The 72,089-nt window shown below is 40.3% G+C and overlaps 1 protein-coding gene across 1 annotated transcript; it reads right to left on the bottom strand.

Annotated features, from left to right (window-relative positions):
* Nucleotides 1-36,602: 36,602 nt before the first annotated feature.
* Nucleotides 36,603-40,955, bottom strand: lbx1a (ladybird homeobox 1a). The gene is made up of 2 exons (XM_047352246.1): nt 40,375-40,955; nt 36,603-38,440 (listed from the first exon to the last, which is right to left on the bottom strand). The coding sequence occupies exons 1-2, from the start codon at nt 40,667-40,669 to the stop codon at nt 37,914-37,916; spliced, it is 822 nt and encodes a 273-aa protein (XP_047208202.1). The 5' UTR covers nt 40,670-40,955; the 3' UTR covers nt 36,603-37,913.
* Between the last annotated feature and the right edge of the window lie 31,134 nt (nt 40,956-72,089).

The raw sequence follows: 72,089 nt of genomic DNA, 5'->3' as shown, positions 1-72,089 counted from the left end.
CAGATATCCAGTGTTTGGAGGGAACAACTGTGGCCTAAGCATATAGATCATGTTAAACCCTAATTATTGGTATTTTTATAATTTTTTTGTTGAAGAAGCAAAGTGATAAATGGTGCATAACTAATCAAATGGTAGTTAAGATAAAAGACGGATAAAGATAATAAGCAATATGCTTCAAAATCTTCTAGTCTTGAAATGACAAAAAAAAAAAACAACACAAAAACCCAAATCAATAAAATTTGAATCTCATTTTGAAAACTTCTAAAAAAGACCAATGCAATGACCTCACATTTCAAAATAACTTATAACTTATAACAATAATGATTATTTTTTTGGCCACCGTTTAATGTGGAAAACATCAGAACTGGGGTTGAGCTTTCCAGGCACTAAGGCTGAGGGCCACTGTTTTCCTTACCACTGTGTGAGCGACAGCTCCTATCAGAGCACTTATCAAGTGAAAGCCAAGGACTTCCAGAAGTCCCATTTTCAGGTGATTGATGGAAGCCATTCAGTGAATAAGGAGACAGGGAGACTGGGTGAAAGAGAAGATTGAGTAAAAGAGGAAAACCTCACCAATACATTGGTAAAGTAAAATAAAGTAAGATTATGCCAGTTTGGGGAAACTGGAAAAAACTGAACTAAATTTAGTTGAAATGAAACTTAAGTAGATTAGTCAGTCAGTCAGTCATTTTCTACCGCTTATTCCATAGTGGGTCGCGGGGGAGCTGGTGCCTATCTCCAGCAGTCTATGGGCGAATGGCAGGATACATCCTGGACCTTAAGTAGATTAGTGGATGTTTAGTATGACAGTTGCATTGTGTTGTAAGAAACAGGCATACTGAAAGACAATATATTTGATTCAGCAACCATGGCTGTGTACTTGACAGTTTTCATTTAGCAAAGAGACACTTCTTCCTTGACAACAAGATTTTTCTCAATCTGATGAAAAAAATGTAGAAAATAAGAGCTATGAAAATTTTGGATGACCAGAAAAGCAGTGTTGTAGCTTGGCTCAGAATATCAGATTTTTGCTTGGTGGATTGGTGAGCCAAGCAAAAGTGGGCCAGCATGTGTACATACAGTGGTTGAATTCAGAAGTGAGAGAGTTGCGCATTCAGTCCGAGACTCAGAAGCAGAAGGATGAGCATTTGGCTAGACTGGTTTTATGCAGAGTCACAGGTCAGAAGGTCTGAGGATCCCTGCTAACATCCAGCTCATTTGACAAAGTCACTGTGATTAACACTGATATTTTATCATTGCCAGATTGGTGCTGCCCACCGTCTCGGTTGTGTTGTTGAAAGTGTAAGCCATATTGATACTTTTCATTATGTACTCTGAAAATGAATGTACTATGTTCTTAAAATTAAGTAGATGACCCCCCCAAAGTCAGAATTCAGTCTTCAAGTTGGATTCAAATTTGATTGCCACCTTAAAGTGGAGGAGGGGTTTGTTTTCTGCTAGGATCCTGATGGCTATGTTGCCCAGAGCTTAAGCTCCTGCTGGTGTCCTGGTATGACTGTGTTTTTCTTGGGGAGTGCTGTGGAAGAATTAAAGTATTTGGGGGGTATTTAAGGGCTTTGCAAAACTTGTATGTCTAAACCCAAGTGTTGGGTCTGCATTCTCAGTACATAGTTGAACTTGTTTTCAGTGCAGGTTGGTCGCCACCAGGGCTGCCCCTTGTCACTGATCTTGTTTACAGTGTAAGAAAATGGAAGTGAAAGTGAAAGAAGCAGCTGCAGTAAAAAAAATGTTCTGCCAATAAGTAAATGTTTGAAAAAAGTTAGAAATGAGTAGGAGGATTTCGAGCTAGCCAACATTAGCTTGGATGCATCAGCCTCTACCAGCTATGCTCAGCCTGAGCTAATATTAGCCAACTTTGGTGAAGAAACAGACAAAGCTAGAGATGACTCTGGTGAGCAAACATCTAAGGGAGGTCAGCCTTTCAGAATTTAACACCACGGAGGGGGAACGAGGCCGGTGGGAAGACACGCTTTTTCACTAACACACTGACCCGACACCTTTAGATCGGTGAAACTATTCCACGGAAATGGATTGTATATTCACCTTCCACTGGAGACGTTTATTGCTTTGCTTGTAAAGTAAAAAAGCAGCAACGCATTTGTTGCCAGGTTTAGTGTTTGGAAACACCCAGAAAGAATAACAGAACACGATATGAGTGGTGAGCACCAAAAATGCCTGCTTTCACTTCACACATCGCAGTAAACATCGGCGCACTGTGGGTGCTTTTATTGGGAGACAGATTGCAGCAGAAGGTCAGGTTTATAATATAAACTGCTGCGATTGTGCTCCAAATAATTAATATGTTTTACTCATTTGACATGCTTTTTGCATAACATGTATATTACATCGTTATGTTGTGATGCTAAGAGTTGGTGTATGTACAGTAATTGGTTTTGCAGGGTGTGAAGTTGTCCAGCTGACTTTGTGACTGTTCTAATACAACCGGCAGTCAGCTGTGTTTTCTAAGGTATTGTTATATCGTCATTCAGTCACACTGCAGCGTTACTGGTGTGCTTTCTGCCTAGGTGATTTTCAATGAACACTAAATTGCCATAATCTTGAGCCATACACTGGCTTGGGATGATTTAATTCATTTTATCGTTGTGGTGAGATTTGTGAGTGTGATGGCAGTCCTTGGTTTCTCATACAGGAGAGGCATACTTTCAGCTGGACTAGTCATTCAGCTTTTGACCAACAGGTGTGTTATTTGACATGCCAGCTTGGTTGAAAGTTCAAATAATTAGGAAAGGTGTGTGAGCCTCAGGGCCCAGGCCCCTGGGCACTGGGCACTGAGGCTCAAAGCAGTTTATATTACCCTACTCAGGGCCAGATTAGTAACTTCAGGGGCCCCCCTGGAGTTACTAATCTGGCCCTGGCCTGATGTATAACTAATGGGGACCTAATAAGTCATCATCAAACAGTAGTATATGGTATGCAGGTGATGTGTAGAAAAGCCAACAATATGCCTTTATCCAGGCATCTACAAGAGATGTGCTGCCCCAGCAGTTTATACAGTTTTTCCATAAAAGGCCTTTTTTCTGTTGGTCGGATCTTGGATTGTTAACGTCTTGAGAAGAAAGAATGAGAGGTTAATGGGAGGAATTATTGGCTGTGTGGGAGGAAACTAAGACTTCATGGTTCTTGGCCTCAGCACTCAAAACGGAAGTCTGAAAGTTCCACTATTAATGAAGAAAACTGTTCATCCTCTGATCTCTGACATTACATTACAGATGGTTGCTGTGTGAATTTCCACAGAGGAAGAACAATGTTGGCATCATTCAATCATATGGACTGAAAGCAGAAAGTAGATGTCCCACTTCTGAATGGGATCCCCTCTAATACAGTTAATGTTTCTCATAACTGTATGAATCATTCCCAAACTTAACGGGCTTGACTAGTTAAAAACTCAGCAGCAGAAACAGTTAGGCCTACTTTCAACAGGTTTGTATCAGAAATACTGTGATCTAAACAATTAATATTCAGAATGAAGCTGTTTACAGTTTTTGTTCTAGGGAGAAAGGATTATACAACATACAATTGTAATTACTTTTAAGAACATGACCTGAAGTTTGAATTTATTGTGGATTTTCTGCGTTCCAAACAGGGTCAAAGTTAAAGATACAGTCTCAAATATGTCTACACATCCCAATGAATATCTTGTTCAGCATTCCTTAGAAACCCACTTCTGAAGCCATTCTGGGGTAATTCTAAGTAGATGTGTGTACACTTTGAATCTTCTTGTTCATTCATATCGGTTGCCTTCCTGGCACAGCCTTTCAAAATAGCCAAAATAATTTTAAAGTGGGGACATTAGGAAGGCCCTTCCAGAAGCTTGATGTTACGATGCTTTATCCTTTTCATAGCAAGATCACAGTGAAGAGACTATGTTTCCCTCTTGGCCTCCAAATGCATTCAACCATCAATTCATTGTCTTTCTGTTAAGAACCATGGCTTCAGATTTAGAAGACCTGACTCACATCCTGGCTGTTTCTGTGAGGTGACACACCTGTAACATAAGAGAAACTATCCAATGCGGGGTAGGGAGTGTTCGATGAAGATCAATCAGACAGGTTCCTCTGCCAGATCTTCCCATCTCACCCACACCACTTGTTTAGGTTTGCTCGGTCTATGTGGCAGCCTCAGTCACCACCAGATTCAACTCACTACCAGGTGGTAATCGGTTGACAGCTCTGTCCCTTGCTTCACCCAAGTGTCCAAGATGTAACACTGCAGGTCTGATGATATGATTACAAAAACAATCATCGCCTTTGGCCCATGGTGGCCTGGTACTAGGTAGATTTATGAACCACCTTACGCTCAAACATTGTGTTTTCATTATAGAAGTCCAACAACAAAACACCGCTCGGGTTCAGATAGATGAGGCCATTCTTTCAGACCACAGCCCTCCAGGTAACCCTGCCCCACTTAGGCACTGATGTCCCCCAAAATCACCACTGGCACACCTTCCAAGACACCATACAGAGACTTAAAGAACGCCGGGTAATCTTAACTGCTGTTTGATGCATAAGCACCGACAACAGTTAGAACCTTCCCTCTTACAACATGAAATTGTAAAGAGCCGACCCTCTCACTCACCATAGAAAACGACAAATTCAAGAAAATCTGTATTGAGTATCCTCACTCCTGCTTAGCAGCTCCCTGCCTGGGCAACTCTGGAGTAGGAGAGAGTCCAACCCCTCTTCAGGAACTGGGTTCCAGAACATTAACTGTGCCTCGAGATGAGTCTAACTATTTCTAGCTGGGACTGCTTAACCTCACACAACAGCTCTTGCTCCTTACCTGCCAGTAAGGTAAATGGCCTGAACATGTGTGGCACTTTATCAAGAGACCTCAAAGTGCTTTACACTACAATCAGTCATCCACCCAATTAATACACACATTCACACAATGACAGTTGTAAGCTACATTGTAGCCACAGCTGCCCTGGGGCAGACTGACAGAAGTGAGGCTGCCATACAATCTCGCCTCCGGGCCCTCTGACCACCATCAGCTGTGGTGACATTCCATGTCCCTAAAACCAGAAAATACTGCAAGTAATTAACATGCCAAGGCTCCTGGTATTTGCCATTCACCCAACTTTCATGGTACCAAAGGTTCCTCTCTGCAGGTAGTAGGCAGACATAGAGGGGGCTTCCAGTAGCTTCTTTGGGCTGAGCCCATCTGAGCCCTAGGATCCAAAGTTCAACCATCAGGCACTTGCTGGCTGGCTCCTGGAGGGTGCCCTGGTGTCCTTAATCTGTGCGATGATGATTTCTGTGGCCAGACATATCATGAGGATCCATGAATCGCTCTTAGTCAGACCCCTCCCCTGAGGAGAATTTGCCTGGGGAGACCCCACCAGGAGCCAAATCTCTGGACAACATAGCCCTCAGGATCATCAGGATACACAAAACCTCCACCATGTTAAGGTGGTGATTAAACAGAGGGATGCTGGGTAACCAATAGGCTAAAATACACAGATTTTGTGAAGTACTCAGACAGAATGTTACCAGAAACTTATTGTTGACAGCTTCAAAAAGTGTATGGTCGATGTGCAACTTGCCATGAGAAATCTTTCCAGATATAAGTGAGGGTGTCTGCATATACAGTTAAACCCCAAGTTATCCATGTTATCCATGCCCCAGGCAGATTTAGATTTAAAATTTGTTTCATTCAAACAAGAAGTTTATCTCTGATAGGAAATAAGACAGCTCTCCAAAAATAATAAAAAATGTAAAAGGAGGATCATATTTGAAAAGTAAATGCTGATTTGCTTTGTTTACAATTTAATAAAAAATGGTATGTTGAAAATGATTCATCCCCTTCTCAATAGTCAATGTAAAACTCTTTATTGGCATCACAGGAATCAAATCCTTCTTCTAACTGCTGAGCAGCTTTTTGCATGTTTCTTCTGGCATTTGGATGATTGATCTTTAGTGATGAGCCCCAAATCCTTGAGGTTGGAAGGCCGCCTTACCATCACCCTAATCCTTAGCGCTTTCTACAGATTCTCTTTCAGAATATGAAAAAATTGGGGCTTTACTGTGTTGTAGCCTGTTTGTATATTTTTGACTCTCTGCATCTGATAAAGTTTTATCACAAAAATCTTGTTTTTGAAAATTATTGCAATTTAATACTGTGTCATTCTCCATGAAAAACTAACATTGAAATAAAAAGTAAAACTGAAAAGAGAAAATGAAATTGACAAACATGATGTGAGTTTGTTAACTTTTGATGGATGACAGGGCTCTTTGAGGCCACATTTAGATCCAGGATGAGAAAGCAAAGATCCACAAATAATTTCTACTGGGAGTGGTCTGTTGTATCTTTTAGCAACCTGCCTCACCAATGATAATACTGGGCTTTGATTGCATCACTGAAAGGTGATGAAAATGAAAATCAGTTCCTGAGAAGTCCTGAAGTCCTCTGTACCGTAACACACTGTAGAGAGCACAGCTGCATGGTTCAATGCTGTTGGCAGAAAAATGTAAAGCAATCCTGCCTTCTAAACTTCCCAGTCTGTTTCTAGAGATTTACAAATAGCAGCAACCAGCAAGCCTTCAACAATGGTCAGTTTCAGTGACACAGTTCTCTCAGTAGTCAGTCTGTCAGCAGGGTGGGTTTGTATTCTAACAACTAAGGCCAACATATGTTGTTAGAGCCTTTAGTCATAGACACAACAACAGAGCTGTGATACTACAGTCCATCTTTGGATCTGGTGTGAAACGGCTCATTTTAGACCAAACATAATCTATCATGTCACCTATCAGTAAACTTCCTTTGGATGCTGTCATGATATGTAGATCACACTGAGCAATGACTCTTTTAGTACAGAACAAAATGAGACAGCATGTTCATGTTCATGTTCATGTCCCACAGCAATCCGCATCTACAACGGCTCTTTGAAGAAACCTACATAATGAGCTACAACAACATTTAATTACCCTTTGGGATCAATAATGTATTTTTGAACTGAATTGAATGTTCAGGTTTAACTGCAGCAGCCAGACTTTATTAAAGCAAAAGTAGTGAACTAACAAGTCTAGTTCCTGGTGAGGTTCAGACACCGCCATCCAACAGGTGGAGTGCGTCTACTGCAACAGTAGCTCCTGTCAGCAGTCTGAGGCTCCAACCATCCACCCAGGGCACTGCGGGGGCCTCTGTCCTTTTTTAAGGTGCTCTGGGTCGAGTGCCTGCTTCCTGTTCTCTGCTGTCCACAGCAAGTGGGAGGAATGGTAACTCTTCTGGTTTCCAGTTTTCATCCATCCATCTTGTGTGTTCAGCGGAAAGACACTGATGGAATCATCCTACCAAACCTTCAGTTTCTAGCTGATACTAAAACTCTGACCTGAAAAATTAAGTCTTTATCTAACAGCACCTCTCTTTGGAGATTCTTGAATGTGTTTTAGTGCTTTAGGGTGTTTTTTTTTTTTCCTAAGGTAATAGAGCTGCTCAAATAACACACCTTAATAAAATATTCTTATATTGAACACACTGATGCCCATGGTGAAACAGCCTAATAGAAATTTACTTAACTAGTTCCTTGAAACACATTCCAGATGACATTGTCAGTCAGTTCGTCGGTCAAGACAAAAATTAGAGGTGTTGCCTGGATTCATCTGGAAAAGAACTGCTGTTCCTAAATTCAAAAGGTTAAAGGTTCCACATCAGTCTTTACACTGAAACAAAAAAGACCCAGTGCTTTATAGAAATTTTAGACCAATGACCCATTTCTCTGTGTTAAAACTGCATGTTTGGAGAGATGGAACAAACAGCTAGAGTCTGAGCTACACCTTAGGTGTTCGTCATCAGTAATGTAACTACTACAGTGCATAAACCATCTCAAATGATCATGTTCATGAGTAACATTAACTTTTTAAAGAGCTTAGACTAAAGGATGCTGTTTTTTATTTGATGAATTTGAACTAAGCTATGCTCTGCTTTATGTTAAACAGAGCTCTTTGGCAGTAGTAGATGTTCCATAAAGTGAGCAAAATGTCCCCTTAAAGGGAAGAGCTCGGTGACTGTGTGTGTTTGTGTGTGTGTGTGTGTGTGTGTGTGTGTGTGTGTGTGTGTGTGTGTGTGGCTCTCACATCCCTGATCCGAAGTCGTTCAACAGAATCAGGATTTTATCAAAAAGGACACCAACCTTGCAGGGCTAATAAAAATGTAAAGATTAAAAAGATATTTATTGGTCGCTTTCAGTCAAACTTTCTGACAATTAAAGTATGAAAACATGTAAATAAGAACAGCTTTATTAGAATTTGGCCAAATTGGTTTTATGTGAGGACAGGGAGAGGAGAGGAAACAAATAGATGGAAATAACCTGTCAAAGAATAGACATGATGGCATCGTTGATGTGGCTTGATGTCTATATATTAACATTATATCATTATAGATTATGAAAGACTGAGAACTAATTTTCATCAGTGTGAGCTGAGCCCAGAACCAGCTCTTATTACAGATGAATTCACACAACACTGGATGGAACTGTAGGATGAAATATGAGCAACGCCACCACTTTAGATCAGAAAAATCACAGATAACATGTTGTCTGTAAACAGCAGCTCAGACTTTTACTTCATCACTCCGGTGACCTACGTCCATTTTTCAGTTTTGTATTTTAACAATAAACATATTTCCACTGTTTAATCAGCTTAGCTTAATAAAACCACAAAGATTTTTTGTTGTCTTCCATTTATCTATTACCTACTTATCCGACCACTTATCTGAATGCTTATCCAGCAGTCATTGGTGAGTAGTGGGAAACTCACATCACCAGTCACCAGTCCATCACAGGACAAACAATCGTACACACAGACCCGGACCTAAGGGCAATTCACAGGGTCAAACTAACCTAGCATGGATGTTACTGGCCTGTGAGAGGAAGTGGGAATAGAGAACCAGCAAGCACTGGAATTTTAACTCCATAAAGAATTACCCCAGGCCAGGATTCAAACCCAGGACCTTCTTGTTGTTAGGCAACAGTGCTAACATCTAGCTCATATGTTTTTCTTACCACATAAAACTGTTTTTACAGCAAATCATTCGAGAAGTTTTCAAATAGGATGTCTGGAATCATTTCTGAACAAACTCAAAATGATTAATTTAAAATTCACTCAAGATCTTGCATAAAATTATTAAATATGAAGATATTTGTCTTTACATACAAGTTATGAACATTCTTCATCCCAGCTCATCTGCTTGAAATGAAAAGTTCCATTTAACTGCTGAGGTACAAATATCACAATGTTTAACAAAACCAATGGATGCGTCTAAATAATGCAAAATGAGAAAGGTTTGAGAATTTGGGATTAGAGTGCCATTTTCCAACATTAAGCTAGCAAGACAAACTGTCCCAATCAAAGCTATGAATTTAATATGAGATTTTTTTAGGCACTGAAAAATACAGGAACTGTCATAAATAAATCAGTTAAAAACAAAGGTATTAACAATAATGAGTAAAAATGAAACCAATGAAAAGCAGATACCTGCACACACATACACACACATATAGATGCACTTCAGAATCAGACTGGCTGGTGCCTGCATGGCCCCTGGGGTGGGGACTGCTCCCTTAATGACTTGCTCAGATCCACATCAGGCTGTTTAGGCTCCACCGTCTCACTCAAGCAGGATAAAGCAGCAACAGCAACTGATCCAGGGCCTCCCCCTCCTTCTCTGATCTTCCTTTTACTCTGTCTTTTTTCCTAGATTCATGTTTCATTTTTTTTCTTCATCTCCCTTTTTTCTCTTTTTTCATATCTGCCAGAGGGCTCTCACTCCTACCTCCTCTCCATTTGAACAGTTGTGTCTGAGTCTGACCAAAACCCTCCCTGTCACTTCATTAAGTTGGACTCCAACTGACAAACTCAAGTGGAGCAGTGACTGTTTGTTTTCCATTGTCTCATGTGTGGACAGTTGTGCTTACTGTGGTTTCCAGTTAAATGGAATTCAATCCATGTTCTAAGAGTGTCATGAGAGACACAACCCATTTCAGCTTCGGGTGTTCTCTATTTGGATTCATAAAAAAAATGCTTCCCTGAAAATTGTTCATGGAAAACTGGCAGGTATGAGGCTGAGTGTGTGTGTGCTTGTACTTATGTTGGCTTTTTAGGACCTGCTAGGTACATTCCTTGAGAAGACCGATTGGCCTCAGAGAGACCAAAGCCTGGTCTTAATGCGCTGGACCCATATTTTAAGGGGTTAGGCACAAATGAAGCTACTAAAATGAATGGAAGTCAATAAAAAGTCCTAATATGGTCAGAAATACAAACGTATGTGTGAAGTTTTAATTTTAACCCAGAAAGCAGATGAAGGGGTCAGAGGAAGGTACACAAAAACAGATTAGAAGGTGAGAGTTTGCTATGTGCACACTTAGTAGACGTTTGTCTTGCAACTGAATTACTGAAAGTGTTTTCCCCTTTGAATCAAGCTCTCCTCCCTCAGGGGTCAAAGGCCACTCTCTAATTGGCTTAATGGACTGTCTTGAAGTAAAGCAAGCAGGTCTCAGGTTAGTACGGATCAGAGACCAGCAAGGGCCTGAGAGGGACAACAAACCAGTAAATACAAAAGTGTTAGACACAACACTGCCATCCAGCAGCCCGATAGAGTTACTGAGCCTGTCCTGCTGTGTCCACAGGTCTTTAACTTTAAAAAATAGAGGACAGTGTGGAACCATATACCGTCTAGTCATTTTCCTGACTGAGCACAATTTTATGGGCCATAGTGAAATAATTAAAGAGCACACACAGCAGTGTGGAACAAAGGATAGGGGCAAGCCTAAGGATGCCTGGGAATGCCTGGTATCCCTAATCTGATATAAGGAGTGGAAGCAAATTCTAGCCAGGGGGACTGGAGTTTGACACCTGTGGTTTAAGGTCTGGACTTTGACTGGGACATTCAAACACATGAATATGCTTTGATCTAAGCCATTTAATAAAAAATCTGGCTGTATGTTTAGAGTAATTTTCATGTTTGAAGGTCCAGTCCAGTCTCAAAAGCAGTGTGGATGAGTGTCATTTTACCAAACTAGCATTTAATTTAATAAATTTGTCAGTCACACATACGTTAGCATTAATTAACACAATCAGTCAGACATGAAATATTATCGTTTACCACTGAAGGATCAATTATTATACATTAAATAAAGTCCAGTAGTTTATCCATTTCTCAGCACTGTAACTCATTTCTTCCAAAGACAGAAACTTCAACAAAAGCCCAAGACACAGGTGTCAAAATCCAGTCCTCAAGGGCCGGCGTCCTTCAATTTTTAGATGTTCCTCTGCTTAATAACACATTAATAAAATAATTAGGCCATTATCAGGACTCTAGAAAAGTTCAGTGCGTGTTAAGGAAGTAATTTAGCAGAAGCTACTGCTTGACTAAAAGGGTAAATTTATTATTTATTAAACTAATCTTTATTTGCAGCTATTAGGGATAAGAAATGACAACAAACTGCATCAACAAAAGAAAGACAAACATCAAAAAACAAACAAATCAAATTTTAAGAACTTTTTAAGACTTTTCCTAAACCCTGTGAGGAAAAGCCTCCTCCTTCTTATCTGATGTCTAACTTCCTCTCAAAGGAATTGGGACCAGGAAGCATGAGGAAAAGAGGAGCACAGCTCCATCTTGGTAGGCTTTCTTTGTGTGGCCTTTCATCTCACTAGCCAATAACATAATCTACCTTACCTGTAGCAGAAGACTCCAGTTTCTCTTGTCCAGGTGTCTGGCAGCAGGTTTCAGCCTCAGTCTCTCAAGGCTGGGAAATATTGGCACAACATGCTTTAAGTTGACCTTGGGAGTCACTTCACCAAGGCCCCACCAAAGTTTATCTCTCTCAGCGCCGGTGTCATTGACTGCAGCCACGCCTGTGCTGATGGGACTTTAAGCCAAAGAGGAGAGTCTTCTAGGCCACATCTCCTCCACATCAGAGTGCAAAAAGGTATTAGAGCAGTAAAAACTGAGGAAGACAAACAGCGTTTTAAAAAAGATCATACATTAACTACTGATCAGGAAGTCCCACAGAGGGCATGTTCTTGTTGAAGTTACAATATTGACGTGTCTCTTGTTTGTCAGCAAGAAAACCTCTCTCTTTAGGAAGTCCATATCATGTCAGGAATTGGAAGATAACCAAAGGCCACCTAATCCATCTTTATCAAATGAGAGACATGCTTTTCACACAAGATTAAAGCAGATAAATGTTTTAAAAGACTTAAAAATCATTCAGTTAGAGCCTCACCTTTAAACAGATCCCTAGATAGAAAAACGTTTTAACCAATAACTGAATCTTACTGCACTGTTTGATAGTTAGGATTCATTGGAATGTATGAACCTGACTTGAAATCGCTATGATTTGATTGAACTGACTTTGTGAAGTGCCTTGAGATAACATGTGTTGTGAATTGGCGATATATAAATAAGAAAGAAAATAAAAAGAGAAAGTAAAAAGAGCATCAACGTAATTACCGTGAATGACCTGAAAGGGTCATGTTCTGTGTTCACTGAGAATATGTGAAGAGATTTTTAAAACCATGGTTAATGTGTAATTTATAAAAAAAATAAAATAAAACCATTATACTTGCTTTTTATGATGCCTGTTTGACGTTTGATCCCAAAATTGTAAGTACAATTTAAATTGTTAGTCATCTGCTAAACATAACTGTATCTTATGTCGATTGATTAGTTCTGTTGCAGCTTTTTAAGCCCTAAATAGCAGATTTATGAGGCTCAACACATTTACTCCACTTCTTATTTATGCTCCAGCAACGGCCAGGAGAGAATCTGAACTCTGGACTCTCCAACCCATAAATATTTTTGTGTGTGACAAGCCCAAGAGGCACAGAGTCAAGAACATCCGACCAGTTCCAGGAAGCTGCAGAAACAGGAGGTGTGATGACTTCTGACACTTGACCCAGACCAAAAATATATGGTTGTTCTAACATTTGGACATTTTTGGTTTTAGCGCTGAAAACGGCTTAATAATATCATCTAACAATATCATTTCAATCAACCAAAATTATTTTTGATAATATCTTGCTGTTCTATGTGTAACAGTTTGTTGGGTCATGCTGAGCTCGGCTGGTTCAGGCCTCTGGGACATAAGAATCCCTCAAGCAGTCGGTTAGAACACACAACCACTGAGGGTGTTATTGTGGTGAGAAAGAAATTGGAGGACCCAAATGCAGTACACCAAGTTAGTATATGGTATGACAGAACTTTACTCGACTAAAACTAGTACAGTACAGTTCAGCCCAAAATTAGTCATATCCGTTGCAGATTTACATTTAAATGTATATTTTAATGTGACTAACATGTTTCTTCTGACTGGAATAATATTAGCATTTTAGAGTAGCCCAGTCCAGACTTCTAATCTAATAGAGAATCTGTGGAGAGACCTAAAGATTAAGCTGATGGCAAGGAGCGTGCCAACCTCCAACTTGATCCTCCTTTTATATTAATGTTTTTCTTTTACAGAACTGAAGAAGCCGTTAGGATGAGAGATTAAACGTCTCCTAGAAACAAGAGAAGAAGTCCAGTTGCCTTCTATTTCAACTCTTAGAATTGTCATTTCCTAAATGACTGAGAAACGTCCCCACATACTCCTTTTACATTGCTTTATTATCTTTTGAGAAATGTTAGTTTCATTTCATGTCAGAAACAAACTTGTAAATCTAAATCTGCCAGGTTTATGAATGATTCTGGGCCTAATTGTAGATTCAGAGGGCAGACTGGAATGAAGTAGACTTATAAACAGGTATAAACAGGTTTAGATTTATCAGAAACTGGCCGATGAAAGAACTGGGCAAGACAAAGATGATCTGGCAAAAGCAAGGCTGACACAATGGAAGTATGTATGCAATGGAACAATAATACATTAATAACTAGAATTGATATCAGACAGGTCAATATTAAATATGAACATTGGAAGCATGATTAGCTTTAACAAAACAAGAGACCAAAGTAAGTGTTGCCTCATCCTACAGGTAACCAGTCAAGGAACCTATGGCTTTCTTTGTTTACAGAAGACCATCTGACACATGGGCCTAAACTCATCTCACCTACTTATCAGGAGCTACGATACTTATGACTGCTGAGGCTCTAAAAATGCTTGTGTGCCATTTCCCCTGTTGGCTCCAGTTTACACCTGAGTAATCATCTTTACAAGAAGGCCATGATGACCTGCCAAGTCCCTCAGCTGTCAACCCTTTAAAGCCCAGGAATAAATAACTGGTTGGATTGTGGAACTCAATGAGAAATTTGAAGCATCCATCAAGAACTCCACATGTTTGCTCTTTTTATTTTGTCAACATAAAGTCCATGGAGGAAAATGGGCTACAACCTGATTAAACAGCACTGCTGAGCGGAGTTTAGGAATTATTTTTATTTTTTAAAAATAAGTAACATAATTACCTCCTTTTATGAAATTAAAACTATTATTAAAACTCAGAGTATGGCACCCCTGTCTTTTCCTCCATGGTGACATTGTCAGCCTACAACTGAAAGTTCTCCCTTAAACAAAATCAAATACACAGTTAATTTGCTCTCAGTAGACCAGATCAGTACTGAGTTAAATTATATTTCAGCCTTCATGATTTTACAGTTGTGTATCTGGAGGATTGACCTAGTTCTGCAGCATAAGAGCCGCCAGCTTTTTCTCCACAACCCAAACCGGGTGATATGTGGTTTTAAGGTCCAACTTTGATTATATTATCCTGTCATGTGATGCACTTTGAAATGTGTTGTACTAATGAACTTGTCTTGTCTAAAATACAAGTTGATGCTATCAGATTTTTAATGATATTTGCTCTGCAGGAAACAGTTTGTTTACATCTAAAATTTCTGGTCCAGAAGTAACAAACATAATTCTGTCAAAGAACCACAGGTTATAGGAAAAAGGTTCATACAGCTCTAATTACCCAGTTAAGGCCAGGGGCATCAAAGGTGCGGCCCAGGGGCCATTAGAGGACGTCAGGCTGATTATTTTGGCCACCCCAATCAAAAATCAAGAGTGGTATAAATGTTTCATGCCACAACTGGTTGATGCAGATGGGCACTTTTTGCTGAAATGCTAAAATGCTGAAAAAGTGTCATGCACCTCGGTTTCCCATTCATTTTGATTTCAAAATACAAAGAAGCACAAACATCCAGTAACTTACTCAGCAGTTAAATCGGATTCACTAAAGAGGCTGAATACAGGAAGCGTTTTCAAAGAAAGGTCGATACTTATCAAGTTTTTGTTGCTGAGAAGAAATATTTAGAAAATATTGCATAATGTTTTTGTTTTTAATAAGGCAAACGTGCAAGACCTGTTTAATGTTTTAGATGTAAAATGATTAACAATTTATCTGTTTAATTAAAATACAGCATATTTTCTTTAAGTTTTAGAAGATAAAAATAAATATATGGATTTTGCGTTTTTAAGTTTAATTATGTAGAATTACTTTCAACTATTTCGGCCCTCGTGGTAAAAGGTTTGGACACCATTGGTTAACCTTATACAGTTAGGCCCAGACTTATTCATATTCCTGACAGATTTAAATTTTAAATTTGTTTCATTCAACTAAAATGTTTGTTTGTGATAAGAAATAGGATGGGGATCTCTCAAGATGCCCGTACTAAAAAAAAAACTGTTTTCATTTTTAATAAAAACTAGCATGTTGGAATTTATTTATACCCTTCATAAAAAGTTTTTTTTTAGCATTACATCAGTCAGACCTTTCTTGTAATAGCTGAGCATGTTTCCTCTGGTATTATAATGATTTATCTTTTGGGATGACCTCAATGTTTTTGAAGTTGGAACACAGCCATACCATCACCCTAATTTTTGGGTCCTTTTATAGATTCTCTTTCAGAATCAAGTCAGGACTCCAGAACGTTAATATTACTTGCAGTCAGAAGAGACACATTTGTCAGAAAAAGGGATCACTTTAAATCTAAATCTGCCAGGGGTGTGAATAATTTTAAGCATATTTTCAAGCGTTCTGCATATATTTTCCCTCAGTGTTAGTATTGTACAATTAAATACTTATGTGCTTTTAGACTCTTCCCAGCTGCTCTTCCTCTTTAATGAGCGCCAGTAGTGTTGGGTCTGGGTCCTTCCTGTCACAGTACTGGTCTGTAATTAAAGGACCACTGAGCTTAATTTAAACACAGCTGACCTACTGCCCAAGGTATGACAATGACGGAAGCAGACTGCTTTTTTAATTACTTAGAAAACGTGGCTATCCAAGGAGGTCTGGCATACCAAATGTAAAAGGTAGGAAACACAGAGATGACACCGTTAAGGCGCAGCTGTCACGTCTGGGCAGTGTTATTCCCATTTAGCAGTTCATGAAAAATGTGCCTCAAAGGTTCTCTAACATTATTCGTCTCTTCCCAGGTTCTTCATCACAGTCTGAAAAAAGCTGACCTGGAGAAAGCAGCTGGTGACACATGCTCTCACAATAAAACTTGAAATAGGCCATTTATAAATTAAGTCACTCATAGAAAAAAGGAAAGCGCTTCCTTGTGTTTGTACTACATTTGTGTCTTTAGCAGATCCCACAGGTTTTTACATGTTGCCAACAGTATGAGCTCTTTCATTACCCAAATGTCACCAGTTAGTCTTTAATGTAAACACAACTAAAGGATAGTTGTGGGCACGTGTGAGTTTGAATGGTAGACAGAGTTATGATGTTTTAGCCAGCAATAAGTGGGGGCAACACAGCATCACTCAACAGCACAAACAGTGTCAGATGTAAAATAATCCAGACCTCCTTCTCACTCTTCTCTCTCTGAGCATCTCCATCTTTCTCAAACACACACACACACACACACACACACACACAGGTGTGGGGCTATGTGTCTGTAGGTGCAGGGGAGGCTGTAATTTTAACAGGCTTTAATTGACCAAACTTTTGTTTGACACGCTCTACAAACACGGCCACATCAATCTAGCACCAATTACAAGTGGCCTCATGGCGACCAGCCCCTCCTGTCTCCGTGACAATCCAGATGATTGATCACCAACAGCAGCGATCTTCTAACCTGATCAGGCAAATTACCGTGGCAACTGCTGGGGCCATATGAGTCCCATGCTGGAAAATTAAATTCACTGAGCTCATCAGCTCGTCTTTGTGACAGTCTCACAGAGACAGTGGCACAAAATGCTTCTCACTCACATCAAGTCAAACACGCTGGGGGCTCGCTGTCCTACACACACACACACACACACACACACACAGCTACATGCTTCTACACTTTTTCCACACACAGCGAAAGAGCTAATCTCTTTCAGGGCCTCTGGGGGCCCTAAGCACCAGGTGATAGGAGCAATGGGGGGACATGAAGACATATTAATGTACTGAAGACTTAATGAACCTGCATTCAGAATAGAGGCACAGGACAGTGGGGGTGGGGGGGTTTACTTTATTAGTTTACAACAGATTAATGGGGATAATCATTTAAGTGATAGAGATGGATTACCCTCTCAAAGCTGGCCACAGCTCTGTACAGCCACCCACCTACAGTCACACACACACACACACACACACACACACACACACACTCAGCTGGGGAACAGGAAATGAACTGTGTGTGCTCTGGCTTCATGCAATGCTGCTATGAAGTTCTTTATTTTGTCCCTTTGTGACCTCTATGTTAGACTGACTGAAATCTGAACGAGAATCATATTTCTGACGGAACTCAACATTATGAGTCCCTTTGACTGGGTCTACAATCAGGTTACGTCTACGACAGTGGTGTCCTAAGTCAGTCCTGCAAGTTTTGGGTCTCTTCATGGTTCAACGCCCTGAATCAAATAATGGGTCATCACCACACCAAAGGAGAACTTGGTACCATGCTGAGGAGGTAGTCAGCTGCATTAAAGCAACAATACATCTTAAGCACTGGCTGGAGCTGGACACCCCTGGTAGAAGACTAGACACTGAAGGAAACAGTATATCTTCCTGCATTCTGACCGTACAGGACCTGCAGCAACTTGTCCCAGAAAGGAGATTGGATAGTAACATGTTTATGAACGATTTTTACAAGAGCCACATTGGACATTTTATTATTCACCAATGTGGTAGTTATTATAATAAGTTTGAGAACAGCTACTATAAGTAAAGTGTCGAAGGAAAGAGAATGTACATGCAGAATCAGCCAGAGATGTTAACAAGCAATTTTCCTAAGTCTAAGTAAAGGCTCATATGAAAGTTTCTCATCACTCTCTCATCAAATACATGCCAACTAGTTTGTCTGTGACACTGCATTGCTTAGGCTGCAAATTCAGGTACTTTTTTTGTCCTTTGGTCTAACTTAACACATGAACATTCAACAATTCCATTTTAAACTTTCAACATTTATTTCAACTTGTTAAAAACGTTTATGAGCTGCTTCATATTATAGCGATAAAGCCTATTTATGTCATAAAAAATCTAAATTAGCATTTAAAAAATGTGCTTGAAAAATTGTAATATAATAATTTTACATTTCTGAATGAATTAAACCAAGTGCTTTTTATTTTAGCTTTGTTTTGGTTTTGTTAACACCTGTTAACCTCAGCTGGACTGGTGAAAAGTCAACAGCTGTGGCCTAAAATATGGATCAAGGTAGGAGTGCTCCAAGTGCCTGGATATTTTCTAGCTCAACCCATTCTAGAAAGGATGCATTGGTGCATCCTTCTACGGACTTCATTTGTTGCCGAAAGAAGTTTTAAGATGATTTAGGTGAGGGTGCAGGGGTTGGTCGAGGACAATTGGTTGCTGACTGCTCGATCTCAGCAAGACACTCTGTCATTCCTACAACCTCTTATCTGTTTGTAGCGACTGAATGTACCTGTCATCTTTTTCTGCAAGGAGTTTGCATGTTTTCCCCTAGCATACGTATGTTCCCTCCGGGTTCTCCGGCTTCTTCCCGCAGTCCAAAAAAACATGACTGTTAGGTTAATTGGGCTCTTCAAACTCCACTAAGGTATGTGTTTATGTATGTGTATGTACATTTTTGCATATTGTTAAGACAAACATCATTCATTATTAAAGTAGTACACACGTCAACTTCACCCATTCACTACCCGAAAGCTTTAACTGTAAAATTAGCTTCTATTGGAGCCTCTAGTTGGATGGAATGTATTTTTTGAGCTGACCGTGAATTGAACTTTATTGACTGAAATGGATTAGGCTGATTTTGATTTAATGGTAAATGGACTGAAATTATATAGTGCTTTTCATACAGATCGCTCAAAGCGCTTTACACTAGAGCCACATTCACCCATTTGCACTCACTAACGCTCACACATTCATACACTGATACGCAGATCGGTAGGCAACTTGAGGTTAAGTGCCTTGCCCAGGGACACATTGACCTATGGCAGGAGGAAGCTGGAATTGAACCCACAACCTTCTGATTGCAAGACAACTACTCTTCCTACTGAGCCACAGTCACCTTAATGACCCTGGAGGTTTTCTGAATGTGCACTGAGATGACATTTGTTGGCATTCAGCAACAAAAAAATGAAATCTAAGTTGAGCATGAATCCAGCAAACGCTCATACAGTAATGAAAATATCTGTTGCCATATTTCAAACAATTTCCGTGTTTGTAGGTGTAGACACTAATACCTCTGACACATTACTGTACATCTGCCTTATGTTTCAATGATGTATGCAAATATGCAGATTTAAGTAACATTACAGCATGGCCTTTGTCTGCTCTGGTGCTGTAATATACACTACCAGTCAGAAGTTTGGAAACACCTTTTCGAGTGGTTTGCCTTTTATTCCTACCTCTGGGAGCTCCTTCAAGACTGTTGGAAAAGCATCTAAGGCGACTTCCTCTTGAAGCTCATTGAGAGAAAGACAAGAGTTTAAAGCAGTAATCAAAGCAAAACTATTTGGAAGAATCCAAAATAAAAAGCTCAGTCAGTCATTTTCTACCACTTCTTCCATAGTGGCTCGTGCCTATCTCCAGCAGTCTATGGGTGGAAGGCGGGGTACACCCTGGACAGGTCACCAGTCCATCGCAGGGCAACACACAAACAACCATGCACACACTCATTTACACAGGTATGGGCAATTTAGAGTGACCAATTAACCCAACAGGCATGTCTTTGGACTGTGGGAGGAAGCCGGAGTACCCGGTGAGAACTCACTCATGCATAGGGAGAACATACAAACGTCATGGAGAAAGACCCCCGACCGGGAGTCAACCCCAGGACCTTCTTGCTGCAAGGCAACAGTGCTACCAACTGCGTCACCGTGCAGCCAAATAAAAAGGTGGTTTGACTTATTTCACTATTTTTTCCTAACTACATAATTCTAAGTCCTTGTGCTTCATTGTTTTAATGTCTTCACTATGTGTCAACAATAGGAAGAACCATTGCAAAAACCATTCAATGACACAGATGTGTCCAAACCATTGACCGGTGGTGTATGTAATATGATTACTAAGTAAACTAGCTATTTCTGTACATGTTGAAAAATTCTGCAGCATAATCATCTAACTGAGATGCTATAGACAACACATGTACTACTCAAATTAAGTAATGACCGAAAAGTAGCATTATTTGTTCCCATGTTCAGCTATGCAGACACTCTGTTTGCGCTGCTCAAGAATCAACTAATGTTGGGATATTGGGATAATAAAGTTCAGAGGGGCTCCATCTGGAATTGTCTGACCTACTTTCTGATTTATTTGCATCAAAGCTCAAAGTAAGGAACAATAGGTTTTATGATGACCTCAGCAGCCTCCTATTGGTAGCTACTACTGAGTAACCACCTGTGTGACCTTCCATTTGTGGCCTGAGGTAGCTCATTTGAATTCCTTATGAATTCCAAACTTATTCCAAAACTCTCCCTCCTGGCATGACTTACAGCAAACACTGCTCCACCAACCCCTGACTTCATTATAGTCATGGAAGACGAAATGGTATCTGTGAGCAATAACATAAAGGCTGCAGGGTTCTGAGCTGTAAATAAATATTAGACTAATGAAAATGTGAAGCATGGCGCCAGCCTGTTACTTGAGCCCTGACTGACTGAGTTTAACGTTGCTGCAGACTTGATGAGGTGAGTGACTGCTCCCTGAAGAAATTAAGACAACATACTGTCACCTGCGTCTGGCCTTTGTTAGATGAGATATTGCTTCTATTGGCTGGTAATAAAAGTGTCAAGCACCTTACGCCTGCACAGACGCACTAACTTCTCGTTCCAGGAATGTTGACTGCTGCTATTTATTCAAAAGCAAACTTAGATGCACACATAACATACATTAAAGTTACCTTGCTAATGTGTGCATAAATATAGCCTGATCCAAATAAACCTAAAATCCTGCTCATTGACCCACACGCTGAATGTAATCTTGCCACTGCATAGACTAAAAAAGCTCATTTTGAATTTAACCCACAGACTGATAAACCTACTCCGTCCACAGAGAAGTTTAAATTACGTCAGCTTGGCTTTTGCTGCCTCTCTGCTGCCTGCTGCTGCACAATAGATCTGTGTCAGAGCATCTGACAGATTAAGACAGAGTACAGGTACTATTGCATATTCACAGCACACAAATATACATTGTGCTTTTCTGTTTTCAACAGACACCATTTATCTTCAACACAGACATTTTTTTGCCTCCTACTCTGTGTTTTTATGCCTTCCCTTTCTCCCATGTCTCCCATACCTTCATGGTCAAGCGTCTTTCTGACACTAACAGGATAGTTTGGATTAGGGTAAAATAAGCTTTACCACAGGCGAAGTTCAGTCTGAAACAGAGCGTCAACACAGAAGTGCTTCACATAAACACCACTTGAAGGGTAAGATGAGAACATTAGGCTGGCTGTGGACAGGGTGGACAACAGAAACAGAGAGCAGGATCTTTAGTGTTCTTTAAGAATAATCAGAAGGAAAACGAAGCAAACAACTCATGCAATTAAACCAGTTTTTTCCACAGGCTGTACATTTAGCATTTTCCACTTATCAAATGCAGTATTTAAGTATTTGACAAGATTCAATTTATAAGAAACAGTAATATAATACTATTAGTCCATATCCTTGAAAAAAAACCTTTCAACTTTGATTTCCAAAGTGTTGGTTTCACATCAAGCTTTGGTTCTCCATCAGAGTTCTTTAAGCTCTAGGGTTCTACTAAGTACCATGGCAGTTCTTTGGACTACTCTGTTGTGAACAACACTCTCTGTTGTTGTCCCTGCAATCTTCTATTAAGACCCCTGTCCACTTGAATGCTGCTTTTGTATGCTGGAATGCTGGAATATGTTGGTAATAATTTGGCCATTATTTAAGATATATTAAAAATCCTGCTTTAAACGGATCTTATGTAATATTCAAACTTTCTGAAATACTGAATGTGTCACTTTATATGTAATGAATCAATGTAATAAAGGGGTTTCTTTTTATAATATTCAAATTTTTAAAGATTTACCTGTAGAGCAGTTTAAAACACTACAGTATAAGCGCAACTTAAGAACCAAAGAGGAATATGTACTGAGGAGAACTGATGAGCAGAACAAGAAACAGACTAATGAGCAGAGTGGAAGCAGCTTATAATGCAGAGAACAGAGACAGAGGGAATTAAGTTTCTTGTATTTAGAGTTGTCTGTGGTTTCTTTTTAGAAATGTCCTGTTTTATTATGGTTAATCTGGCCTTTTTTTGTTCTTTGTTCTTTTCCCTTCCTGTTTTTTAGTGTTTCTGTGATTCCCAGCCTCCTGTTGGTTTTGAGTCTTTCTGTCATAGTGCTTGTTAATGAGACCCTTGTGCAGGCAACAACAACGGACAAATGAAGATGGTTTAAATGATTTATTAATAAAACAAGGAGGGTTAATTTTTCTTCCACGATTAAGAGCGGATTCCAGGATGGCACTGAGGAGGAGGGGTAAGTGGTTATTACAGGAAGCAGAGTTTGGTATATTGTTATGAAGATTGAAATGAGACAGAGGCATATTGCAGTAAAATATGGTAAGGATTCAGTGGAAGGGGTTGTGTCATGGAGCGTGAGGATGTTGTAGGATCAAAGGGCAGGCCAGAGCAAGGGAGCAGCATGGTGAGTAGATAAATATATTTAATGAGAGACACAGGTAAACTTACAGGTGCAGATAGGAAATGGCAAACACAAGCAGGTCTAAGGACATGGAGCGGTGAGAAGTCAGGGTAGTACGCAGGATGAACCAGTGGAGAACAATGACAATCAGGGAGCATAAATACTAGGGGAGAGTGGAGAATGGACCAATGAAGCAAGAGAGCTAATCAGAGGGGAATCAGCTGTTGGTAGAGAGGGTGAAGGCAATTGAGGGAGAGTGGCTAATTAACACAAATTTAACTAATTCTCAAAGTTACACCCTCTACATACAATTTATATAAAAATATCAAAGTCAATGTGCAAAATCTTTTTAATAATAGCAATAAATAAAAGAAGCAAGTAAAACTTACATTGATAATAACAGTTACATCTGTGGAAAAAATCAGGTTAGGTTAGAGGAACGGAACTGACAGTTCCAGGTTGTTTCCCTCATATGTTCAAAAACGCTTCCGTTAGGCCTAGACAATAGGTGTGGCAGTGACAGTTTGTCATCCTTAAGACATATTTCAAGTGGTAAGAGGTCACAATTGATCGCAATATGAAACATATCATGAATATGTTCATTTGAAATGCTGGAAATTGCCTCCTTCAAATATTGACAATTTGTAAAAATCACGCTAAATATTTTATCTACAGCTTGTCCACCAGAATACCAGTAAATACCTAACATCCTGAGTGGTACAATACTAAAGAACAGAAAATCATTCTCACCAAACTAATTTACTCACCCAATTTGTAATTGGAGGCCCTGCTACAGGTGGTTTTACCATTGAACACCTGGAATAGTTCAAACACTGCAATTCTAGAAGAAAAAAAGGTACAGCTCCTTAATACTGACTAGTGTGAAACACAGTAATAATGTAATAATGTCATTCTATATGTTGCATGAAACATTAATAATAGTAAAACGGAGCAATTTCATTGGAATTTAATTTAATGAACCGTATCGGACCGCCGCCAACTGTTAGACGATGACAAAGAGCCTCGATAGAAGGTCACATATAGTTTTTTTATCTGGTTCTCCAATGCAGTGGATGTTCCCTCCCTCAGTGATTATCAGTAGACTATGTGTCACCATTGTGGTGTCTATCTGGTAGATTTTGTAGTAGCAGGTGTCCATACTTTATCTAAATGTGCTGAGGCTTTCTAATCAAACCAGTTATACCAGCTGCACCACTAGCAACCCCAGTGCCCCAGCCTCCGGTCATTTATTACAAACCTTGGGCCATTTATCCTTGTACTGTATGTCTATGAGCTTCTTATCCTGTTCTAACAAAAGGGAAACATTAGAACTTATACTTTATATCATAATGGTATAAATGGTGTAAGGATTATGATTATTGATTAATTCATATTTATCAAGACTTATAATTTAAAATCATAATTTGAAAAAAATTATTTCTTAACCAAAAATCATGACTTACGAATAAAAATCAGAGATGTCCTCTGGTGTTGTGATTGTGGGCTCAAAGCTCTTTAATAATTACAATTAGCTATTCATCAAAAACCACAAAATGACACTGTTTATTCAACCACTTCACCGAAGGTGGGGAAACTTCGACGTTGTTTTGACATATAAATCACTCTTGCATGAAATAAACACAAACGCTTCTCTTAATTATATATATGAAGATTTATTGAAGCCAAATAATTCTGATATACCATTATTCTGGTCCAAAAACCTTCACCTAACTAACAAGCACTATTCTATAAAAATAGATGCGCATTTAGTGTCTATGAAGATCAAACCAGCAGTTTTATGGACAAAATGTGTAATTTGGGTTAAATGGAAAGAAGTCCTCCTGGTGTTAATGTCTCGATCAGCGATCAGTTGATAAACGGTGGGGCCACGCCCCTTTAGCCACAATCAGCTGATCGCCCCAAATCTTGACAAAGGGTCATAAACTCTGAGGCGGGAACTCAGTGGAAAAACTCCAGCAATAAAACTGGAACAAAGAGTGGTCGGACGAGGTCCAGACCGCAGTTGCTGGGAATGAAAAACGTTTAAAATCCAACTTCTAACTCCTGGCTGATTTGGGATCAGCCGGACAAACATGAACCACGCAGCATCAAATCAAAACATAGTTCAGCATAACATAATTCAGTTGGTATTGCATGCAACAAGTTAATACCTGAGATTAACTACTGGTGATTCTAAATCACCTTCACTAGGCCTTATCCTGCCCAGACCTCTAAATGCACCTATCCCGTTTAACATGAAAAGAACAAAATTACTTTGTTGATTTCTTCTCTCCACCGGTCGAGGATGGATCAGGTCTGAAGAAGAATGAGGGGGATCACGCGTCCGTGATCCCCTCAAGAAAAAAAACAGTAAACTTCTCATCCGTCCAAGAAGGGAAAATATGAAGAACCGTTTAGTCGACTGAATCAACAAGGAGGAAACTCATTTCCTTTGAAATAAAACCTCTGTGGGCTTTTCACCTGCACCGGGTGTCGGCGTGGTCTTCAATTGGTTATGAATCTTCTGACCTTCTTGTATCCGACAGATTTCCAGCTTTCAAGCTCTTCCAGGAATGGCCTTGTGGAGCAAAAGTTCGCCAGCAAGCTTTTGTCTCTCCAGATATACGCCTCCGTTGCGTCGTCCCGTGAGACAAGCGGGAAATGGGCGCGAAACTTTATTTCCTGCGGGTTTTACAATCCTGGGTACCGTCAGAGCAGCGACGTCTGTTGAGCTGCGCATGTGAAAATGCGCGACCAAAATGGATGACTCCAACATTGGGAAAACCAGCTATGAATAATATCAATAAAGGTCATTCCTAACCCCTCCGTCCGTGGCCCCCTCCGCACACCCTGGTTGGGTGTTTTGTGGTTTTCCTGGACTCTGTGGGCAACTGTTATCCATCCTTAAAGAAGGGGGATATGTCGTATCCAGCCAGTGTCTGTGTTTTTGTTTATTTAATCCGGTCTGGTCCTTGGTTCTTTCTGTTTACCCCAGCCTAGCTCACACCTGTTTCTTGTTTCTTCTAATTACCTGGTCTTGTTTTTCATTGGTTCTCCCTGCATTTCTTGTTTGTATTTAAGTTTCTTAGTTGCCTATGTTCCCCACTGTGTCCTGGGTCGTACCTGGTCGTGTATCCTATGACCTGGCCTGGTTCTGGTTTCCCTGCATGGTCTGTGAGTGAGAACATAAATAAATAAATAAATATCGGACATACCTTTATTCATCTGAATCCTGGCGTCTCCTTCTCTGCACTTTGGTTCTACCCACAACCGCACATCATGACAGTACCTGCTCAAATTAACACTATAAGTAAGAAAACTTTAAATAGAATTTCAGAAATCAGTGTACATTACTAACTCTCTTTTACTTTCAAAAACAGACTGCATAAAAAAAACTAAAAAAAACTATCTACAGATTTTTGAAATTCAACTGTCTTGAACATTGAATTGACAGGCTAGTGTTACACGCCGTGACCCAAAGCAATAGGAGGTATTGTTTTAGCTCGTGTCTGTTTGGTAATGTTTGTGACTTTCAGCTTGTAATGTTCTAAGAACCAACATTCACAGTAGTAATTACATTTGGAGAGTAATTATTGCTTTTATTTAGGTAAAAATCTGGAGGTTTCTTCCTGTTAAAAGGGAGTTTTTCCTCTCCACTGTCGCTACATGCATGCTCAGTATGAGGGATTGCTGCAAAGTCAACGCCAGTGACTGTCCACTGTCTCTACATGCTCATCCAGGAGGAGTGAATGCTGCAAGTCACTGACTGGATGCAATCTGCTGGGTTTCCTTAGATAAAAAAACAACAACTTTTAACTGATTTGAATAATAAACTGAATCTGACAGCACTGTTTGATAGTTTGGATTAATCAGAATGTATGTACCTGACTTGAAATCTGCATGAGTCGACTGAACTGACTTTGTAAAGTGCCTTGAGACAACATGTGTTGTGAATTGGTGCTATATGAAAAAAAGAAAGTAAATAGAACATCAACATTATTACCTGTGTAACTAGAGCTTCTGAACTGAATTGAATTCCTCTAACAATACATCCTGACCAAACTGGTTTATGAAATGTAGGCATTTATCCACAAATTCACATAGATTACTTAATTTAATAGATTATTCCTACAGTTAAAACACCGAGACTAATATATTGTCAATTGATGCAGAAAAGGCAGTTAAACCTAAATCTGTCAGGGGTAAAATTGTTTTACGCTTAAGGCACAATAATAAAGAAAGATACTGTGGGAAAGCATGTCTGCTTTTAACTGTTGTGATTGTAAACAGCCCAGTACATGGAGCAAAAAAACTCATTCCTGCAGCAGGACAGATATGCACAATATTTAACCCAGAATCATATCCTGTCAATTCAATAACTGTTTCTGTAAAGAATGACCAATGAATAACTCCCTGGCCTGTCTAACAACAAACCCAGATCCCCTGTGGCTTACAGCTGAGGGCTACAGTGCTTAATGTGAAGTTCTTTTCAGGTTCTTGTAGTAAGTCTCACCAATTGTTCCCCAGAAGATCCATTTCTTGGGCTTTAGTCTGAAAAGCTGGGAAGGGTTTATGGATTTGTCGCGTTGCATGTTATCAGATTCATCTGCAGGTTTTCAGCCATGAAGACCTGATTGTTTAACACACTCCATGTGTAGCTTGTTCTATATATGTTCAACTTTCACTATGCAGACTGTAAGATGGTAAATAAAAGAAGATTATCTAATCTTTTTAAAACATTTTACAAGATTGTTGCTGATTTAGACATTTATACAATTTGATTCATTGTGGTTAGGATTATTTGTTCTGCCATCAGACTTGCAGTACGAATCATATGGAAATAATTTAGTCTAGTTTCAGAGGACAACTTAACATCAATTCCTAATTGTTATCGTCATTGACCTCTAGGGGCTCTCTTCATGAGAGCGCTCTCTTTCTCCTCTGTTTCAGGTCCCTTACTTCAGCTGAGATGAGTTGCAGCTCATCAGCCACTGCATAAAGAGTGCCCTCCTAAAGTACCAGATCCCCTGATTTGCCTGGGTCTTGATCTGAAGTGATCTTGTTTGAAAAGAATGTAATGGTGGGGATCTGTGCTGCTTGGTGTGTTTTGTGAGTTATTGTGTAAAACTAAAAAGCAAGTGTTTGTTAACAGAGGAAGCTGGAAGGGCTTTTCTGCCATTTTTCTTCTGTTTTGTGGTTAGACAGGGAGCTCAGGATTTGTATTTTTTTGGTTTCCAGGTTAGAGGGATTTTTTTTTTTGGTTAGAATGAGTGTTTTGTTTGTTTTGGCCTGGGAGACCCTGAAGCTTAAAGCTTTCCCGTTTGTTTCCATCTTTGTGTCCTGTTGGCTTACCTTTTTTAATGTAAAATAAATTCTTATTTTTCTATGGACATCCTCTTCTTGGTTAACAGTTTTTTTTTTCTTTTCTTTTTGTTTGACACTTTGTGCCACCCTGTTAGGGAGTGTAACACCAATGTTGAAGGGTCAGACAAAAAAGAAATGTTTAGAGTAACCAGCTTCTAGTTTCAGCATCATAAACATTAGTAGTCACCTTCTCTTTCTGAGATCCTGATGAAAATCCAAGCTTATAGCTGCTGCCAACAGATAAAATACACACACAAGCTGCTTTAATGTGAAAGCAAGATGTACTTAAAGTTGTAGTACATAGAATGTACCACAAGGTGTCAGTAGAAGAACAAATCAGGATGACTTCATTATCTTCAACATGATAGGTAGACAGTTTTCACATATTTAAGGTGACACAAAGCAGCACCTGGGTAAGTCTGTACCTGTGCTTAGAACTGATGACAAACTGGAGATCTCTGAAACTTTAAAAATCAAATACAAAAGGAATTTAAAAACTAAACCGAAACACTTGTGTAGCCGCTTCACTGACTTCCCTGATTAAATAGAATGGTTTAATTTCAGAGTGAGGAGCCCAATATCATTTTGGGCTGTTATTGAAACACAAACACATTTTGTTTAAGAGGGAAAAATGAATAGTATTTAAATTGTCACCAGCAAGAAACAAAGACCTATGGTTTGTTATAGAAACAAATCAGCAGAATACACAGCCTGTCAGTTGGCTGTTTTCTCCAGTTCCAGTTTAGCTAATCTTTTCAAAAGTTATTTTGTGGAGATTTAATAATCCACAGTTCCTACCAACTCAGCAGGCATGGCTGATTCTTCATAAAATGGTTCTTGTGTTAAGGGTGGCTCGCCATCACGGATTTCACAGCAGTTTGAAATCATCAAAGGAAAATCTGAATTATTCAAAAGCCAAAACAGACAAACATCCATTTGATTTTCCAACACCTCAAATTTAAACACCAAAAACAAATGTCTGGTTTTTCCCTTAGCTATATCTTCAATCTTGTTTGAAAAAACAAAACATCAAGAATAAATATGTTGAAAAAGCTTTTTTTGTTCATTTAAACAACACAAAGTACACAAATTAATTAAACTGAACAAATCATAATTTTCAACGTTTGAATTGGTCCAAAGCTTCTTTTTTGATAGGACTCTAGTATTCATGGTAACACTGAGCTAACGCAATTAGCTTTATAGCTAGAGTAAAGGAAAAGGGTGAATTTGTGAAAATGGTTAAAATGTTCCAGTTAATGAGATGACTTGTTAAATACTGCCGAACACAATGACTTCACCACTGATTGTGTGTATAAAGATTTTTAAAGTCCAAAAGCCTCTGTGGGCTCTGTATCAGACTGACAGAGGAAGTAAGTAAACAGGCTTGCTGTTACTCTTTATAGACACTACAACAAGGTAGGTGCAGGTGCTGAACCCTGGATTAGACTAATTTTGAACTATTTGCTTTATTCAGTTACCATCCATCAATACCTAAAGCCTAAGAGAAAGGAAACATGATCTGACACAATAAAGAAGAAGAATGAAATATCCGAGGCACGTTGAGAACATCCACCATCAGTCCTGTCGTCACAGCTCTGTTCATATCAGCAGATTTTAAATGAACTTCACCACAGTCAGCTATCGGTGCACTGTTGCTTACTTGTAGGCAGTGAAAGTCCATTCAAGAAAGATTTGAGCACCTCCTTCAGCCAAAAATACCAACCCCAGCACACAGACACACACACACACACACACACACACACACACACACACACACACAAGTGGCTGAATTTATTGCAGGAAAGTAAACGAATTCACACACACACACACACACACACACACAAGTGGCTGAATTTATTGCAGGAAAGTAAACGAATTCACACACACACACACACACAAGCACAAATTATAGATACATGACACATTTTCTAATTCATCCGAACCATTAAGGGAAGAAAGTCTTGTTATGTAATTTGATTTTAGTTCAGGAGCTTTTAGAGCTGGAAGCTATTTAAACAGATGCCATAATGGTGATTCAATAACAAAACTTACAGCCACAATGCTCCTCAAGCATATTTCAATTTGGGACATGAAGACAATTTTTTCTGCACATTGTCACTAGTAATATCTTAATGTTTACCTTGATATATAAAATTACATAATATATATCCATTCTCCCTCAGTATTTATACTGTCTAGTTGTCATTGCTCTCCACTGGTTCCTCCTGGAAACTACCCTGTTTGCTACCTGGCTCCATGCTCGTTGATTCAATTCAGTCAGTCATTTTCTACCTCTTATTCCATTGTGGGTCATGGGGAAGCTGGTGCCTATCTCCAGCAGTCTATGGGCGAGAGGTGGGGGTCACCCTGGATAGGTCACCAGTCCATCACAGGGCAACACACAAACAACCATGCACACACTCATTCATACACCTAAGGTCAACGTAGAGTGACCAATTAACCTAACAGGCATGTCTTTGGACTGTGGGAGGAAGCCAGAGTACCCGGTGAGAACCCACGCATGCACGGGGAGAACATGCAAACTCCATGCAGAAAGACCCCTGGCAGGACCTTCTTGCTGCAAGGCAACAGTGCTACCAACTGTACCACCGTGCCACCGAGCAGCCCTCAATTCAATTCAATTCTTAATCCCAAAGGGAAATTAAATGTTGTTGTAGCTCATATTATGAAGGTTTCTTCAAAGAGTCGTTGTAGATGCTGATGGCTGTGGGCAGGAAGGATCTCCTGTAGCGCTCCGTCTTACAGCAGATCTGAAGAAGCCTCTGACTGAAAGACACTGTTTTTGTACAACAGTCTCATGAAGAGGATGCTCAGGGTTCTCCATAATGTTCTTTATTTTATGAAGAATCCTTCTTTGCTCAATGATCTCCAGAGGTTCCAGATGAGTCCTCAGAACAGAGCCAGCCTTTTTTATCAGGTTGTTGAGCTTCTTTAAGTCCCTGGCTCTGATGCTGCCACCCCAGGAGAGTAGCAAAGTTTACCTTTACCAATTTAGCAAACATGCTAAGCGTTCTGGTCAGATGTGATCAAAGAAAACACTGCACATACTGCTGAACATATCACCCAGCTAGTGACACATGGTGTTGACAGCATCATTGTCTGGGGATGCTTTTCTTCAGCAGGGAAAGGCCACTATTTGGAGCTGATCGCAAAATGGATGGAGTTTGAGCTTTTTTACTAAGAAAAGAAAATGACAAAAATGTCAATGTGTAGATGTTCAAAGCTTGTAGAGACAGTAAGACCTGCAGGAAAAACTGCAACCAAAAGTTCTACAACGTGTTGACAAAGGGTTGTTAAACAGAAATGCACACAACATTTTTCAGATTTCTGGTTAAAAATCATATGCCATTTTTCTTCTACTTTCCTGTTACATACTAGTTTGTTTTGATTTCTCACATAAAATCTGAATAAAATCTCACAGTTTATAATGTGAGACATCAAAAACATCCCTTTTCAAAGCATTGTAATGTTAGCAGAACGGGTCATTTGGTCTATTGTTCTAACTGTAACACCTGGCTCTTCCATACATGCACAAGGCTAGGCAACAAGTCCACACCCACATACATACAAACCCCCTACAAGGACTCTGTAAATCTGAAATGGCTCTGGCAGGCCACATTAAGAGGAGGCTGCTCAGCACAAACACATCTTAGAAGTAGACATACAATTTCTGTTTTCATCAGACAGCCAGCCAAGGTCGTTCTGCTTCTGTGACTTTAATACACTCAACATGCAGCTTAGCAGCCGAGAAGGTAGAGAACTCAGGCCCCAGGGTGAAAGGAGAACGTGAGTCTTTCTGTATGTGTGAATTATGACTTCCAGCTTTGCTAAATCTCTTTATTTTTTAAAATCATCAACTAGAATTTTATGAATATGCAAAGTGATAAGGGAGAAGGAGAGAGTCAATGATAGTTCCCTTTGTGGATAGTAATTAATCACCAGTTTAAAGTAAATTAATACATACATCAATTTTGTCAGGGCCACGCTCAGCTCAATAACCTGTAAAATTAAAGTTTGCGGTGTAAAGGGGGCTCTAAAGGAACGTTATAACTAAAACTTTCAAATCGACCCTATTTAGTGATCAATCAAGCTGTACCCTGCAGCAAAGGCAGTTCATTTCTTCAGCTCCGCTCTGACTAACACAACCATAAGGCCAAGAAGGCTGCTTAACACACCCTGCTGTGCAGCACACCCCCACACAGGGCTGCACTGCACAGCATAGGACTTCAAAGTACAGTACAGTGCTGCACAGTAAAGGTTTTGATCTGCCTGATAATAAAGATGAATAACTGGCATCTGCTTACTGAAGAATTAATTAAATCTAACTTCTCAAAGCATGGAGTGGGAGAGCCTTTGTATAAATAATTATTGATTACAGACTGTAATCAGTGATGTCAACATAAAGATGTTAATTTTAAAAGTAGTTTGACATTAACCTAAAGGTCCACATATACACAATGGGTATCCTAAAAACATTTGTGGTGTTCACCACTAGCTACACACACACTCTCTAACTTTCATGTGGTCTTATGAGACTGTCCTTATAGACCACTGGACATGTCCATGTCCAGAGTCTGTGATAATTATCCTGTTGGAACACCCAACCTTGACCATGATTTCCTCCTCTGTCTCCAGATGTTCAAGAACATGCTGAAATATGTTGGAACACCAGTGTCCATATCCCTATTGAGGTTTACATCACCATGGACTGAAAGGCTGCTGAACAAGAAGGAAGCATCTTTAAGTTTGATTTGCGGCTGCCCACATGGACAAGTGTATGGTTTTCTGGAGAACGGTTTTATGGTAAGAGACAAAGACTGAGCTGTTTATCTACAATGACAAGAAGTAGGTTTAGAAGAGTCAAGATGAGTCTTTTAAACTTAAAAACACCTCATTTTCAAGCATGGATGTGGCAGGATCATGCTTAGGGTCTGTTTCACTGCCAGTGTTGTGTTGCACAAAGTGGAAGGAATAAAGAGGTGTTTCTGAATACAGCTACTAGCATTTTAACCAAAACTGGGAAATATGAGCACATTACTCCAGTATTGTCATATCTTTATTGGTTGCCTTGTCAGGTTAGAGCAGATTTTAAGGTCTTGCTGCTTACCTAAAAGGCTCTAAATGGTTTGGTGCCTTTCTACCGCTCCGACCTTCTGCATCTGTATGTCCCACCGCGTGCTCTCCGATCTCAGGGCACTGGCCTTTAACTCCTTCTATTGCTAGGAGTAAAACTGTCGGGAAACGAGCTTTTCTCTTCTGTACCCAATTTTGTGGAACAATCCCACTCAAGTTATCAGGCAGGCATGTTCTCCTAGGTTTTAAAAGCTAACTTAAAGACCCACTTGTTCACCCTAACTTATGCTTTTTAATTTCGTAATGTATAACTGCTTCTTTTGGTATTTTCTTGTTTTATTTTGAGCAGCACTACTCTGTTTGATTGTTTTTTATCTTTCTGTAGCTGTTCAGCACTTTGTTTGAAAGTGCTTTACAAATAAAGTTATTTACTATTATTATAAAGTAATTTTGAATTGAATATGATCAACAAAACCTGAATTTTATTGTTGTTTAAGCTAAATGTCAACAGGCCATATAGGCAAGTAAAGTCCAGTTTTTAAGGTATTTTTTTGAGCTAAATAAAGACAAAGACTGGTCAACTGTAAAAAGATGTTCATATGCTCAGCGATTGGATACCAGAATATGGAGGACCAATCCTACCATTAAGCTGCTAATAGACTGGAGAAATTAGAACGCTGTTAAGAGGTCGGGCAACGAACGTCTGCCTGCCGAGTTCGCCATTGGTAAATGCTTTTTGGAGGGGAAAAGCCATGCAGATTCGAGCTATGAAGGCTAATGCTAACCAACCAATAGGCAGACGTTGACGTCTGAAGACACAGCCCCTCTTCATTTACATAATGAGGCAGAAATGTATATGGAAATGTAAAAAAGCACAGGCATAAATAAATAACATTGAACAAATAAATAGAGTAAAAAAATACAAAGGCAAAATAAGGGACAAAATATTAAAACCTACACATAAATAAATTTAAAAATAAGTCATTAATAAGTAAAGTTGAAAATTGTAATGGATAATAAATAAATAAGGTAATTATTACAAAGGTGAATAAATAAAGAAGCTAATTAAATTAGATATATACATTTATGTCTCATTGAATATTTGAATTACTACCTACATTTATTTATTTACTGCATTTTTATGTGTTTAATCGTCAGTCAGTCAGTCATTTTCTACCGCTTATTCCATAGTGGGTCGCGGGGGAGCTGGTGCCTATCTCCAGCAGTCTATGGGCGAGAGGCGGGGTACACCCTGGACAGGTCGCCAGTCCATCGCAGGGCAACACACATACAACCATGCACATACTCATTCATACACCTAAGGACAATTTTTAGAGTGACCAATTAGGTGTATGAATGAGTATGTGCATGGTGTTTAATCGTATGCTTATTTATTTATTTATTGAGAATTTATTTATATATTCCTAATTATGGCAGGGTTGGTCCTCCATATAAGGAAACCATTGAGTTAAAAAAATTCTCCCTTTCTGATAAGAACAAAAATTAACTGCCCAACCAGTTTAGCACCAGATTATTTTTAAAGATACAAATGCATATGGTTTCTCTGCAACTTGCTATAAGAGATTTAAACAAATAACAGTAGGGTTAACTAATTATGCAAAGTTTGGTTAAGAAAACTCCTAGCTGCCTAGCTGACATGCATGTAAAACTTGCTCTCTAAAGATAATAAAACAATGTACAAGGAGTATCAGATTAGCATATTCTGTTTTAAGTTATATTTTATAAAAAATGTCACATTAAAATATATGTTCATCCTTCTCAATAACCAATCTCTATTGGTATTACATCAACGTCTGAGCAGATCTTTACATGTTCCCAGTGGTATTTATCGTTGGTGATAAGATCCAAGACTTTGAGGTTGAAAGGGTTCATTGCCATCACCCTAATATTTTGCTCCGTAACAGAATAAAGTCAGGACTTGATTCTGAATGGCTAAGACCCAACAAAATGTTGGTTTTATTCTAGTCAGAGGAAACATATTCGTCAAATTAAAAGATTCCTTTAAATCTAAACTTCCTTTACATGAACTTGTTACCAACATTCAGTCTTTATGACTAAAAGAAAAACAGCAAAATGTAATGCTCTATGTTACTGTTATTATTGCAGTATCAATAGGACATAGGCCTAACTGCTTTAATACCTCACCAATATATTAATCAGATGATTAATATTCTACCTAAAAAGAAAAAAGAAATAAATAAATACAGACTAGAATTAATAATAATGAGTTAGTTTTTTTAATATGTTATTGTATTTAGGTTGGCAAGTCTAACAGCAAATTAGAGTAGACAGTAATTATTTTAAAGGGCAGAAAACAAAAGTAGTATCTACATTTTTTTAGGAAACAGGGTCGCCATAATATCAACATGACAGGAGGTCAGATGTAGCTATTCAACTCAATCTAAAGTCAGTCAGTCAGTCATTTTCTACCGCTTATTCCATAGTGGGTCACGGGGTAGCTGGTGCCTATCTCCAGCAGTCTATGGGCGAGAGGCAGGGTACACCCTGGACAGGTCGCCAGTCCATCGCAGGGCTCAATCTAAAGTTTAGGATCAAAATCGTAACAAAACGAAAAGAAAACCTAGGCTGTCTAAACTGACTCCAAAAGGCCTAATTATAGGAGGTACTCACACTTTATGAGGACCAGTCATTTGGACAGGTCCCACATGGCAGCAGCCAGGTCCAGCAGGAGGATATGAAGGGGGTGGGGGGAGTTGTGTCAGGTCTGATTGTTCAAGCAGGGTGGGGGTGGACCCATCACACTTCAATTTTCCAGTTGAGTGAAATAATGATCCTGCTCTGTGTGTGTTTGTCACACACACAGAGAAAAGCTACTGCTACTGTAGTCCTTTGCTGGGCAGCCTTCTGCTGTGGTGGACTAAAGGAGACAATTATTTGACTGTCTGCAGAAACCAGATGAAATGTAAAAGTTTTCAAACAAAACCACATAAAAAATGATTTAACAATGAATGGATGTCATCTCCATATATTATATATGTATTATATTATTATATATATGTATATTATCCAAAGGAAACAGGGTTGTAGAAAAAGACAACAGTACATTATTGTTGATGTCATGTTATTTTTTATTCTGACAGATGTACTTTTCAATGTCACCATGCAAGCAGCAAAACGTTGATGAAAGATAATAAGTTTGGAGATTTTATTTCATCAAATTTTAAATTAGGGCCTGCAATAATTACATGATTGAATCCTGAAAAGATTCACTTAGTTTGTCATGAATTAATTTAAACAGAAAACAAACATGAAGATATATGTTTTTAATAAATAGCTAAGAAATATGTAAAGACATGAAACTGTTTCTCTTATTTGAGAATATTTTTTATTTTAAGATTTGTTCATTATTGAACAGCCACACCTAATGCTTGTTCTGTGTGTGCGCGACATCTTATTGAGTTCACACACCTCCTGTGTCTTCCTGTTTGTAAGGTTCTGCTGTTGCATACACGCAAATAAATCAACAAAAGTTTTCAATCGAAATATTTCTGAGCAGAAAAAAAATTCGAGTGATGCAGTAAATCATGAATTTATTTTATCAGTCTGCTGGATGATGGTGCAATGTAGCACATAAACCATAAAATACCTTAAATGTATGCGTGGAATATATTATACTGTTATTAATGTCAAGATTCATATTTTATATTCTTTCGAAAAAATTCCCAACATTGTGGCACTTTCCATTGTCATCAGTCTTTTGTTCCCGATTTCATGTTAAATAGCTGCAGCTCTCCTTGGATAATGAAGCACAGATGAAGTAAATGAGTGAGGGTTCTGTTAGAGGCTCCAACCACGACACAAAGCAGCGAGCGGCCCGCTGAGGCCCATTCATATTCATGGCCCCGGGCCCCTATACGAGCAGGGAGTGTGTCCACATTAAGCGCTTCAGAAAGCTCTAATAGTTCATCCATCAAAGTGGCTCACAATTGAAGACGACAATGTTGGAACCATATGGCCCCTAACGCTGATGACTGAAGGCCGACTGTGTCCACAAGGAGCCGGCAGCGGACACGGCCGGGAGACGTGCGCGTCATGTTGTTACGATCCACGTTCACGCGTATTGCGTAGCTGCGGATGTGTGTGTTACCCAATTAAGAGTAACCAGAGAACGGCCTTTAAGCTAAATGAGATCCGGGTTGTTTCAGAATATTGTAAAAGCCCCAGAGTTTCAGGGATTGTATTTGAAGTGTTGAGGCTAACAGTTCTTCCTGCGGGTCTCAGGGACATGCAGCCTAAAGGCACTTCATTGGTGCAGCCTTCCAAAAACATAACGGCGCTCTGTGCGGGATTTTCGCTCCACGGCTTCACTTGTGATCAAGTGAAGTGTGAAACCCACGACATATCTGGCTACGTGGCATGCTTCAGTCATCCACGTCGATCTCCTGCTCCTCATCATCATCATCTTCCGAACCACACCTGCTGCTCAGTCCGTCTCTGTCCTGCGACAACGCGGGAGGAGTAGGAAGCGATGTGTGCGGCCTGTTCAGGTGTTCCTCAGTCCTGCCGGACCTATGATCCGGTTCGGCGGTGTTCAGCATAGAGCGCGCCACCAGGCCCAGACCTTCAGCCGCGCTCTTCTCCAGTTCCGCCAGCTTGGAAAGCTTCTCAAAAGCCACAACTTCTGCGACTCTGGCGGACTCCACGTCGGCCTTCATTTCCTCCAGGTCCCGCTTGAGCTTGGCCCGCCTGTTCTGGAACCAGGTGATAACCTGCGCGTTGGTTAGGCACAGGTCCTGGGCGATCTGGTCCCGGTCCGCCGGGCTCAGGTACTTCTGATAAAGGAAGCGTTTCTCCAGCTCATAGATCTGGTGGTTGGTGAAGGCTGTCCGGGACTTCCGGCGCTTCTTTGGGGTGTTCCTCTGGCTGAAGAGGGCCAGACCGTCCCGGCCTGAGAGGAAGAGAAAAAATGGGTCCAAATCATTTCAGAATTAACGAAACCAGGAGCAACAGTGTGTAAAAACAATTTGGTCTTCTGGGGCCACAATAAAAGGTTGAACAATATTAATTAGGCGAATTCATAACTGTCTAAATGTCTTTATTGTTAATATTTATAAGGGACAAAGTGTTTCACACAATCTCACACCCCTAGGAAAACAAACACATAAATAAAATAGATTTATGAATTAATAAATACATAATAAATGATAAGTCATATGGCAAACTTTGTGTCACTTTGGTTTTATTGTAATGAAATTTCTTTTTCAGAGTTAATTTTAGCCTACTCAATTAACTGTCAGTCTGGTTAATCAAAACAAATTATTACTGCATATATGCTGATAATTTATAATTTAATGTTACATAGGTTTGATTATCTTAAATGCTCTATATAGTTCAGGGGTCTGCCGAAGTGGCTTTTTGGACCTTCCTGACTCTTCATAACCTTGACTGAAAATGATCATGAATTAAATAATATTTTTCAACATAGACAAAACAACAAATGCAGGTTTTAGCAGTTTATCAGTTTTTCATGGAAAATTTTGTTTCAATTCCCACAACAGACTGACACTAAAAGAAACAGTAATGTTTTTCTTGTGATTATGTTGAAAAGTGGGATTTTAGTTTCATAATATTTTCCATAAAAAATCAGCATCCCATAGAAGAAAATATATCTATTATCTTTTTCATGTTTTTCTTTATTTTAAAACCTAAAAACAGAAATAAAATGGTGGTTCTTTAAAAATAACAACACATCAGATGTTTATCAAATATTATTTATCTTTTTTCGAAAGGTCATGTAAGATTTTGCGGCTCTAAACAAGTTTTATTTAGGGTGATTTGCTGATTGTAAAGATTGCAGATGCCTGATCTAGTTTAAAGATTTTAATATTGTCAAAACCATCAACTAATATTTACTCTATATGCACTGGTTCCAGCCTGTGCTATTTTAATCTTACCATTTATCATTCATTATTATCTATTAATGTTTTCCAATTCCTTTTGTTGAATTAGCCTGTATCATATAAGCAGGTATGTGTTTTATTTATTAAGAACTATTTACAAACCATGAGCATCCATTTATTTCTAACTTGAGCTCAAATGTTACCTTTATTTGATTTTATCTTGATCTTACATCTTGTAGCTATTGCAGCGTTTCCTGTGTTGCAATAATAAACTGATTTATGCTGCTGCATTTTCCATTAACATGAACTTATTTAAAGCAAGCGTAGAGACTCAGGGGATAGCTTAGGACATTTCATGCAGAAGTAAACAGTAATTAATATAAAACATGATTGACAGGCCTCTATAGGTTTTGTAAATAATATTCTAACATTTAATGCAAACATGAACATTCCTGCATAATAACTGAACTGAACTGGAATGCACTGTATAGGCAGTTCCCTCCATCACTGTAATTATAACAGAAATGAGCAGACTGTTATAGTGCTAAATTGCAAAATATGTTTCTTGTTTGTTTAAATTATTGTTTGAGATATTGTGGAATACATGTATGTACTGCATAGAATAATCGCTTGGTGCTGCAAGCATTCTTGGCAATAAAAAGCTTTCAGACTATAATTCTATGGAACAGACATTTCATCATACATGTGAAGAACATATGCATTAAACCAGAGACAATAACTGGATATATCTATCACACAGGTATTAACCATATTTAAAAAAACAAAAAACAAAACATTACATAGAAGGAAAATAATATTATTTAAAATAATAAAAACATTAAACCTAAAACATACCCAGACCATTTTCCACCTAATAAGTCGAATTGTTCTGAATAAAGTCTTCTTTATACGCGGTCCCAGAGAAAACAACTAGTGGAAACGGTGAGACAGTTGCGAAAACAAAGAGCAGAGCAGGGATTACCCTCTGCAGCCTGCAGAACGCTGACCTCCAGGCCCTTGAAGGTTTTACTGGCCAGCTCCTCCAGCGCGCACAGCGGGGAGCTCTGCCCCAGCAGCGGCCGGTCAGACGGGCTGCTCTCCCTGTGTGACATCAGAAGCGGCTGGCTCCTCTTCACGAACGGCTTGTTGAGGATGTCCTCGATGCTGAATGGCGTCAGCGGCTTGCTGGAGTTGGCCGGTGGTGGGAGCTGATTCAACGGACTGCGCCTCCTCTTCCCCAGCACCGCAGAGCATTTCGACTCGGCCTTTGAGGTCATGACGGTTCAAGCTCCTGCACCTGACCAAGGTAACTTCAGAGCTGTGAGTTCAAAAAGAGACAGCCCACTACGGGCAAAACCATCCGCGGGTCGGATCACAGTTGGCTCTGCAGCCGCATGTTGGCCGTGGGGTTGCAGGCAGGCTACACTTCTCAGTGGACGCGAGTGGAACGCGTTCGGTGGACAGTGGTGCAACGACAGCAGAACCTCTGTCCTACAGCAGCACCATGTTATGGTGTGTGGATCATTCCCTCCCCGTCCTGTGTGTGTGGGAGCTTAGAGAGGGAGGTGGACGGCGGTGTTTCACAGAGTCAGGCTGTGATCACAGGAGACCAATTTAAAAGAACAACTTTAGCTCATTTGTCAAAAGTCAATCATCTCCATCTGTCTGCATGTCGAAGACCTCAGCTGCATCCACAGTCCAGAACTGGCACCGGATCACCTGCTATAGCAGAGTAAGAATAATGTCACATGTACGCTGCAATCCAGGTCATGAAACCTCTGCAGGGACAATATATTATGCACTGAGAGATAAATATATGTCACTAACTCTTGGGAATTTGGATAAAACTAGTTTTAATCTAGAAAATAAAAAGTTTGTTAAATTACAGAATCTGAAGGTCTTGGCTGTTCACCAATTTAATGGTTCAAATTCCTTATTTTGTATTTTGTATTTTGATCTGCACGGTGGTGCAGTTGGTAGCACTGTTGCCTTGCAGCAAGAAGGTCCTGGGTTCAATTCCCAACCGGGGGTCTTTCTGCATGGAGTTTGCATGTTCTCCCTGTGCATGTGTGGGTTCTCACTGAGTACTCTGGCTTCCTCCCACAGTCCAAAGACATGCCTGTTAGGTTAATTGGTCACTCTAAATTGCCCTTAGGTGTATGAATGAGTGTGTGCTTGATTGTTTGTGTGTTGCCCTGTGATGGACTGGCGACCTGTCCAGGGTGTACCCTGCCTCTCGCCCATAGACTGCTGGAGATAGGCACCAGCTCCACCGTGACCCACTATGGAATAAGTGGTAGAAAATGACTGACTGTATTTTTTTCATAAAATAGATGGTTTTTATGGAGCTAAATTGGGGCCATAAAGTTTGTTCAAAAGAAAAAAAAAAAAAAAAATGAAAAATTATTTTGAACCTCCCCCCCCAAAAAAAGAAAAAAAACTGGAAAAAAGTTTTGCAACTGAAAAAAAAAGATGTGAAACTGGAAAACAGTTCAAAACAACTTTTCAGATTCTCGTTTTTTTTTTCCTCGCACTTGCAGATTTTATTTTTTTGGCTTCAAACTTCTGGCCCTGTTTTGGCATGGGAGCGGGGCCTCAGATCATGGGATGTGGAATCATGACTGACAGCTCAACACAGCGGCTGAGCAACATATTCCCAGCTGTTGCATTCAGGGACTGTGGGAACTGGAATTATCTTGAACACATCATTGATATTCTATATGAATGTGATTGGTTTTGAAAGATAACATGCTTCACTGATAGAAGTAGCTTACGTGAATACACGACGTACAGGGGTTGGACAATGAAACTGAAACACCTGTTATTTTAGTGTGGGAGGTTTCATGGCTAAATTGGACCAGCCTGGTAGCCAGTCTTCATTGATTGCACATTGCACCAGTAAGAGCAGAGTGTGAAGGTTCAATTAGCAGGGTAAGAGCACAGTTTGGCTCAAAATATTGAAATGCACACAACATTATGGGTGATATACCAGAGTTCAAAAGAGGACAAATTGTTGGTGCACGTCTTGCTGGCGCATCTGTGACCAAGACAGCAAGTCTTTGTGATGTATCAAGAGCCACGGTATCCAGGGTAATGTCAGCATACCACCAAGAAGGACCAACCACATCCAACAGGATTTACTGTGGACACAAGATCAAGCTGTCTGAAAGGGATGTTCAGGTGCTAACCCGGATTGTATCCAAAAAACATAAAACCACGGCTGCCCAAATCACGGTGTTGGACCACATGTTTGCTGAGTATTGGACTATCTGCACGTTGTTGGACGTCACTGTGCCTCTCCAATGGCATCGGCCATTTTGGTATCCAGGACAGCCGCTCCTCCATATCCCATCGAGCATTGCGACGGATATGACGAGCGTCCCAAGTCTGACGTCACAAGACGCTATATAGGAAGGCACCCGTTTTGAACACGCCGCTTTTCAGCTGGAAACCTTGACATGGTTACCACGCAACTGAAGCATCCTCTGGAGAAGAAGAAGTCCCACGTGGAGTCTTCATTTATTCTCCTTCGTTGGCCAACGAAAAATTCACGAAAGAGGTTTCTGGACTGAGAAGGCCAGAAATTTCACTTTGCCGATCGAAGACGTGAGTTTAACACGTAACCAAAACCACGGAGTTTCAAGGAGACGCAACTTTCCCTCCTTGCCTGGTTCTAGTCGACTGCTGATGGTCAGATCCTATTCTTCCTTTTCGTCTTCCCAATCTCACTGCTCGCTAGCTTGCCGCCAAAAGCTTTATAACTCTTGGTCCGCTCAGGAGTTTGGGGAAGTTTTATGATCGGACATCAATGAGTACAAGGGAGCTGCGCCCCCCGCACACTCTCCACTCACCACCACACCCCTTCGTCATATTCTCATTCCTTCTTTTTGCCATAACTGCTGGTTGATTCAATACACACCCACTGCTGTGTGCTTTATTTGGCTCAGTTAGATGTGTTACCCTTGTTATGTAGAATTTTGCATGTTGAGTAGGTGAAGATTAATAAATATTCACATAGATAAAAAGAGAGCGTTTTGTGTTCATTGTGTGCTTAAGTGATTTGTCAGTCAAGATAAGGTTAAAAGTTCCACACGTTTCGGCAGAAACGGTCAATTAAACAGTGACCTCTCCGGCAATAGTTATTAATTATTACGGAGTATTTAACGGTTGTAATAGTCAAAGGCGTTGAGTCACAATTACAACACCAGAAACATCTCTGGTCTTGATTCATAAATGAGGATTTTGGTTAAGAAATTGATTTTGTCAAATTATGATTTTTAATTATAATTATTGATCAAGATTAATCAATCAAAAATCATAAATCCCAACATATGGCGTCCCTGGGTGGGCCTTAAAAAGACAGACATCAAATCACTGTTGCACAGAATAAACAATTGTGATCTCCGTTAAGTAGACGTTTTATTGTGAGACTTTTGAGTTTCGCACAGAACGTTTGTGAATCTGGGGATATTTTGACTAGGTTGTGCTCAGTTCTGCTACAGAGGATAACATTATCTTTCAGAGGTGTTTGTTGTGGATGCAAGGTGAAAGTTGGTTTAACTTGTGGAAAAGTTCAAGTTAATTTCCAGTCGCTAGCCTGCTGCATCAGCTGCAGAAAACCAGCGCTGATAGGCAGCAGACCTGCCCCAGTGTCCGCTGGGCATAATTACAGTTGTGACCAACATTCTCCCAGTCAGGTAGAGAACAACACCTACATCTGGTGGCCATTTAATAAATTACAGTTGAAGCTGGATTTCCCAAACCGCAGACCTGCACTCAGTACCATCTGGCGGTCATTAGTGCGAATTGCATTTCCTACTTTGATTTTTTTTAAATCACTCAATTCATTAACACAGGCACATAATTCCATCACCTATGATCAAAAGGGCATAACTTAAAGTTGAAAGTTGAAGTTACAGATCATTCATTACCCCTTTTGGATAAAATGTAAGCGTTTTTGCTGGGTTTTATTGTGTGAAGCATGTTTTGATCTGACTCATAAAACTAACTTAGTTGTCCAACAGGAAGGTAGGTGATTCATATTAGAGAACACTAACATTTATTTGAAGCTAAGAACAGCATTGAATCTTTAGTTTCATTTCCCATCTTTAAAATTGTATTTTTGAATTTGGTTTTGGTTTATTTCAAAATTCTTTCTCTTCTTCTTTCTTCCCCTTTTTGTGTGTTTGCTTGATTACCCCCATTAAAACATAGACTTGGGTAAGCCACAGTTTGAACGGTCAAACCTGGGTGCCCATTTTAAGCAAACCCATACACCTGGAAGATACAGGTATGAATCAGACAGCTAGCTGAATAGCTTAGCCTGTTGTGTGTGGTTAATTAATTTTAGCAATCCTTTAATCACTGAACAGCTTAGTCTGTTGTGTGCGGCTAATTAATTTAGTGGTGGTTCATAGATAAACAGTTTGTGTGTTTGCATTGTGCATTTTGGGCCAAAGATGGAGGGAACATCCCAGACTGCAGCTGGAGATGTGTGTATGGTGGAGGACCCCATAGGAATGCAGGCACAAGAGGTGATTGGGTCATTGATTCTGTTGTCCCCAGAGGAGCGTAAAGGTCTCAATGAGTATTGCATTGAGCAATGTGAAGCCAGGATTCAGGAGTTGCTCCAAGTCATTTAAAACCCACCGAAGGACAGACGGGTCTCAGATGTGTTGGGACAGCTCACAATGTTATATCAGCGAAGGTTAATGTTGGAAGTTGACCAGCGCGTTAAACTGCAGTTCGAGCTGAATGATACTTTGCAGACAGTGGATGTCCTTAGAGGTTAAATAACAGAAGTTGGAAATAGATTGGAAGAAATAGAGGGTAGCCATGCCACACCTCCTCCCCCTGGAAGAATGGGGGGGACCGAAACCCACCTCACAGGTTGAAACCTTTGGAGGTGAGCCACACCTGCGAAACCCTGAGAGAACCTGCAGGTCAGATCTGGAGGATGTAGAAGCTGCTCTCCAGAGATTACCTTTCCAGGCTCATAGGGTTCCCCATACATCCACCGAGGCAAGAACAGGTGTAAGTAGTCAGAATAGGTGCAGTGGTGCGGTGCCCCACCCCAATGCAATCAGCAGCCATGAACGGTACCTAGCAGGGGACCCAGCAGGTGTAAATAGTTCACGGTTCAGATGCGAGCAGCTGTCAAACGTGACTCGCAGTACGGTCCTCTACGTTCCCTCACCTCCGCCAAGGCGACAAGAGTGCTGCCCCTGGGATTCAGGTGGTTCCTACCGCCCTCACCCGCTGCCCAGGACCCGAGTCCGGGAAGCACAGGGCCCACCGTTGTACTGGGAGCAGCCTCCACTGCCTCCTCCGTGGATGAGGCGTGATGCACTGATACCCCCTGAGTGCAGCCGGAGGGAACTCTCCAATGATGACTCAGATGGGCCAGGACCAATCCCTGAGAATGGATTGCGCACCCGCCAGCTTGAGTCCCTTGCCAAAGACATAGAGCGTTTCGACCCTAATAATGCAGAATCCAACATTGATGATTATCTTAGGGAAGTTGAACGCTGTGTTCTAGATTTGTACTGCCCATCAGCACGGGAAAAACTGAAGCTCATCTGGAAGACAACATACAGGAGCGTCCATGTTTTCATGGAGAGCCTGACACCCGCAGTCCGAGACCGTTATTCAACCCTTTGCGAAGCTTTAAGGGAAGAATATTCTGTGTGCACGGACCGGGCCTCCGCCACACTTGGTGCTTTCACTATCCAGCAGAAAAAAAGCGAAGTACCCAGGGAGTATTATCGGCGCTTGAGAGCCGTTTACTTCCAAGGACGCAATGCGCCCGGCATTGAGGAGGAACATGCTTTTAAATCCCTGTTCCTCCACAACCTTCATGAAAGTGTGTGATACGATGTTACTATGTATTGCAGAACCAAGGCCATGAGCATGCAAGAGATACGCAAATATGCTCAGATGGCGTGGGAAACATGTGCTTGCCCGACCAAGGGATCGGAGAGCGAGGCTAGAGTTTTACAGGTCCAGACTGAAAGAACCAGCCTTGCATTAGAAGGTCAGGAAATGCCTTCAAACAAAATCCATGTGAAGAACATGTTCAGGGAACAACGTAGGCTTGGTTAGCTGGACTGGGGGGGTGGTATTGAATACCAACCACAGTCAAAGTTGCCGGACCACTTCCGGTCGAACAGACGACCTGACCATCACGTGAAGCCTAAAGGTAAACCTGATGGAAAAGGGTGGAACTGACACGCAGAAGGGATTATGGGGAAAGAGATGGAGGAGGCCTTGCGTAAGATGGTGACAGAAGCGGTGCGTCAGGACACCACGCCACCACAACCCTTGAAACAGGAAGCCGACCCTCCAGTTAAACCAGACCCAAACTTCCCGTCAGCATGACTAGGCGTGGACCCAGTCTCCACAACCATCAGAGTCAACCTGATCGGATGGGGAGACAAACCTGGGAAACTCCAAGAACCCCTTGGGACCTCTCCAGGAGAAAAATCACAAACCATTGCTCCAAGGTTCTTAGGTAAACTGAACCATAATGAACATATAGGTTACCTATACTATCTCACAAGTATAGGAGGACATGTCAAACTGAGGTTCCATTTTAAAACAGGATCAGAGATCAGCCTGATGTTCTCAGTCTCGTTTGAGGAGGTGAGTAAAGCCATGCTCTCCCTCAGTAAACCACTTCAGGCTGAAGCTTGTGATGTAAGCATCACCAGCTGGGTGGAGATGGACATAACACACAAAGACATGACTCTGGTGCACCCCATCTATATGTGCACATTAAACACAGAGCTTTTTCTTGGTGGCCAGGACTTGCTGGACAGGCTGGCCCCACTCATCGACTGCCACCAGGACCAACTCTGGGTCCAGGCGGAGGTGCCAAACCCACTGGGTGCAAGCAGCAAACGATCCGTTGTGACCAATCAGGTCACCAGCTTAGAGGAGCCCAAAGAGCCTCTTAGGCCCTCGTCAGAGCCGGTCATGTGCACCTCTGGGACACAGCTGCACCCAGCAACCCAGGAAACTCCTCCCAGATGCAGTCATGCATCATTGCTTGGCTCTTTAAAGAACCCAGGTGTGAAACCTCACAACCCCAAAGTGGTGGAAGGTGTACACCTGGAAACCATGTTCATACCAGAAGTGCTACTAGCATTCTGGCTGGGACATCCATCAACCATTAGAAAGCTGTATGACCGTTTGTGCCAAAAAGACCCCCTTGTAACTGAGGCATAACACAGCCACACGCTCCTTTTAGCAGATGGGCTCCGCCCTCTCCTCAAGACAGCCAGTGTGCAGATTGGCATCAAACAGCTCTCCCATGCTGTGGATATTGTTCCAACAGACTAAAGGGGGGTCACGTTATCCTACGCCCATTACTCTCCTGTAGGGTGCATCAAAGGACGTTTAACCTGCCGCCAGTTTCAGCCATCCCAGCCAAATAGTAAACCTCCGCTTCAGCGAAGGGGGGTTACATTACCTTGGTTCCACCTTCAGACCAACTGGGTCGAACCAGCTCCAAAATTAACAGGAGGTAACAAATTCCTCCTAACTGTGACATGCAGCTTCATCAAGTGGGTTGGATGCTTGTCAGAAAAAGGTTGACACCATCATCCCAGCTGCTGCACTTTTGCTGAACCAGATGAAGTCCTACATCGAACTCTCCTCCCCAAGAACAGAGCTTGTCTCCATGTCCGGGAAAGGAGAGACTAGTGCGTAGGACTAGTTAAATAGGTGCATGTTTCATGAACTCACACTAACATGCACTAATCACTAACAACTTTCTTCAACAGAAACAGTTAAACATATAACTACCTTCTAGGACACAGTCTTAAACTGTAAGTTGGCACGATAATATTCCATAACACAGCAGACCTCACAAAAGTGATTAAGAATGATGTAATGGACACCCACATTGCCAGAGATTTTATGCAAAATTTTATTAAAGGAGGTTGGTTCATCTGTAGACAGTCCCACCGAGGCACAGATACCCATTGGCCTAGCTCTGCTGAACTTAGTAGAGAAATCCTAAGTCCACCACAGCAGACACCTTGCAATCTCCACAAACACACCTGGCTTATAGCCTAGGTATGCAATTCATTTATTCTTTTTCTCCCTCTTTTCACATCTAGATAGTTTAGAGACAGGAGTCATATTAAAACCAATCATCATTTGGAGGAGCTAATGGTTTAAGCCTAAACCTGTTTTAACCATTCGTTTTTTTTTTTTTGATTATACACCGCAAACCAGCAGGTTAAGGGTTTACAGGTCAGGATTGATTCCCTCACATTCATTCCCCACGGTTCATAGCACCACCCTTGCCAATGACACAGCCAGGTTCCAGTGCCTAATAGAAGTTAGACGAATAAGCTATGAACCATGATTTTGTTTTCTTTTTATATACAGGGGTTGGACAATGAAACTGAAACACCTGTCATTTTAGTGTGGGAGGTTTCATGGCTAAATTGGACCAGCCTGGTAGCCAGTCTTCATTGATTGCACATTGCACCAGTAAGAGCAGAGTGTGAAGGTTCAATTAGCAGGGTAAGAGCACAGTTTTGCTCAAAATATTGAAATGCACACAACATTATGGGTGATATACCACAGTTCAAAAGAGGACAAATTGTTGGTGCACGTCTTGCTGGCGCATCTGTGACCAAGACAGCAAGTATTTGTGGTGTATCAAGAGCCACGGTATCCAGGGTAATGTCAGCATACCACCAAGAAGGACGAACCACATCCAACAGGATTAACTGTGGATGCAAGAGGAAGCTGTCTGAAAGGGATGTTCGGGTGCTAACCTGGATTGTATCCAAAAAACATAAAACCACGGCTGCCCAAATCACGGCAGCATTAAATGTGCACCTCAACTCTCCTGTTTCCACCAGAACTGTCCGTCGGGAGCTCCACAGGGTCAATATACACGGCCAGGCTGCTATAGCCAAACCTTTGGTCACTCATGCCAATGCCAAACGTTGGTTTCAATGGTGGAAGGAGCGCAAATCTTGGGCTGTGGACAATGTGAAACATGTATTGTTCTCTGATGAGTCCACCTTTACTGTTTTCCCCACATCCGGGAGAGTTATGGTGTGGAGAAGCCCCAAAGAAGCGTACCACCCAGACTGTTGCATGCCCAGAGTGAAGCATGGGAGTGGATCAGTGATGGTTTGGGCTGCCATGTCATGGCATTCCCTTGGCCCAATACTTGTGCTAGATGGGCGCGTCACTGCCAAGGACTACCGAACCATTCTTGATGACCATGTGCATCCAATGGTTCAAACATTGTATCCTGAAGGTGGTGTCGTGTATCAGGATGACATTGCACCAATACACACAGCAAGACTGGTGAAAGATTGGTTTGATGAACATGAAAGTGAAGTTGAACATCTCCCATGGCCTGCACAGTCACCAGATCTAAATATTATTGAGCCACTTTGGGGTGTTTTGAAGGAGCGAGTCAGGAAACGTTTTCCTCCACCAGTATCACGTAGTGACCTGGCCACTATCCTGCAAGGAGAATGGCTTAAATCCCTCTGACCACTGTGCAGGGCTTGTATATGTCATTCCCAAGACAAATTGATGCTGTATTGGCCGCAAAAGGAGGCCCTACACCATACTAATAAATTATTGTGGTCTAAAACAATGTGTTTCAGTTTCATTGTCCAACCCCTGTACATATATATATATATATATATAGAGAGAGAGAGAGAAAACAGACACATTCACTGTTGATACTTGAGCAGTTTACAGAAACAGCATGACATGGACCGTGTCGCTGCGATATGTTGGCTAGTCCGCCATATTGGAAGTCTGCCTTACAAACCAATGAAACCAGATGCAAAACGACTGGATTTTCTGGCTAAAAACGACAGACGTTTAAATTTAACTTTATGTTTTAGATGGTCCGACATCTATTGAAATATTTACAGATGCATTTGGACCTAGTAATTACTGATTTCATGAATACCAAATGGGGTCATAGTTGTTTAGTAGAATGATATGTGTCATGGCATGACATTTTGGTGTTTGAAGCTACACCAGAGGGCTGTTACACAAAATCAGGATAATGCATTAAGCTGGTATTTTCTAAATATCCTTGCATAAGCCTGGACTTGTCTTCGACTGGACTTGTGTTTCCGTTTCTGGTGCATTTTTGGTTAAAACATGTTTGTTCTTCATTTAGTGAAGTGACTCACAGCAGATAGAGTGTTCAGAAGTTTTACTCAAGTTTCATTGATTTGTAAGGCAGACTTCCAATATGGTGGACTAGCCAACATATCGCAGTGGCACGGTCCATGACATGCCTTTTCTATAAACTGCTCAGGTATGAACAGTGAATGTGTCTGTTTTCTCATATATATATATATATGTTTCCCGGATCAATAAAATGACAGCCAGCCTTTTTATTATTACACGATCACTGATGGCGCCCGCAGAGATCCGGTCGAATACTCCTGCCGCTAAGTCTGGTGGTTCTTCTGCTTTACGATGAGAGCATGAGAAATCTCCAACATGGACCTAAAATGCTGTGCAAATCTGTCAGGATCATATTTTCTCCTCTGAGATTCACTTTGTGTATTTACGTAAGCTGCTTCTATCAGTGAAGCATGTTATCTTTCAAAACCAATCACATACATATAGAATATTGATGAAGTGTTAGGCCTACACATAATTCCAGTTCCCACGGACCCTAAATGCAACAGCTGGAAATATGTTGGTTAGCCGCCGTTTTCAGTTGCAAAACGTTTTTCCAGTTTTCAAATTTTTTTGGGCGGAAGTTCAAAATAATTTATCAGGTTCAATTTTTTTTTCTTTTGAACAAACTTTTATTTTGAGTTTCAAATTATTTTCTTTTGAATAAAATTTTATTTTTCAGGTTCAAATTCTTTTCTTTTGAACAAACTTTATGGCCCCAATTTAGCTCCAAAGTTTTCCAGTTAGACACAATAAAAAGCTATTTATTTTTATTTATTTGGTCTAATATGTGTACAGATTTTTGAAATCATTTTCTGGCATCCTTAGTACACATATATGCTGTTAAATGTTGAATATTCATTTTTGTTTATTTTTAAACAAACATTTCATGTGAAACAAACGTTTCACATGTACTCCTAAAAAAGATCTAACATACATTTACTTCAAGCCTAAATAGAAAAAAGTTATGATTTTTTTTCCATTTAACTAGCATATTTTTGTATTAAAAGAGACTATTACTTCAATAATTCAACAGCACTGAAGAAACATATAGTAATTATATTTATTTAAAACAAATAAAAATTCCTCTGACTCTAGAACTGTCGGTGGTGATGGTGGCCTCATCACGACATACAATTCCAAAATTCATACCACTTCTTGCTTAATAACTTTATTTAACTATTTGATAGCTCTTGGAGTTTATTTATCATAACTCTAATCTCTCTAGTGTATCTTGCTCTTGTTTTCTTCCTTACCCTTTCTCCTCCTATAGCCTGCCTACTCTGAGATGGCTCGTGTATGGCCTGATCCACTGGACTGTCTGGGGAGTTTCTGGGGGATCTGAGCCCCTTCGCTTAAGTTCTCTTGATATTTGTTCTCTGTTTCCAAGCCATTCTCTGACTTCTCTTTTCACTTTCATTCAAGTCATTGATAAATTATACCTCCCCTTCTCCAACCTCTTCTTCCATCTTTGCCTTTCCATTCTGAGGTATTCCTCCTTTAACTGTGTATTTTCTTTCTCCACTTATTTTGCTATTCCCTGTCCTCCTTCTCTCCTCCATAGATAGCTGCTGCCTATCCATAACTTCCTAAAATACATAAAGTTAAAGTTGAGTGTAATAACTAAGAAATTGGGAGGAATTGTAGTGAATGTGAGATTTGGGTAAATGTCATGTCATTTTCATATGGCTTTAGTCATTGGAGATGCATAGTCTACAAGGGCTATTGCATACTATGTGCTATTTAGGTAGGTGGTAAGTGCAGAATATGCATCCCCACTGGCGTAAGCAAAATTAACATGGCCTAATAGTGAATTAAGAAAGAGGGTTGTTAGGTATTATTTAGTCAACTCAGAGGTAAGAACGATACAGTCAGAGTTACTTGTGACAAGGGTAGCCCACTTTGCAGTGAAACTACAAAGTTTTGACACCCTATCTCTTTATTTATATGCACAGTTCAGACAGGGTGTGTGTGTGTGAGACAGAAAGGAGGCTGGTTCACACAGAGATAACAATGATCTCACACACACAGGGAGGAAGGCATAGTGCAGGTGCCTTGCAACACAAAGTTTTTACATGAGTGATAACAAGTTTTTGCACCCATCCAACAGTCCCTCCTTTTATCACAAGTAAAAACATTTAATATAAAAACGAGTAAGAAAAATACTTTGTATGAGCGAAAACCCACGGACGGTAAACAGATTATATTTTGTGGGAAATACTCATACGGCCCCGCCGCCCTCGGCGACCATTAAAAGTTAAATGTTGATTAATACTTGAAATCATAAAAATAAAAGAATAATACTTGAAATCATAAAAATAAAAGAATAAGAATAATACTAGAAATCATAAAAATAAAAGAATAATACTTGAAATCATAAAAATAAAAGAATAATACTTAATTAATGAAAACAGTGAAACATAATAAAGGAATTTCAAAATCTGCCCTGTTTATGTCATCATTGTACTTTTTCTCATTTCACTTAAGCAACAACTTCTTTCGATTTTCTGCTGTAAGGTCATTTTATGAAATACAATGTATGAGTACACTCAGGCTTTTGATGTGATTTATTTACAACATGTCATCATAATCGTCCCCTTCATTTTCGTGTATTTCTACCTAGTTCAGTGTTGCATATGCCACCATGAACAATACCAGAAATTCTGTAGGAATGGATGTGCGTCATGTTCTTCCGTCAGTGTTCTGAGATGGGTCCCGTCTGATGTCCATCTCTTCTGGTTCGGTATCACCTCCTGTGGATCCTGCTTTAGATAGAGAAAGAGTCCTGCTACCAGAATTAAGCTCAGGCTTATCAGTCCTGTCCACAAGTTACAGAGAGCCATTTTATAATTGGGCGCAGATCAGCTGTTTTCTTCACCGGTTTGAGACGCTGGGCCATCTTTGAACCCGGACTTCCTCTGCTACCCCGTCGGTTGGTTTGGCTCCTGTAACGGCAAAACTGGCTTACAGTGGCTTTTATGGATCCAGGAAGGCCTCTCTGCTATTTTCAGAACTGTGGGCGTTGTCAGGAGTATTTGAAACGGCCCTTTCCACCAAGGAGTGCTCCAATCCTTCCGGTGGAGTGTCTTAATCAGGACCAGGTCTCCAGGCCTCATTCTGTGGGATAGGAGCAGAGATTATCGGCAGACCACTGGACATTTGTTCTTCTTTTGTCTGCAACATTTTATTCATCCACTCAGCTAATGAAGGTTCCTGTTGTGCTTTCTCTATTTCATTCATGTCAGAGGGCAGAGGAAACGGTCTGCCATGTACTATTTCTTTGAGAATACAAATTCACATCAGCAACTTGGTGTCACGTGATCTCAGACTCAGAATATAGTGGGTGGAGCCATACAATGATGTACAGTAGGTGGCAAATGGAGTAAGACCAGTTTGATTTGGAGTTATTCTCATCCATAATTAACCAGGGATAGGCATTCGGGCCATGGCCTCCCTGTTTCTTCCATTGTTTTCCTTAATCTTTAACTGAAACCCTAATGCATTAGAACTTAGATCTATTAATTTATTTACAAAATGAGTTCCATTATCTGACCTTATAATCTGTGGGATACCATATGTGGGGAAGAAATGTGTCACTAGGTTCATCTATTACAACTAGGCAATATTTCTTCCCCCGTGTTTGCAACAAATTATGCATGATCTGCAAAAATGATTTGCATAGTCAGAAATATTTATAGTGTAGCATTAATGCTTTACCAGATGTGACATATTCCCCCCTTGACACGTGGGTCTTCCCAATGTGTCACTGTAGCCGCTGTGTTGTATAAATATTTTGGGAGGATTGGTTTATCTTCTATCTGATTGATGTCATCTTTTCTCTGTGCTCCTCTCTTTAGCCAGGCCTTTATTTCTGTCTTGGGTGCTGACTGTTGGGCGTCTTTCAGCACGTCTGTGTCTATAAATAGCAGATCTGACATTTTCTCTTTAATAGGTTGAAATGAGTTAGTTCTGTCCCTGATGATGTTTTAAAACCTCTATTTTGCCAAATCTTAGCATGGTGATGTACTGATCCGAAAACGTATTGGCTGTCTGTGTATATAGTAAGTATTTGTCCCTCATGTAATTCACATGCTCTTACTACAGCATATAATTCTGCTGTTTGGGCTGAGCATGTATTGGGTAGAGATTTAGCTTCTATTATCCTATCGGTGGTTGTTACTGCATAACCAACTCTATTCTTTCCATATTCATCTTTAGATGCTGAGCCATCTACAAACACAACACATGAATCTGGTATAAGGGTTTGAGAAATGTCTTGTCTGGGTTTGGTGTCTTCTTCAACTTTTGCTTTATAAGAATGTGGTTTTCCATCTTCTGCAGTAGGTATTAGAGTACTTGGATTTAAAGGGCACATCTTTTTAGAGTTATGTTTGGCTGTGATAATAATAGCGATGTCAGTGTGATATGTCTTGCATGTAGCGTCAGGTGCTTCTTTTAATATTCCTGACTTCAACATATCTTGTATTACTGGCTTAGTACCTTCTTCAGCTTCTGGCTTTAAGGGGTATTGACGGACTGATTGCCTTTTTTCAGATATTAGTTTTAACCTTGTATGGTGGGAACCCCTTTATAAGCCCTACATCAGTTGATGATTGGGACCACAGTTCAGGTGGGACAGCAGCTAGGGCAGGGTGCATGTTGCTCTCTTTGCTCTCAGCTAAGCCCTGTATTTGTCCCTCTGCCTCATCTAAATGTGTCCTTGGATGGACTTTGACTATCCACGCCAGAATGAGCTTCCAGATTCCTGTATTAGGTTCTACTTTTGACAGTGTCAGTGCTGTTCCTGCAGAGGATTAAAGCCTCTGTTTTTCCAAATTCTTATTATTCTTTTTTATTATATTTTATAAAGTAAGTCCTTATTACATTTAAAAATGAGATCAATATTTTTGGTAGTTGCTATTATTATAAATAATGCTTGGTTTAGTTCTTATTAAAAATAAAAATAAAAACTCACTCACTGATGAACACAAAAAATGAAGGGCATATTATATCTTATAATCTTAGTTTGTTTTACCCTGTTTTATAGATACAACATACAGTTTCAGTCAGCTTTGTATTTAGTTCAAGTAACTAAAGTTTGTTTCAATTAACTCAAGTTTTCTCTATTTCAGTCCAGTTCAGTAATTCTGTTAAGGTTAATTTAATCTTATGTTAAGTTTGAGTCTAATTCAATCATTTTGAACCTGACTGGAAAAAGTCTAAACATCTGTTAAAATCTTTTTGTTTTACCATAGAGAACTGACCTAATATTATTATGGTAATGTTGAGGACTCTAATTTTTACATAACATGAAACAGACATTTATTTCACAAAAACAGAAAGTCAAACACAGACATTTGGCCACATGAAAGTTTAAATAACCTGTTTGTAAAAGAATTAGGAAAAATTGAAGACAGATCTATGAACTTTCCTATGGTTATCAGTATTTTTAATACAGGTAGAACCTTTGCTATCTTTATATGATTTTTCGAAAAAGATTCTGGAAACCTTATTAAGATATAAATTTGGCAATGATCATCAGAACATCAGACCTTTATTAGCGCTTTTAAGGTCCCTCAAAGATGCATTACAATGAAATCAGTCATTCCCATTCACACACATTCACACACTACTTACTTATTTTTCTGTCAGAGTAATTTTTATTTGCAAAAATTTGAACATAATTTGACTTCTATTATTCTTAAAATGCACATTGTTTCCTCATAACCCCTTTTGTTTCCACTAGGTCTGTTTTGAACGCTTCAATTTTTTTTTTTTATTCACCAAGAATCAATAAGGTGGTCTTAGTGGGTCCACCTTAAAGGTGTTATCTGTTGGGTGTCATGTTATCATTGTCAGGTCAGTGAGGTTCATAAGTCAGTCAGAACCTTGGTCATTTGTTCTGTGCACATAATGTTTCATAGATCCAGCCTATGATTAATCAGCAAAACGTCCACCTATAGGAGAAAAATTGATTGTTAATGAATGAGCTGCATTTCCTAGGAACACTGTCTTCCTCCTGGATGAGCATCACCTGTTGAAAAACTTTCATCATTGTTTGTTTCACATATTCAATCACATCTTTATATTATACCAGTAGGTGAAGTTGTTAGTATCTCATGTAGACTGACATATACTGTTGCATTTGGAGAGGATCTCAGATTAAATAAACATAGTTAGAGCTTCAATCCAGGTTCATTTTGTGTCTGCAGACTTTAGCCAATTTTTCTTTTCTTTCTTTTTTTTTTTAGACATAAAGAGCAAGATTCAAAACATTTTCAAAAGGCAGATTCAAGCACACAATCACCATATTAAAAGGCTCTACTTCTAGAGAATCACTAAACTTCTGGGGTCCGGTTTTGGCCCGCGGACCTTGAGTTTGACACATGCAGGGTAGAGTTACAATTTTTTTTTTTTTTTTTTCAGACCTTTCAGCAGAGACAGACTTCTGCTGTTTGCAGAAGTTTTATCTTTGTTTTCAGGCAGCTGCATCTCTTTGTCAAGGTCGTTTCACAGAGCTGAAATTTAACTTCTCTCAAAGAGGAAAAATCAAGAATGCAAACAATCTGAGCCAAATATGGAATTATTTCCCTGTAAAATGAATCTTTTGCATTTTATCATGATATTGTTGGTAGTATAACACCATAGAATGATTTTTAAAGCACCTGTTTCTCACTAATACTTGCCTACAAAATCCTTTACTCTCAGATTACTTCTTTAACAACTCTAGTCATTGTTCACTGGGTTGTCCAGTTGGACAGTTTCCATGTTGTCCACATTGTCACCTCCTCTTTTAACTTCTTTTACCACGTCCTCTAAAACCACCTCTTAGTCTTTATAATTTGGGGCTACCTTGGTATTCTAACCTGGGATGGGTGGCGGTCCGCCCCCCTTAATTTGTTTTCAGTTAAGCTGAAAGTTTTTTCTCTGTGCTTTTCTTAAGGCCTCAGTATTATGGCTATGTCAGTTAAAAGCTGCTCTTATTGTTGTTCTTTTAATTAAACTTTTTGTTTTAATCTGTTTATCAACTGTGAGCACTCAGGGACTGAAAAGTCCCCTTTGAAATTATAATCTGGCAAGGTTTTTTATTGTCTCTTGAATCTTTTGAATGCATAATCTCCAGTTTAAGATCCCCGTGTAGTTTTAGGATTTCAGTGATAATTAAGTTACCTGAAAATCCGTATTTTTATGCCATCGTGTACATATTTCTGTTAAATCAGAGCTTTTTCTCTGTTCTTCCCCCATTGTTCTTTGTTATTTTTCTCTTTTTAGTTTTCATTATTGCTAATTTTAGATCCCCTTGTAATTTTAAGACATCCTTTGTATCTAATTTGCCCAAAAACCCATGTTTTTTATTTTTTATTCCATCTATGACAGATCATACCTGCTCCTTTTACATAGTTCTCCATAAACTTTACCTCCCATTCTAAGTCAATTAGTTTACTTTGTTTCTTCTCCATTATGTTTTATGTTAGTTTAATTATAGTATAAATGTCCCAGATAAAAGGTCACTGGCATGAGACTTTATGGAGAGGACATTAACACGCCCTTCTACTGCGACTAATTCGCAGCGGTGTTAATTTTCTGGAATGAAATCCGACCTGAATCTCCAAAGTCACCAGTACGTAGTTTTAATCTGGGCAAAAGAAAACACAGGACTAGCAGAATCCTGCTATGATTCTATTAAAATGCTTAGTCCTCCAAACACACACAACACAGTCACACAGTTAGTTTCAGGTACCTTGTAATTTTTCTAAGTTAACTTGGTGTTATTTTATGAGCTCAATTTACTCCGTTCTTTTTACTTGTATAGCGCTTATTCTATTCCCTCGCAGGGGAATAACCCTTAGTCGTTTTATTTGGCCCCCTTCTTGGCGGGGCCCTACCTTAATTTGTCACTATTCCTTTCACGGTGGAATAAAACCATTCGAATGCAGCGTCCTTACCGGCGACGCACTACCAACGACTGTTAAGTACTTTTCCTATGAACTGTATTCTAAAACTGTCTCACCTCGGAGTTGACTTCTTGGTGACTCTTTGGACCCTGTGAGAGTCACCCCGCGCAGAGGAAGGCAATAACCCACTGGCCAGGTGTGAATTCACACACACCGGGACTTTCAGCCACTCCGGCTAGTGGAGGCTGTGCAGCGGTGCTTCGCTCAACGTCAGGCTTCCCCCACGGATCCCAGAGTCACTGTTAAAGCAAAGAGAAATAAGGTTATTGAATTAATCCGGCTTCGAAGGACCAATAAATGTTAGGTATTATTTAGTCAACTCAGAGGTAAGAACGATACAGTCATAGTTACTTGTGACAAGGGTAGCCCACTTTGCAGTGAAACTACAAAGTTTTGACACCCTATCTCTTTATTTATATGCACAGTTCAACAGACAGTTCAGACAGGGTGTGTGTGTGTGAGACGGAAAGGAGGCTGGTTCTCACAAAGATAACAATGATCTCACACACACAGGGAGGAAGGCATAGTGCAGGTGCCTTGCAACCCAAGGTTTTTACATGAGTGATAACAAGTTTTTGCACCCATCCAACAAGGGTAAAGTACACAACCCATATATGGAGGCTACAGTCCTCAACGCAGCTGTCACGGGTTCTAGTCTCAGCCCGTTGACCTTGTATCTCTCTCTCCACCCCATTTCCTGTAGGTTAACTTAGAAAATAAAGGCCACTAGTGCAACAAAATAGGCTGATGGTATAGTTCATCAATGGTAATAATATTACAAGTCATGTTGGTATTTATTGTGATCGACAATTATATTCTTGTCACCCCTTCAGGCTGTACACCTCCAAAGTCCAACCTACTCTTTCACATGATATGCATGAGTTGTCCACATTCTATTTCAGACCTCGTACTCGTATTCATACTCTTCGTCTTCTGCTTCATCTGGGACCAGGTCGTGGGGACAGGAGACTCAGTAGAGACACCCAGATGTCCCTCTCCCCAGACCAAGGCGTTCCCAGGCCAGCCTAGAGACAGTCCCTCCAACGTGTCCTGGGCCGTCCCTTGGGCTTCCTCCTGGTGGGACCTGCCTTGAACACCTCCAAAGGAAGGGGTTCAGGAGTCATCTGGTATAGATGCCCGAGCCACCTCAACTGGCTCCTCTCAATGTGGAGGAGCAGCGACTCTACTCCGAGCTCCTCCCGGATGGCCGAGCTCCTCACCCCATCTCTAAGGGAGTGCTCGGCCACCTTACAGAGGAAGCTCATTTCAGCCGTTTGTATCTGGGATCTCGTTCTTTTGGTCATGACCCAAAATTCATGGGCATAGGTGAAGGTAGGAATGTAGATAGACCGGTAAATCGAGAGCTTAGCTTTTCAGCTCAGCTCTCTCTTCACCACAGTGAACCAGCACAGTGAACCCTATTACTGCAGCAGCCGCACCGATCCGTTTGTCAATCTCCCGCTCCATTCTCCCCTCACTCGTAAACAAGACCTTCCTGGGTGCATGTTCAGGTTGCAAGAGCTACCCCCACCGAAGAAGCCAAAAGTGCAATTGTCGCACAGTTCAGCCGAGCCAGGTAAACAGCCGACCCCCTTACAGCTACTGAGATTAGCTGCAACGCTAGTTCCTTTAATGCCCATACGTGGATGACCCAACAGTTTCACTTCTCAACCCGTCGCCCAGGAAACTTTGTCTTTAGAACAATTCACGTAAGAAGGAATGTTTGCCCATAGACTGCTGGAGATAGGCACCAGCTCCCCCGTGACCCACTATGGAATAAGCGGTAGAAAATGACTGACTGACTGACTGTTTTGCATTGGGAAAACTCAGCTAAGTGCTAGCAGACTAGCTGCTCAGCTAATGATGTGTTCTGTGTTGTGTTTTTAAAGTTAAGACCAAGTTTATTTAAAGGGTGGTTTTATTCACAGATCGGCCATAACAAGCCATCAACACTTATGTTGATGGCTTGTTATGAATAAGGTACATTTTTAATTTTAAAGGGATGATAACAAGCTAAGCTTATTTTCTTAGCTTCAACTGCTAAGGTAACATGTGACATAGGAGTGTATTAAGAATCATTTATCCAGAAAGGTTTTTAGCTTACAATTTAGAAAAATAATATTTCCCTAAATATTACTTTACTAAATGTGAAATGCCATTAAGACTCATTTATCCAGAAAGGTTGGTTTTATTCAAAATATTTCCTTAAATATATATATTTTTTTAATTAAGGCAGCTATTTAAACACCATTGAGAATTTGTCATACAGAAGGTTGGTTTTTATGTTATTTTATTAAAATAATATTTTATCTGATCTTGCATTGTGAATGGTTGTCTAAAGGTATGCTGATTATTGCCTAAGTTAGTTCCAACACTAACTTAATTTCACTTCCAGGTTCTTCAAGATAATCCTTGGTTCTCAGACATAAATAACATTGAATGGTAATGTTGCAGCACTCTTTTGGTCATGATTTTTAGCCATCTTTGATTCACTTGTACATATGTTATATAGTTGGTCTTCCTTATTCTTTCACTTTGCTTGGTAGTTTAGTAGGATTGTTCTAGTATAGTAAAGAGTTTGTTGATTGAAATATGTTTGACTTTGAGTTGACTTATTTTTGTTAATAAATTCTTGTATTTTAAGAAATTGTGAATTTATTCTCTGTGTGTGCAGAGTTTTGCTGTTCAGTAATGCCAGAGCTTGGCTCACCCCTTTCATTATCGTTCTAATACCACTGCCTTATTGGGCAGGTATTCAACGGACAACACTTAACAGACCAAATTATTATTTAATAAAATATACAAATATTAAAATTAAATATTATATAATGTATTCATAGTAATAAACACAAAACAAAGTAGACAATGTCGACATGCTATGGTTGTGATAGTAGCAGTTTCCAAAAATTTATATAAATCATTAAATGTAATAACCATAAAATAATACATAACATGTTTAATAGAAAATAACAAACTTACAGGAGTTTGAGTGATTTAGAAGCATGCAGTAGAGCTTTTGGTTTGAAAATGGGGTCCTCAGGAATGTAGTGGACCTTGTAGTTTTATTGCTTTTTGATATCTGACGGTGGTGACGAATATAAGGGACATATTTTAAGGAACCACAATAATATATATTGTTAAAAACTAATTGTAGATTTTAATACATATTACAAGATACTCTTTCATGTGGTAAGGATATTATTTAATTAAATTATTACCTTTTGTTTTTAAATCAGGCTGAATTGATATCTCTCATCCAGGGACAACTAATTTTGTGTGCAATGGGCCAGTATATAATTATTAAATTAATATAAATTAAAAATAAACCTATACAATAATCTTAAATATGTGCAAAGGACCCCCTGAATGTTGTTTTAATTAGCCATCATGTGGAGTAGTGAAATACTAAAATAGCGAAAGGAACAAATACAGACTCTCACAAGATGTCAACAAGTCAGAACGAGTCACGATTCTGCTGCCAAGGACTCAGCAGGGGGAATCCACTGCATCCATAAAAACTTGTATAATGACCCTGATCCCATAAAGCTTTAGCAAGTTTGGAATCCTTATGAAGGAAGATGATCCCAGATTGAGGAATTTATACACTAGTGAAAATCCTGATGTTTATGACCTCTTGAATGTGCACGTGTTCAAGTCCATTTAATAAATACAATATAAATTAATGTATATTGTATGTTTTGTCCAAGGCTTGGGTCAATATGAAAAAGAAAATTTAGAACTGACTCAAATTATCATTTATTTTTGTTAAGTAAATAAATTTTACAAATTGGTTGGGAATTAATATAAATATTTTTCAGCAGGCAAGCTACCACAGTTTCCACTCAGAAAACGTTTGTTGTTTAAAATCTACAACCCTTTAATAAATGTATGCAACTTGTTTGACCACTTTTACTGATTGAAATCAGTTTGTTTTAGCAGTGCAGATTCCTCCAGATAATAAGGCCACAAAAAACTGGTGTTGCCAGAGGTAAAATGATGGCTTTCAGAGGACTGACCAAGTATGAGTTGATAGGAAGGATTGACAGGAGCAGCACAGTATAGGTACACAAAGCTGCATCTGAATAAACCAAAAGACTCCTAAAACAATGTTCTTTAGGCAGATGAGACCAAACAAGCAATCTTTGGCCATTATGCACAGTGCCATGTATATAAACAGAAACAGATGTTGTAACATCCTAAGAACTTCTACATGTGGAAACGTGAGTATGTTAGAGTGTAAGCGAGAACATGATCCAGTCAAGCAGATGGTGGTTATCTCGGACTCCAGAGCATGACTAAAGTGATTCATTTGTTCCAAATGATTCATGACAAAAGACTGACAATTTCAATAATACTGTTTGGTGCACACAGCTCTCCCCTACCCCCTGCTGCCCAGCAGCATACTGTGACTAATGGTCACTTTGATGAGAAAATCTGATACTTCAACCTCAGTATCTGAAAGTTGGGGACTTGATTATTAATTTACTTTTTTTCTTCATCTTTCATGACTTTTCCTATTTTGATGGTTACAATTGATCAAGCATAAAATTATAATGATGTTTTTTCAGTGTGCTGAACACATATTGCACGCATTGGTGTTCCTCTGGGGTCAATATGACCCCAAGCTGATCTGGCTGTGTAAAACTTGTCTGTTTGTGTGTGACCCATGTGTGACCTAACAACATCCCCACAACTGTAGGTGCAAAGTTGATACTTTTGAGTTGATACATAACATGGGGGAGGGGGAAAAATATTCTTATGAGAACTTTTCTGCACCATGGGCACCATGTGCCTGTTTGACCTACTACTCACACCTGCCGAACTAGAACTGATATTTCCTGGGCTGTGGAGGGTGCAGTCTTTCTGCAAGGGCATTGGTAGTTCATGCAAAATAAGGGAGGAGCAAACGTTTAAAAGCTTGCATGTCAGCCCTCTACCCAAATCATTCCTCATTGTGCTCTGTGTATACTTCTACTCTCTCCCCATTTCTCTTGAAAATGTCTTCTGGGAAAAGGTTTACTGCCGATGTTTTGGAAGAACTCTTTGACAGTAAAAGTGACATAAAGGAGAATGTGAGTCTGAGGATTGTGTTGAGGAGGACCCTGATTTTGAGGAGTGTTGACCCTCTTGTTAACCACCAGCAGACACGTTCCATTCCAAAAAGTGGATAAATAATATGTTTCCTTTCCCCACTTCAACAGCAGGATAGACTTAGTGTTGCTAATATTATCAAAAGGGTTCAAGGCCCCACCATGTTGAAGACATTAAATCATTATTTCATTTCTTCATAACACCATCTATTGAAAATATTGTTCCTGGGATGACAAATTTAGAGGGGAAGCGTGTGTATGGAGACAGTTGGTAAGACTTGGATGAACTTGACTTGGAAGCCTACATTGGCTTGGTCATTTTGGCAGAAGTTTACAAATCAAAAGGTGAAGCAACAGCAAGCCTTTGAAATGGAAGGGCAATATTTCCAGCCACCATATCTCTGAAGACATAGTGGCTGGAAGGAGTGGTCACAAACATCACTATGGTCAGGAATGTGAGTCATGAATGTGCACCCCAAGTTAGAAAAGATTTGAATGAAAGATTTTCAAGATATACTTATTTTAAAACTGAAAGTTTGACCTGATGGTGGCGCTGCAGGAAAGGTCATTCCATCACTAAAAACAATAAAGTTTATGCTCTTGTGGTCATTAATGTTGTCAGTATATTTGAAAAGATTTGGATGAAAATCTGTCAAGATACAGTCAGTCAAATTTAAAAGTTTGGCCTGATGGTAGCGCTAGAGGAAAGGTCAAGGTTTCATTATCAAGGGGTTATCTATGTATTCAACAAATAAAGTGCCTGACTGAAAAACGTTGCCAACAATTTTCTGTTAGTCATCTTCTGGAGGCAAGTATCCCTGGGGTCATGTTGACCCCAAGGGTAAAATGTGTTAGTAATTTTTGAGAGTAGGAGTGTTAAATGACTGAGGTAATTGATTCCTCAGTCAGTTGTGGTTAATTTGGTGTTGTGTCCAAAATTGGGTACTTATTTGGCCATTTCTGTTAAAGTATTTTATAGCATTTAAAATAATATTATTGGAGGGATAATCTGAAAAGGAGTGTCAGGGTGGTTGCCGGGCTTTGTTAACAAGGCTGGTGGCAGATGGGAAAAAACTGTTCTTGTGGCGTGAGGTTTTGGTCCGGATGGACCGCAGCCTCCTGCCAGAGGGGAGAGTCTCAAAGAGTCTGTGACCGGGGTGGGAGGGATCAGCCAGAATCTTCCCTGCCCGCTTCAGGGTCCTGGAGGTGTACAGTTCCTGGAGCGACAGTAGACTGCAGCCAATCACCTTCTCAGCAGACCGAATGACACGCTGCAGCCTGCCCTTATCCTTGGCTGTAGCAGCGGCGTACCAGATGGTGATGGAGGAGGTGAGGATGGACTCAATGATGGCTGTGTAGAAGTGCACCATCATAGTCTTTGGCAGGTTGAATTTCTTCAGCTGCCGCAGGAAGAACATCCTCTGCTGGGCTTTCTTGATGAGGGAGCTGATGTTTGGCTCCCACTTGAGATCCTGGGAGATGATGGTTCCCAGGAAGCGGAAAGATTCCACAGCGTCAATTGTGGAGTCACAGAGGGTGATGGGGGCAGGTGGGGCTGGGTTCTGCCTGACGTCCACAACCATCTCCACTGTCTTTAGAGCGTTGAGCTCAAGGCTGTTCTGGCTGCACCAGTCCAACAGATGGTCCACTTCCCATCTGTACGCGGACTCCTCACCATCAGAGATGAGTCCGATCAGGGTGGTGTCGTCCGCAAACTTCAGAAGCTTGACAGACTGGTGACTGGAGGTGCAGCTGTTGGTGTACAGGGAGAAGAGCAGAGGAGAGAGAACACAGCCTTGGGGGGAACCGGTGCTGATGGTCAGGGAGTCAGAGACGTGCTTCCCCAGCCTCACGCGCTGCTTCCTGTCAGACAGGAAGTCAGTGATCCACCTGCAGGTGGAGTCGGGCACACTCAGCTGGGAGAGCTTCTTCTGTAGCAGAACTGGGACGATGGTGTTGAAGGCAGAGCTGAAATCCACAAACAGGATCCTGGCGTAGGTTCCTGTGGAGTCCAGGTGCCGGAGGATGAAGTGAAGGGCTAGGTTGACTGCATCATCTACAGACCTGTTGGCTCTGTAGGCAAACTGCAGGGGGTCCAGGAGGGGGTCAGTGATGTATTTTAGGTGTGAGAGCACAAGGCGCTCAAAGGACTTCATCACCACAGAGGTCAGGGCGACGGGTCTGAAGTCATTAAGCCCTGTGGTCCTTGGCTTCTTGGGAACAGGGACGATGGTGGAGGACTTGAAGCAGGCTGGCACATGACATGTCTCCAGTGAGGTGTTAAAAATGTCTGTGAAGACTGGAGACAGCTGATCAGCCGTGGGTAGGGGGCTGGTGGGGGGGAACTTCAGGGTGGGGGTTGGAGGTGCCATGTGTTCTGAGCTCATTGTTATCAGGTTTCAGATTTAACCCAGTATTATGTTGGCTTACAATTTTCAAGGTGTCCACTGTCTTTATACAAACAAAATTAAATGTGGTATATTTAATAAAAGTATGGATCATTATTTATTGTAGTTGCGGCAAAACACATTTTTGTAACCCATTCAGTCATATGGAACAAAGTTTTATTGGTCTAGTCTTTGACAGTCAGCTGGGGGTATGATGGTTATATTTGAAGTAAATGTGTATTTATTGTGTTTGTTTTCTTGTATGAGACCTTTAAACCTTGTTTGAAGGACTGATATAGTAATATCCAATATACCAGTAGAGGTCTGCCTTCTCCATATCTCCTTTCTCTCGACCTGTTTTAAACTTGTTTTACTTCCTCCCACCTAATTTTCTCTGTTTATAAATCACTGATCCTGCACTTCCTTCCTCTGTCTGGCCATCTCTGTCCAGGATGCCCTTCTATTTAGAGCTGGGAAAATGAAAACATTTGGCAGTGGCTGCAGAGGGCCACACCTGTATAGATCAATATCACTTATAGAATTACATTATGGTCACAGTAAGGATGCTTTTATTGCAGCTGAAAAGCATTTGTTGTGATACAGGAGTTGGACAATGAAACTGAAACACCTGGTTTTAGACCACAATCATTTATTAGTATGGTGTAGGACCTCCTTTTGCGGCCAATACAGCATCAATTCGTCTTGGGAATGATATATACAAGTCCCGCACAGTGGTCAGAGGGATTTTAAGCCATTCTTCTTGCAGGATAGTGGCCAGGTCACTACGTGATACTGGTGGAGGAAAACGTTTCCTGACTCGCTCCTCTAAAACACCCCAAAGTGGCTCAATAATATTTAGATCTGGTGACTGTGCAGGCCATGGGAGATGTTCAACTTCACTTTCATGTTCATCAAACCAATCTTTCACCAGTCTTGATGTGTGTATTGGTGCATTGTCATCCTGATACACGGCACCGCCTTCAAGATACAATGTTTGAACCAGTGGAGGCAAATGGTCCTCAAGAATGTTTCGGTAGTCCTTGGCAGTGACGCGCCCATCTAGCACAAGTATACAAGTATTGAGCCAAGGGAATGCCATGATATGGCAGCCTAAACCATCACTAATCCACCCCCATGCTTCACTCTGGGCATGAAACAGTCTGGGTGGTACGCTTCTTTGGGGCTTCTCCACACCGTAACTCTCCCGGATGTGGGGAAAACTGTCATGATTCTGGTACATCTGCTCTACCCTGTCTCTCTGGCTGCAATCAGCAGATTAGATGCACCTGGTGGCTGCTGCAGTGTAGTGCAATCTGTGGAATGCCAAGCACCTGTGTCTGCCCTGATATATACTGACTCTGACAAGCAGACGGTGCCAGATTTCTGAAAGCCATCGTGTGAGTAGATATCCAGCGTTCCTTCCTGTCTGATCATTGTTCTTGACCTTGCCTTGCCTTGCCTTTTGGATTTATGCCTCTGCCTGCTCCCTGTTGGACTATTTGGATTTTGGTTGCCGACCTTGTTTCCTGCATCTGGTTTATGCCTCTGCCTGCCCCTTGCCTGACGCCTCTGGTTCCGATCGTTGACCCTGTTTTTGTCCTTGGATTATTGAGCCAGCCTAGCCCTCGGATTATTCAGTCTGGATTCGCTTCTTACCTGTGCTGTGGAGATCACCGCCTGCCACCCACTGAGGTTTCCCCTCTGGGTTTCAAGTTCCACTCAAGACAAAAGCAGGTTAGTGGCTTTTCTGATCCCTGCAAAATCTGGAGAGACTACAAGTCACTAATCCCTCTTTCTGCCTCAGTGATTCCTGGAAGCTGTGAGGAGTGTTACCTGTGACGTTTTCCTGTGGCTGAATAAACCTTTTAAACTTTCAGTACTGTGTCTGGCTGAATCTTGGGTCTGACTTTTTCTGATTCATAGCAAAAACAGTAAAGGTGGACTCATCAGAGAACAATACATGTTTCACATTGTCCACAGCCCAATATTTGCGCTCCTTGCACCATTGAAACCAACGTTTGGCATTGGCATGAGTGACCAAAGATGTGGCTATAGCAGCCCGGCCGTGTATATTGACCCTGTGGAGCTCCTGACAGACAGTTCTGGTGGAAACAGGAGAGTTGAGGTGCACATTTAATTCTGCCGTGATTTGGGCAGCCGTGGTTTTATGTTTTTTGGATACAATCCGGGTTAGCACCCGAACATCCCTTTCAGACAGCTTCCTCTTGCGTCCACAGTTAATTCTGTTGGATGTGGTTCATCCTTCTTGGTGGTATGCTGACATTACCCTGGATACCGTGGCTCTTGATATATCACAAAGACTTGCTGTCTTGGTCACAGATGCACCAGCAAGACATGCACCAACAATTTGTCCTCTTTTGAACTCTGGTATGTCACCCATAATGTTGTGTGCATTTCAATATTTTTAGCAAAACTGTGCTCTTACCCTGCTAATTGAACCTTCACACTCTGCTCTTACTGGTGCAATGTGCAATCAATGAAGACTGGCTACCAGGCTGGTCCAATTTAGCCATGAAACCTCCTACACTAAAATGACAGGTTTTTCACTTTCATTGTCCAACCCGTGTATGTATTGTATATAACAAATATTTGGCAAAACTCTGATACTAATTATATGAGCTTTTCAATGTTGCTACATTGGGTTGATTTTGTTCATCATAATTTCTTTATTTTATTGAAATGTGCAGTTGTACCATTTTTGTAGTTTTATTAAGATATGTTTTTCATTTCTAGCTGCACATTGGTCAGTATGCTTAAGTGGCAATTCAGCATTCGTCGCCTCAAAGTCTAGAAGAATTAGAGATGTTCATACATGCATCTATAGTTTATTTGTTTTTTTATTGCAAGTTCCAAACAAGAGTTTTGTTAAGAAAATGCAATTTCCTTTGTGTGCACTAAAGATTATTTAAAACACAGGATGATCTGATGACTGTCTCCTTTGTTCAGTGTTGTGTGTAAAGACGGTGCAGTGGCGTTTTTCAGTTTGATTAACTAGGGGTCTGATCTGACAACATAATATGGTTTTGAGCACTGATTGAACTGTTTAGAGGCAATAGTCTGGTTTTGCAGGAAGAGTCAGAGGTTTGCTGAATGTAGTTTGAAAATTGTGTTTTAGTTAAGTTTCACTATGGACAGAAACAATCAGAGACAGAGTAAAAGTAAGAGGTGGAAGAGAGGGAAGCTGAAGTATGAGACAAAGAACAATGATGTCTGATGAAATAAGAGCAACTGTCATAGACCATGGTCTTGTACATGGTTTGATATTGAGGGAAGCCAGGTTTCTAGTTCAGCTCAACCTCAGTAAATTCACTGTGTCCACCATAGTCCTAAGATTCAGAGTGGAGAACAGATATTTGCTTTTGTCATTATGTACATGTTGTACAGTATGACAGCTATGTCATCCCAACTCCAAGAGACCCTCATTGTTAGTATGGTTCGTCAAAACAGTGCAATAAAACTGCTTGAAATACAGCAGAAAATCAATGAAGACATTTTAAAGGCATCAACAGTTTTAGCCTTTCCAACATTGTGTCCTGAAACGCAACAGAATGGGGCTGCAGCAACTGTCCAGAATATCCTTTGATTACATCTCAGAGAGGGCCAAGGAGCAAAGATTTCAGTATAGGTGTTCAATACTGCAGCTTACTCTACAGCATAAGTCTGTCTTTCCATACCACTTACAATGCTATATGTATTTTTCTATAGTGAGTGTTCCAACTGGATTCTTAGAATGACCACGTGAACATATGGATGAAGCTTAACTCTGAACAAAAGGAAGAAGTGAGACCGGAATGTGATTGGTCAACGAGCCATCTTTGCAGTTCCTGTGAACTACTCCAGTGCTGTTCCTCAGATGCCCACCAACTGCTTGAGATAAAAGTATTTTGTGATCTATGCTGTACAGAACAGCACAAAAACAACACAAGCTGGGTTAGGATGTTAATAAATACAGCGCTCTGCCTGCGTGTAATTCAGAAAGCTGATGTGTCCTTTTTATTTTTCAGCCTTCAGGCATGGTTTATGATTGGTAAATAGCAAAATGGTCCTTCCGTCCCATGATAAAATATGTCACTATCTTCTCTGATTGGTTGCAACATAGCGTCTGCCGCTTTGAATGCGTGAAATGCGCTCCAGGCGCTTGAAATCTCAAAATGCACAGGACCTCTCGACGACCGAGACACGTGTCCACCATAGACTTTGCATGAAAACCAGATGCTCCTGATGCTCAAATCACGTTTGGTCTGAAAGCACCATAAGATTATGCTTTGCAACAAAACTGGACGAAGTTCAGTTTTTATTTTTTTACATCATTTGGGTTAATGCTGCGTCCTGTAATTAGCCAATGGAATCTTCCCATCTCTAACTGTCAGGTTTAAACAACCTAAAATACTTATAACATCACAAAAAGAAGAGAGAGAGACAAAGAATTAATTATATACTCGAGTCGAGGAGAACGGTCAAGATGTGTTCAGTTACAAATCTCGCACCGCTCTGAACAGCATCTGCCTGTACCTCTCTTTTTATTATCTTTGGGGGTCCCTATTTACAAAAACATTGTTCTCTAAAGGATGGGAAACAACAGCTGCATCGTAAACAGGTCATACATTCCTTTGTCTTTTAACAACTCACTTCCACAGTCTCTCCATCTTCCAGGATCAGTGCATCTTCTGTTCAGCACAATCAGCCTTCATCTTTATGACCTCCTCAACTGGACCGCTTCCTTCCCGGCTCCATTTATGACCTTTGCCTGCAGACAACTCACACATCCTCACACAAACATCATGAATGGTTATAAAATCAAATAGTCAAATGAAAGAAAAGGAAAAGAATATGAGATAAAAATAAAAACTATATACAATTTTTCCAATATTTCCCCGCTGTTTATCTTATATTTGCTCATATTCTCATATCACTTAAACCGCCACTTCTTTTAGATTTTTAACTGCAAGATTATTTTTCATGAGCACAAATATAATTACACTCAGAGGCACTTACTGACATTTAAATCACAGAATCATATAAAAATGGATCTGGATACAGGTCAGAAAAGTGGTCAGTTCCATCCTCATCATCTTCATCATCCTGATGTTTAAGTAACAGATAGAGTTGTGTAACTCTGTCTTCCATAGGAGAAATAGCTGTGGTGATGAGACGGTTAAGCAGAGAACGAAGGCAGGGCATTCAACAATATCCACACAATGTCAAAATTTCAGCAAACACTGCAAAGGAAATGATTACTGATGATACTAAAACTTTATACTTCCCAAACACATCCAGCCAGGAGTCCCACATCGAGGTGTCTACTCCAGAATGCTCTTTCATTTTGCCATTTAGAGATCTCAAACCTTCTATGGCTTTAGTTAGGCTGCCATCAGCAGCAGCAGTGTTGTTAGGTATGAATGTACAACATTCTTCTCCAAAAATAGCACAAACTTCTCCTTTTTCAGCTAACAACATGTGCAAAGCAATTCTATTCTGGAATGCTATCAGGGAAGTTGAAGCCAATTAGTCATGGACAGTTCAAACCTGCTTTGTGTCCAATTTCCTCGTTTTTGTACATTGTAATGAATATACAGGTCCTTCTCAAAATATTAGCATATTGTGATAAAGTTCATTATTTTCCATAATGTCATGATGAAAATTTAACATTCACATATTTTAGATTCATTGCACACTAACTGAAATATTTCAGGTCTTTTATTGTCTTAATACGGATGATTTTGGCATACAGCTCATGAAAACCCAAAATTCCTATCTCACAAAATTAGCATATCATTAAAAGGGTCTCTAAACGAGCTATGAACCTAATCATCTGAATCAACGAGTTAACTCTAAACACCTGCAAAAGATTCCTGAGGCCTTTAAAACTCCCAGCCTGGTTCATCACTCAAAACCCCAATCATGGGTAAGACTGCCGACCTGACTGCTGTCCAGAAGGCCACTATTGACACCCTCAAGCAAGAGGGTAAGACACAGAAAGACATTTCTGAACGAATAGGTTGTTCCCAGAGTGCTGTATCAAGGCACCTCAGTGGGAAGTCTGTGGGAAGGAAAAAGTGC

This window comes from Girardinichthys multiradiatus, chromosome 22 (genome assembly GCF_021462225.1).
Source record: "Girardinichthys multiradiatus isolate DD_20200921_A chromosome 22, DD_fGirMul_XY1, whole genome shotgun sequence".
NCBI lineage: Eukaryota > Metazoa > Chordata > Actinopteri > Cyprinodontiformes > Goodeidae > Girardinichthys > Girardinichthys multiradiatus.
The sequence above is the reverse complement of the archived record's forward strand: the minus strand, read 5'-3'. Positions and strand labels throughout refer to the sequence as shown.

Coding starts and splice junctions, on each gene's coding strand:
- lbx1a (XM_047352246.1), bottom strand. CDS start 40,669: ATGACCTCAAAGGCCGAGTCGAAATGCTCTGCGGTGCTGGGGAAGAGG. Junction 38,441..40,374: donor CGTTCTGCAGGCTGCAGAGG/GTAATCCCTGCT, acceptor TCTTCCTCTCAG/GCCGGGACGGTCTGGCCCTC.